Source organism: Lycium ferocissimum, chromosome 9 (assembly GCF_029784015.1).
Source record: "Lycium ferocissimum isolate CSIRO_LF1 chromosome 9, AGI_CSIRO_Lferr_CH_V1, whole genome shotgun sequence".
Classification (NCBI taxonomy): Eukaryota; Viridiplantae; Streptophyta; class Magnoliopsida; order Solanales; family Solanaceae; genus Lycium; species Lycium ferocissimum.
In genome coordinates this window covers 43,010,254-43,082,342 of record NC_081350.1, presented here as the reverse complement: position 1 = coordinate 43,082,342, position 72,089 = coordinate 43,010,254, and the positions used below count along the sequence as shown (strand labels likewise).

The window sequence follows — 72,089 nt, the reverse complement described above, 5'->3', positions numbered from 1 at the left end:
GACCGAAAGCGGCTAGCAAATGTTATTTTTACCGCAAAAGAGTGCCGTTAGAAAGGCCACAAAGTGCAAATAATCCCACACATACATCAATTGTAGGTCCCCCTTTTGACGACACACACAAACATCCAAGAATTTCAACCATTTCTTTATGATAGATTCTGAAACAACCTTGAAAAGATAAACATCCATTAATTAAAAAATATTCACTCAAATAATTGGTGATTTACCTATCAAGTAATCAATCCAAAAATCATTTCTATTCATTTTGAGATCATTTTCATGCCTAAAAAAGTCCTCCAAATATACAATTTAATATTGAAGTCCACACTAATGACATAAAGGAATCAACTGTCTTGATCACTTCACCTTAACACTATCTCATCAAGATTCAAGAATCAGTTTACCAACTTCCAAGAAACTAAAATCAAATGTACAAGTTTGCAATTTACAGTTTCATAGCACTAGCCACTTTAACCTTTCTTTTCTTCACATCCCCACCAAAATCTTACTATCACTCTTTGTTCATATCTGATACTTTTTCTGATAATTCATCTATAGCAAATCATCTTTACACCTTAACTAAGAGACCCCATGTTGCTGGTTCTCAAGCTAATGCTGAAGCAGCTACTTATCTTTTATCAATTTTCACTTCTTGTAACATACCATCACATGTAACATCTTATGATGTTGCCTTAACTTATCCTGTCTCAAGGTCTTTAATTCTAACACCTTCAACTTCAGAAAAACCAATTAAGTTTGGTCTTTCTCAAGAAATTTATGATGATGATCCATATGCAGATGTGGCAAATGAAGTATTACCTACCTTCCATGCTTATGCAAGATCAGGTATTGTTAGATAATGTTTTAAATATTTTGAAATGATGGATTTTGTTGAGTAAATTAAGGGTGTGTTTGGTATGAAGGAAAATATTTTTCCACAGAAGTATTACCTTACTTATTTTCTAGTGTTTGGCGGTAAGCAGAAAATATTAATTCCAAAAGCATTTCTAGGCAAATACTATGGGGTGGGGATGGGAGTAGGGGTATGGGGGTGGAGTGTGGTAGAGGGCAAGGATGACACAATTAGTGTGGGATGCCATTTATGGAACTTGTTTTTCCTACCTCCATTAGAGAGTCATTTTGCTCATTCTTAAGGAACTTATTTTCTTAAAGAAAATGATTTAAAAAATTTTGACCAACCAAACATGAAAAAATTGAAAGTGGTTCATAAATCTTGAAAATGAATATGAGGAATTTATTTTAGGTTCATCGTTGATATGATCAATAGGGCTGGTTTCTTTGAAAATTATGAGCAGTTCAATTGAAAAACGTTTGAATGAAATCATAGAGTCAAGAATAGGAGAAAGACGTTTCTGAATGCTAACTCTTGTGTGGCTTAGTTGAATTTTGGTGATAGTATTATTATTATTCTTCCGTTTGCTCGTGAATGAGACTTCAACTATCTTCAAGAGACGTGATTATGAAAAGTCAAGCAATTGTCATTTCGGTTTTGTATGTAATATTATTATCCGTATTCTAACAATTTGAAGATATTTTGAGTTTAGCGCTAAGTACTTTAAAGGTTAAACTCATCAAAATTTAAATATTGGATCCGCCTGTGCAGGTACTGCGACTGGTCCAGTGGTATATGCAAATTATGGGCGCGTAGAGGACTATGCAACATTGAGAGAAATGGGAGTTAATGTATCAAATACTGTTGTATTGGCAAGATATGGGGAGATATTCAGGGGAGACATTGTACATAATGCTTATGCTGCTGGTGCAATAGGTGTTTTAACTTTTACAGATAAAAAGGACTATGGCGGCGGAAAATGGTTTCCGGACGATAAGTGGATGCCACCGAGTGGAGTTCAAGTTGGATTAGTGTATGATGGAACTGGTGATCCTACAACACCAGGGTGGCCTAGTACTGGAGAATGTGAAAGATTGTCAAATGAGGAAGTAGATAATGAAGGGAATGTACCATTGATACCTTCATTGCCAATTTCTTGGGCTGATGGAGATGCAATTATAAGGACTATAGGTGGAAAAATAGCCAATGTGGATTGGCAAGGAGGAAAAGATAGCCACATTTATAGAGTTGGGCCAGGACCTGCAATAGCAAATCTCAGTTATGAAGTAAGTAGTCCTCCGGTTTCCATCTTATGTGAAGGTGTTTGACTGAGCACGGACTTTAAGAAAGAAAGATTTTATTTTGGAACTTATGGTCTTAAACATGCCATGACGTTCCGATAGCTATAAGATCACGTCATTAAGGGTAAATCGGAAGTTTAAAGTTAAATTGTTTCTGAATATAAAAAGGCGTTGTTCTTGTTGAAATTGACCAATAACGAAAGAATGTCACATAAAATGGAACAATTCTTCTCTCTTTTTTATATTGAACTACGAAAAGCACTTTATAGTAGCAACACGAATTCACCCTTTCTGGTTGTTATGACTGGAAAGAATCGATAGGTTCTTTTGGTGCGCCTTAGTCCTTCTTACAAGGACTATCCTTTGTATATGTTTTGAGGGAATATGACAAAGACTAAGCTTTGTAAGTGATCATCAGAACTAACTGTCATTTGTATGTATCATACGGTTCACTCTTTCCTTTAGAAAGTATAAAGAGCGCTAGTCTACAAGTAAATTTTGGGCTTGTTAAATGGATGTAAGTTCTGCAGGGACAACAAGTCATAAGCACAATCCAAAATGTTATTGGAGTTATAGAAGGGAAAGAAGAACCTGATCGGTACACCTATCTAACTTTCAACTTTTCATGGGTTATTTGACTTTACTACTGCCTTAAAATGCATAATATATACATCAGTTTTAGACAGAAATTGGTTTGAACAGAATATAATGAATTCATATATTCGTCTAGTCGACCTTAACTAGCCTAGGATTGAGGTTTAGTTGATTGAATAATTGATGAGTTGGCTCATTTCACGTCCATAACACAAAGGACAAATATAAAACTTAGTCTAGTGAAAAACAAGATGAACGAAAAATCAGCTAGAAAATGTTTGTGCCATTCAAGGGGAGATGTTTCCAGGTTTGTTATACTAGGTAATCATCGCGATGCGTGGACATTTGGAGCTGTTGATCCGAATAGTGGCACAGCGGCCCTACTTGAGGTATTATTTCTCCAGAGAACTTTACCTAAACTGTCAAGGATATATATTTCATGCAGAAAATATGTATATACCTATATAACTGATTACCTGATTTTCTTGTGAAATGTAGATTGCTCAAAGGCTCGAAAAGTTGCAAAAAATAGGGTGGAGACCGCGAAGAACAATTGTCTTATGCAACTGGGACGCTGAGGAGTATGGCTTGGTGACTCATCTCTTCTCTTAGGAACACACACATATGACACGAGCATATTTGTATACCAACACTTTATGTCACAAGTAACTACATGCTAACCTGCTCATTTCAGATAGGTTCAACTGAGTGGGTTGAAGAAAATAGGGAAATGCTAGCTGCAAGGGCTGTCGCCTACTTGAACGTTGATTGTGCAGTTCAAGGGGGGCCTTTTCGAGCCTCTGCAACTCCTCAACTTGATGAAATAATCATGCAAGCTGCTCAGCAGGTATCTCCTGATTATCCCCAAAAAAAACGTATTGGAAGTCTTAAAGACATAATTAAGTAAATTAAAGTGTGCTCCGTCTAACAGTTTAAACTTTTAGAAATATTCACACACTTCAACATGGTATAAGAGTAATACTAGACACCTATTTTACTGTTGTTTTGACCTTTGACTTATCTTAAACTTACTTCTTTCTGGAAGGTCCAAGATCCTGATAACTCCTCACAAACTATCTACCAATCCTGGCTCGCCTCTGGAAACAATACAACAATAAAGGTGAGAGTGTTAAAATGCTTGCCTAAGTTTAGACATCATCCTAAGTGGAGAAAGTCATCTTCATCGATACCTCAATGTTCCTTTTTAAGAACTTATAACTTTGACAAGAACAGGTAGAGACTTGTCCTGATTTTTTTTTTCTGCATGAAGCTCGGGAGATTAGGAGGAGCTGGATCAGATTACGCGGCATTTGTTCAACACATTGGCACTCCAGCGCTAGACCTGTCTTTTGGGCAAGGTAACGACATATGAATTACCTCACGAAGCAAAAAAACCTCTTAAAATATAGGCATTGAAACCTCTTAAAATATAGGCATTGAACCATAGGTAAGAAAAGAGTAGACCACACAAAAACAAAGGAGAAACAAAAATATATTGTGACATACTACAAACTTCGTTCAATTTTCCATATAATTTTCTGACATTTGTGTGCAGGTTTCCCAGTCTACCACTCGATGTATGATGATTTTGTCTGGATGAAGAAATTTGGAGACCCGATGTTTCATAGGCATGTAGCAGGTTTGTTGCTCCTTTTCCCAAATTAACATATGTTGCATCTTGCATATCTGTGTGAGACTGCTTGCTTCTGTTATATGCTTAAACTTGATCTTAAGTAGAAAAGCAAATGCAGAGTCAAAGCATAGAAAGCAAAGATTAATACAGTTATTTATTGTCACATATAAGAAAAAGTCTGACTAAGATGTAAAGTAATTGCACAGGCACAAAAGAAATCATGTTTTGCACCTATTAATTACATGTTCAAGTTTCTACATGCTATCTTACATATTTCTATATGGTATTGGTTGTTGCTTCATTGAATTTTCCTCACTAATAGGCTAACGCCTCGACTTTATCATTATGGTTTAGTTCATTAGGATCGACATGAGAGTCCAACTACATTACCAGAATCTATGTTGCATATTTGAAAGAAGTTGACCTCCTTGCTTCTCCTGCTCCCCCCTACGTATGTAGGATATTTTAAGATCATTTTATAACCGTCAAAATAGTGATCCCAAAAAAAGACAGTAGGTACAGCCAGGCTGTGAACAGCCATCCATCATACTGTAAAAATTGGATAGGTTCGATCTACAGTCATTAGGGCCTCCTAAAACGATCTACTAAATCCATCGAGTTATTGATGTGGAAATTCAAGTAAAGGAAAATATTGAAGGTTATATGGACTCTCATCAAGATTATGTGCATGTTTCTACATAAATGAAGCAAAGATTATGTTCATGGTTCTATATGCTAACTTATAACAGATCATTGCTACTTAATCCATGTTACTGTCCAGCAAATACCTTGTTCTTCATCATAGATCGATCTAATTTTATTACTATTTTTATAGTGGCAAGCATTTGGGGTTTAGTAGCTCTTCGGCTTGCAGATGACGAAGTTTTACCTTTTAATTACCAATCCTACGCGTCTGAGCTCCAGGTATTGTTAAATTGTCCTTTAAGCTACAACTGAAATGCTACCTAATGATCCAAATATTCATGAAACAGAAAAGTGCAGAATACTTGGAAGCCGAAATTACGGAGAAGGGAATTTCAATTGTTCCCTTGTATGCTTCTATTGAAAAACTGAAAAAAGCAGCCACAAGTATTAAGGATGACATAAAGGTACAACATGAATTCTGTTATAGAGTGTCCTATCTATAACAGCTTAAGTTTTTAAATGAGTTGGTCACACAATTCAACAGTGATACTTAAGACTACGCACATGGATTTAACAAACACATGACTTGTAGGCACTCAAAGCAAAAAGAAGTCGGGCATCGGTAAGAGAGTTGAACGACAGACTAATAATGACAGAACGAGCTTTCACAGAAAGAGACGGGCTTTCCTCAAGGACATGGTACAAACATTTGGTAGGTCATCTTTCTACCTTGTTCTGATACCAAATGATATAACGTAATTATCCATTTCATGACAGATTGGATTAAATTACTGTGTACTGCAATTTTTTACTCAGATTTACGCACCAGCAAGGCACAATGATTATGGATCTAACTCGTTCCCTGGCGTATCTGATGCTATCGAGAGAGCCCAGAGCCTGAATTCTGCTGACTCGTGGCGTTCTGTGCAACATGAAGTTTGGCGGGTTGCTCGAGCCATCACACAAGCATCACTAGTCCTCAGTGGTCGACTAACATGAATCTTTGTAGTATCATTTACAATGTTGTTATGTTAAAAAGAATGAAGCAAGTAGTTGTATATATGGTTCCACAGGCTTGGTTCTAACAAAGTTGTGAAATTTTGCTAAAGATCAAACATGATAAATCTTTTCTATGGTAGATGTTTTCAGTGTGAAAATGCTTACCCTGAGAAAGTATTTTCTAGTGCTTCATCTGTTATAAAACTAGGTGACTGGTGGTACTAGTTTCTTATTTTTCTCCATAGTAACAGAGTAGGGAAATTTTATCATTTTCATCTCTGTAAATTCAAACTCCTAACACTATAATTTGAATTATAATTTTTTGGCTGAATAATCCAGGTCATTTTGGTGACAAACAATAGGAGAGTACTAGTTCGTGCATTTAAGGGATATCTGTTTTCCTTCTTTAGGGAGGAAAAATAAATAAATACTACTACTTTTTCCAGTCAAAACAGAAACTTTTGGACCTTTAAAGAGTATATTATATAATATATATTTTTTTTTCAAAAGGGTAATGAAATTATAATTTGTCAATCAAAACTTGGTGTTTCAAATCTAGAGTTAAAGTTTGCAAGACTAGACCTTGACAATGAGTTGACACATTTTCATAAACTTCAATTATGTGGTCTCTTAAAATTGTTGTGTAGATAAATTTTTTGATATTATAATTTTAAAAGTTCCATAAGAGATAAAAAGAAGTTTTGTAGTGTTGTTTTATCAGAAATTTTGTTTTTTTCTTTCAGAAAAATCTTTTTGAGCAATCAAGTATTTGGGAGTTTATTATTACATGGATTCTTAAGGGTTCTCCCTAATTTTGCAGGATTATAATCCTATAGTCCTGCAGAAACCTTATCCCCAACAAGACAGAATATTACTGATTATATGCTTAAGTCATTATATCACTTAGCGGTCGTTTTGTACGCTAGATATCAAGATTAAATTTGAGATTAATTTTATATTCTAGCAAATAGAATGTAAAATGAGGTTCAAACTTAACTCTTGGTATATCCCACCTTATTTCATTACATTTGGAATTATTTTATCCCACCTCCCAAATGGGATAAATTAGTCCCACAACTATAATTCTAGAAAAATTTAGACCCCTAAATTTCCTTACTTTTTCTGCAAATATTATATACTATTAAAGTCTATAGATCCAAAATTTATTGACCCCACTAATTCGAATCTATATGTGGAGGGTTTAGCATTCCACTCCCTTTTCATATCTCAAACCCAAAATCAGAGACATTTAATTAAGGATCTTCATTTTCATAGCTTAAACCGGAGACATTTAACTAACCATCCCCATTTTCATAGCTTAAATTCAAAAATTTAACTAAGGATCTCCATTAACCATAGTTCAAACCCAAGAGTTCTAACTAGAAACCTTTAACATTTGAATGAAACGGTATTGAACAACAACAACAACATATCTCGTGTAATTCCATAAGCGAGGTCTGGAAGACAATGTAAAACAACAACAACATACCCATTATAGTCCCACAAGTGGGATATGCGGAGACAGTGTAGAACAACAACAACATATCCAGTGTAATTTCACAAGTGGGGTCTGGAGAGACAGTGTAGAACAACAACAACATACTCGGTATAATCTCACAAGTGAAGTCCGGAACGATGAGATGTACGCAGACCTTACCTCTACCTTTGTGAGGATAGAGAGACTATTTTTGATCGACCCTCTGATCAAAGAGGATGTAGAACAAGCACTATATACATTCAGGGAAAAATAATTTCTTTATTTATCAAATAAAGTGGCATAGAGATAACAGATCTTTCAATTTTCCCTTCATTCTGCATAAATCACCAAACATTACTGAGATTCTTGAAATATTTACATCTCAAATAAAGCAAAAACAAACCAATTATCATCATCATTCAACCAATTATCATCATCATTCAACCAATTATCATCATCATTCAAAGTCAATCTAGATTCAAGGTTCTGAGGTATTCTCTTCAGGTTCATCAAAATCATTTTTTTGCTCGGATTGCCCTTATTCCGTGGTGGTCTTTAATTTTTTCCCTTCGCCTAATACTTCGAGGTTCTGGGTTCGAACCCCAGCTCAATATAAAAAAGAAGAAATTTTGCAAGGTAAAAGTTTGCAGAATTTTACCTCAAAACTCTGCCTTAAGGTAGAGTTTGAAATTCTATTTGAATTATGCAAAATTCCGCCTTGCGAATCCAAACTTTGCTTTGCAATTTTTTTTTTATTTTTGACTGATCGGGAGAAACCTAGACGTTCTAACGAAATGCAAAAATTAAAGACCACCAATTTAATGGACAAAAATTAAAGACCACCCCAAACTAAGGAAATTCCTGCGAATTGCCCCATCAAAATTAGGATCATTTTGCATCAACAAGGGCAATTCGCAGAATTGCCCTTCTTTTCGGGTGGTCTTTAAATTTTGCCCCTCATATTTGAAATCTTTAAAATTTGCCCTTCGGCTAACACCCATAGGTTTCGGAGTTCGAACCCACGCGCAGCAAAATTTTAAAAAAAAAAATTCGCAAGGCGAGTTTAAATTTCGCTATGCCGGACCGACATACTTTTGTTAAGGAATTACCAAAGTTATGCGGGACCGGCATACTTATGCCTTGTGCGGACTTAACATAAGTATGCGGATCCGATAACTTGATAATTCCTTCACAAAGTTATGCCGGGTCCCATAAAAGTTTATGGATAAAGTGGATCCATGCCTACTATGTCAAAAGAGTAGGATTTGACCAATTTAACGATGCTTTCAGCCGGACATATTGGATGGTTAGACAAATTATTGGTTCTTGGAGAATCTGAGCAAGTGCATACTTCTTCTCAACCCGGAAAAAGCTTGATTCGAACTAAATTCTTGCAATTATTAGGTAATCTGAAAGAGTCAACGAAAATTTATGGTGTTTCAACATGCCACTCGACCAAATATATTTCACAATGTGATTGTGCTTACATGGAAGACTATTATCGCTAATAGGATCATACAATGGGGCTTGAGTGTAGAACCAATTTGTGTTATGTGCAAGTGTTGTGATGAAGAAAGTTTGCCCATTAAAAGTATGCCCCCACCGGCATAACTTTGTGAAGGAATTATCAAAGTTATCAGGACCGGCATACTTATGCCTTATGGGAGACTTGGCGTAAGTATCTTGGATCCGATAACTTTGATAATTCCTTCACAAAGTTATGCTTGTCCTAGATAAAAGTTTATGGATAAAGTGGATCCATGCCTACTATGTCAAAGAGTAGGATTTGACCAATTTAACGATTAGCAGCCGTACATATTGGATGGTTAGACAAATTATTGGTTCTTGGAGAATCTGGAGCAAGTGCATACTTCTTCTCAACTCGGAAAAAGCTTGATTCGAACTAAATTCTTGCAATTATTAGGTAATCCCCGAAAGAGTCAACCTCAAAATTTATGGTGTTTCAACATGCCACTCGACCAAAATATATTTCACAATGTGATTGTGCTTACATGGAAGAAGTCATTTGCTAATAGGATCATACAATAGGGCTTGAGTGTAGAACCAATTTGTGTTATGTGCAAGTGTTGTGATGAAGAAAGTTTGCCCATTAAAAGTATGCCCCCACGCATAACTTTGTGAAGAAATTATCAAAGTTATGCTTGGGACCTCGCATACTTATGCCAAGTCCGCCCATAAGGTATGAGTATGCGGGTTCGGCATAAAATTTGTAATTCCTTAACAAAAGTATGCGGGTCGGCATACACGCGATTCAATCTTGTCTTGCGATTTTTTTTTAATTTTTGCTTGAGCGAGGGTTCGAACTCGAACCCGCGCGAAGGGCAAAATTAAAGACCGGCAATATGAGGGCATAATTTAAAGACCACAAATATGAGGGGCAAAATTTAAAGACCACCCCAAAAGAAGGGCACTCCGCGCAAAAAATTGCATCAACAACAGCTTCTTTCTTGGCCCAATAACTCCCATCACCGGCCCAAGTAAACTTTCCACCATGGCCACCTTTTTTCGGTGATCCATTCGTTCTAGAGCCCGTTTGGAGTGGCTTATAAGTTGTTTTGACTTTTTTTTGAGTGTTTGGGTAACAAATTTATAAGCCATTTTGTGTTTAAAATAAGTCCAAAAAATAATTGAACCCGTTTGGCTTAATTTATCTAAAAAGCGCCACTTTATAAGTCATTTTCGACTTATAAGTCGCTTTTTTAAGCCCATCCAAACAGGCTCCTAGTAGCCGATCGCCGTTCTTTTCCTGCATCTTGGCCTAACGGGGCTAATTTTGCAACTTTTTGATGTGTTCTTCATTGTGATTTTTTTTCAGTCAGATTTTCCTGGTAATATTTAACTAAATGTAGTTAACCTTCAGTTAGTCCAGTTTGGTCCCATTCATGTAAAAAAAAATTGTTATATTTGAATTAAGTTTCAAATTATATTACTTTCAAATATAAAGTAAAAAGTATTTTAGAATATTAATATGGAAAAGGGCCAAAATTACCCTGAACTTTGGGAAATAATTTATCCATACCCTTTGTTATATTTTAGGGCCAATTATACCCTTACCATTATACTATGGGGTCAATTATACCCTTATGTCTAACAATCGCACGTGGCATCATCCCAAAATTTCAAAATTATTTTTCCCTCAAATAATTTTTTACCCACTAAAATAATTCAACCCGACCCGAATTTTTTTCCCCAGCCAAACTGATACGGACCCAACTCATTACCCCTTGGCTGGAAAAAAAAAACGGGTCGGATTGAGTTATTTTAGTGGGTAAAAAATTATTTGAGGGAAAAATAATTTTGAAGGGGATTTACGCTACGTTACAACGTTAGACATACGTAATTATAATTGACCATTACAGATAACGAATAGGGTATAATTATTTTTAAGTATAACGAAAGGTATGGATGAACTATTTCCCAAAATTCAGGGATAATTTTAAACCTTATCCGATATTAATATTACACATAAGTACTTAAGTGAGCTAGAATAATTAATAAGCATCGTAAATTTGATTTTAGGCCACTAATTTGCTTGAGTCTTGGTCGCCCTTGCTTGAAAGTAGAACAGGTAATATGAAATATTGAGATAACAGATCTTTCAATTTTCCCTTCATTCTGCATAGATAACCAACATTACTAGATTCTTGAAATATTTACATCTCAAAAAATGCAAAAACAAACCAATCATCAAGAAAGATCTAGATTCATGGGTTAGTGGTATTTTCTTCTGGTTCATCTAAATTAGGATCATTTGCATCAAGAACAGCTACTTCTTTCTTGGCCCAATAACTCCCATCACTAGCCCAACCATGGCCACCTTTTTTTGGTGATCCATTCATTCCCGTAGCTGATACCCGGTCTTTACTAGCACCTTGGCCTGATTTGGGATTAATTTTGCAACTTTTATATGTCTTCTTCATAGTGATATTTTTTGGTCCATTAACATGTTATAAAACTACGTTTAAAATTATATTACTCTTGTATAAAAATTAATATTACATATAAAGTAATTAAGTAATAGAATAATTAATAATCAAGATAAATTTTGCTTTATTCTTTCGAAGTCTATCGTAAACAATCTATCGAGGTAAGGTCGCATACAACCCTCCCCAAATTTCGTATTGTTGATAAATTTAGCTTTAGGTCACTAATTTTATTGAGCCACACTTGCTTGGAACTACTATTGACAGAGAGAGAAATAAAAATTTATTCATCAAACAAGGAAAGTAGGCAACACACAGATAAACATAACAGATCCTCTCCATTTCCCTCATTCATTCTGCATAGATAACCAAATACTAGCATAATCTTGAATATTTACATCTCCAAAAAAAAAAAAAAACTAATAATCACCATAGAGAGTCAAATCAAGATTCATGGTTCAGTGGTATTAGTCTCTTCTGGTTCATCAAAATTAGGATCATTTGCATCAACAACAACAGCTTCTTTCTGGGCCAAATAGTTTCCATCACCGGCCCATGTAAACTTTCCACCATGGCCACCTTTTTTCGGTGATCCATTCATTCCAGTAGCCGATCGCCGGTCTTTTCTTGCATCTTGGCCTGATTTTGGGCTAATTTTGCAACTTTTTGATGTGTTCTTCATAGTGATATCTTTTTTCAGTGAAGACTGTGTGTGAGTAATGAAGTGTAGGTTTTTGAGGAGATAATTTATAGAGGAAAAATGGGATAATATTAATATTTGGTCCCTGAAGTATTGATCAACTTCTATTTTGGTCCTTATAATATTTGATTAAACATATTTGACCTTCATTAATTCAAATCTCTGTGCTTTATTGGTCCTTTTACAGTGAAATATTAGTATTATATTTTGATTACTTTTAGAATTAAATATTGTCGAATATAAAGTAATAATAAAAAATTAATATAAGTCTCTCTATCTTTACAAAGTAGGATAAGATCTGTATGTTCTACCTTTTTCAGATCTCACTTGGTGGGATTATACTAGATATGTTGTTATTGTATAATATTAGTATAACGCGAGATAATTAAGTAATAGAATAATTAATAATTATGATAAATAATGAATATTTATGTGTAAAAAGATTAAAAATATACATTTCAATTAATTGAATGTCAAAGTTAAATAAGTCAAATATTATGAGGATTAGAATAACAAATAATTTAAAACTTGAGGGACTAAAAGTTTTATTAGTAAATATTTAAAGGGAGGTGTCTGCTTGGTTCTGTCATGTGACTTTGACATGTGCAAAGGGAATTGGATAAGAACAAACTGTGGATCGTTACAAACAAGGGACTATACACTTGAATGACTTACATACAAATAAATACATCAATATTAATATCTAACTTAATGTAGGGATAATGTATAAAACACTTCTAAATTTGGCTCAATTTGTAATATAAATGTATAAACTATGTTGTAATTTTATTTTTTTATATTGTGGTGTCGGAATCAGCTTGCGCATATCTCATTTAGTTTAATTTTCATCTCTTGTCAATACATATACATGTATAGGGAACTAAGCTTGACTAGATGGATGAAATATTTGCCATTTTTTCAAATCAAGACATGTATTAGATAATTTTGTCAGCTATAATTTAGTCATGTGAGAAGAAATCAAGTTGTTTTTGTTTCTTTCAAAATTTTAATTTGAGATCTCATGGTTCATGACACTTAATCACATCTTTGCTTCTCAGCAGACTTCATTAATCATTAAACCTGAAATTCTATTGTGTTTGCATTACATCTTTGAACTTATATTTTCAATGTTTATTGCTACTATACCTTATAATACCAAGTGGCATAAAGAGTGATTTTGTCATGTTAGCGCGTGAAAGCAAAAAACAAAATGAAGCTTATACGTTGCTTTTCTCTTTCCAGTAATTAATTGACACAAATCTATGAATAATTCTCCAATTGTATACTTTTTCTTTTTCCAATTGTATACTTTTTCTTGTTTCTTTTTTTATTTATTTTATGTATTTATTTCGTATAAAACGCTATTTGACCAAGAAAAAAAAAGAGTTGTATCCAAACTTGTTACAAATCTAATTGAAAACTGGATCTCCAAAAGATGCACGAGTTAAATAGAAAACTATTCAATATGAGAAATAGGGGTGTCAATGATTTTTCAAAAACCGATTGAACCGACCGAATTTTATCATATCAAATCAATTAATATTTTTTTTTAAAGTCAAACCGAAAGTTCAGATATAAAGCTATAACCGTATCAAATAATTAGGTTATGTTATTGATTTTATAGAAATTACTGAAAAAATATCGAACCGAATAAAAATATATGTGGATAATATGTTCAATATGTGAAGTTTAAAATACAAAGCACTAAACTTTTCTACCTTGAGCATTGCCTTGGAATGGTTTAGATGAAGAGGGCTACAATTAAAATCTCAACCTACCAGTCTAGTTAAAACAAAATAACAATATACAAAGGGTCTCAAATAGCACCCTATATACTTTAATATCACACTATCAACTGTAGTAGTTGACTTGTTCTCTCATCTTCCTGTTTTCCTTCGCTCTTTTATTTTTTTTCTAAACTTTGGAGGAGATTACTCCAGTTATAAATTAGCAGTGGTAGTATTTTTAACTTTATCTTGCAAGTTCTTCAGCTTAAAATTTGGTGTAATTGCCCTTTTCCTATGCTTTACTGGTTCATGCAAGTTACAAATTTGTGTTCGTCTATTTCAAATTAACTGTTTTCTATGAAGATTCCAATTTAATTAATTAATATAGTTCTTGACTGTAATTTTTTGTGATGATATTGATGTTTTGTTAGAATTGAAGTAACGAGTACAAGTATTTAGTAAGGATATTCGTTAGTTGGGTTCATCAATAATGTGGCATCAGTTTGTTTATAACTTTTAATTCTTAAATTCAACTATTTTTTGGTATTGTATTGGCCATTAGGAGACCTTTTAAAAATACCGAATATTAATGGAATCGTACCGATGTCAAAGATAAAAAGAAATGATTGGGACGGTTTCAAAATAATTATATAATTTTGGTTATATATAATAGAATAACCGAAAAATTGATACGGTACAATTTTTTCAAGATAACCGACCGAACCGAACCGAACTATTGACACCCCTAAAATATACTATCGCCTATTTAAAATTTAGAACTGTAGTTATGTCAAATAAAAAGACATCCGGTCAAACTAGTTACACAATATGGCCCGAGAAAATGAAAATTTCAGCCAAGTTAATAACATATTTAGCCGGAAAAAATAGATTAAAAATATAAACAAGTTCAAAAAGTTAGTTATCTGGAAAAGCTATACTGGGATTGTTTTTTTAATAAGGTAAACCAATAACTCTATTATTTTCTTTTTTAATAAGTAAATATATTAGTTAAGCATGAAATATTATAGAAGGTTAAACACATATGCGGACCCTTTAGTTTGCCCGAATTTTTAATTTAAGAGTTGTACCTATTGAATACTAGTGGAGTAGTCTGCGCTTCGCGCAGTTATAAACGACATTAATAAATTTATATTATTATAAATTTAGTAAAGATAGAATATATAAAAAAAAAAATCATGTAAATGTATAATCAATAATTATATAAATAATTTTAATGAACAGTAATTTTTCATTAGCATATTTAAAAAGAAATAAAAGAAAGAGAATATGTGTACATGTAACTTTCATACATAAATAGGCACGACGCTGTATCTGTCCAGTCAATCACATTTCTGTTACCTATATGACTATCATTTCCTTTCCCTTTAAAACTCTTTTTTACTGTTGTTCCTTTTATTCTTTTTAACTTTTCAATTCCTTAAGGCGCCGTTTGGCCATAAAAATTATTCATTTTTTTTGACATTTTTTTTTACTTTTTTTATTTTTGGGCGTTTGACCATAAATATTCTGAATATAACTTGAAGTTGTATTTCGAAATACCAAAAATTCAAAAAATCTTATTTTTCAAAAAAAATTCACTTTTTTCACTTTTTTACAACTATATTTTATCAAAAACTATAATTTCAAAAATTATGACCAAACATAATTTTAACTCTAAAAATTTTAAAAAAAGTAAATTTGTTTTTAGTGCCTATGGCCAAACGCCTACGTCAAATATGTTCGTCTTTTCTTCTCACTTTCAAAGTCTCATAATACAATTATTCTAACTTGTCAATATTGAGAATAATAACTATTTATGTGTCATGATTTCGGCTTTTAATAGAATGAAAGACGTGTGGTAATTAAGTTTCAAGCAGCCAGAACAGTCAATCAATCAAGAAGGCAATCTAAAATGACAGTAAACAATCAATGAGCTTGTTTTTGCAAAAACTTTTGATTTAATTAATAACAATAAGCTCTTTTTACCAAAACCATAGAATTAATTAGCTATCGTGCAGCTTTGGAATATTTATACATGTCGGGACATGATAAAATGCAAGAAGAAAATTATACAATTCAAGACTACCATATTTTTTTATGCACAAAGCACATGAATCGTGATACAACCGCGCTTACTCACTTTCATTATCTCAATATTTATATTATCACTATCTAATTAAAAATATTATAAAGCAACTCTATACCATCTATAAGAGATCTAACATTAATGTGATAAAGTGCTCGCTTAGTTGGTTAGCTTTACAGCTACAGTAAATATGTATAGAATGATCGATATCACTGAATTCTTCCAGTATCTTACTGGTGATATTTGTCGGCCTTTATGATTTCACCAAATTGTTCAAAGTACATTTTTTTCGAGCTTTTGTGGTCTCCTTTGAGTCTCACAGTTTAAATCACCAACCGACACCATAGTGTAAATGGTAATTTTCGTTGCTCTGTATATATAGTGTATATATGAATATGAAGAGGCATAGGAATTGACACATTCATTGTTCATTTTTAATAGAGAACATTAGAAATTTGAAAAGAAGGAAGTGATTAATTGGAGAAACATAATTCGTCGCAATAATTAATTAGCACAATAAAATGTATAGTAATAGGTATTGAACAGTTATGAAGATAGAGGAAAATAAGCAACATTAATAAGCAGTATAAATAAAGGAATTGTTTGGAGAATAGTGATTAATTACAGAAACCAATCAGGACTGTCTGTGATGACATATTTCTAACGGGAAAAAACGATATTCATACCTGAGCGGAATAAGCTCTCACCTCAAAAACTGAAGGCAAACTACCTTTCCTTTTGTATGAAGAAACCAACAAATACTTGGCATGAGAAGTAGATTTGGAAGACCTATGTGGAGCCATTGTTTGCAGAACATGAAGAAAAGGTCATGTTATATCATCTACCTTTTATGTTCAATTGATTGAAACTCAATTTTTGGCTATTGCTAAGATTCCTGCTCGGTTGTTTGGGTTTTAGTTATTAGGTAAAGACTCTTGAGTTTTCAGCATTATTAAGAGAGTTAAAGGAATTTTTCAGTTTTTTAACATAGCACATTTAATATAATTAAGAGAGTTAAACAGGTGACTTTTAAGTTTTTTAAATGTTACACAAAAATGATAGAAATAAGAAAAATGTCAAAAAAGGGAGAAAAATGATAAATAGGAATGGTGGTCATAGAGAGGTGTCACATCACCTTGTCTATGCCTAACTTTATATTATATATAGATTTGAACTTTAGCCAACTGTGTCTATTAAACACCTAAACACAGCCAACCAGAAATGTAAAATGCGTGTATTACACGCGGATGATGTGGAAAATAAAACCAATCAGAAGGAAAAAAAAAATATGAACCAATGGGAGACCATCCTCTCCTCCATTTCACCGGCCGCCATGTCCTCCACCGTTTTCCTCTGATGAATCCTTCAACATCTGGGTTATATCTTCAAATTCTAGTGAAAAAAGTGGAAATAAGGTTTTATGTGTTTTTCAAATTCCAAATATAACTCCAATTGTGTTGCTAAAATTTTTATGGCCAAATGCTGATTTTCAAATAAAGCGAAAAAAAAATCCAGAAAAAATTGAATAATCCTCATGGCCAAACATCCACTAAGTGTCTAGATGAAAAAAACAGATAAGTTTAGGGGGTGCTTATGTATTCAGCATATTTATTTAGGATTACTGAATTATGAGATTGAAATTTTTGCGACTTTTAGATGAATCAAATAACTTTTATTTTTTTGGTAAACTAATTATTCAATGCTTCAGTCTCGCATAAAATTGTTGCACACTTGAAATTTTTTTATGATTGTTTATATCGAATTCTATAAATTTTCAAACAAACTCTTTTTCCCCTTAAATACGAAAGAATTTATTGTAGTGACAATAGTTATCTTCGGGTGCAAAATAATTTAGGACTGCAATTAGTCCTTTTTTTTTTTTTTTTTTTTTTTTTTGGGATTATTCCTTTACCATTTTTTGTTCGATAGTTGTTAATATTTTCTACGGTGATTTTGTTGATGCCAAAAACTTTCTAATTCAAATAAAAAGTTTATTAGCTTTTACCGCTCTAAACTCCTTATTCGATACTTCATGAGTATATAAGAGTTACAGAAGTTGTTTGTCGAATTGTTGTGGCAAGTGCACATATAGTCACTTGAATGTTTATGTGATATTAAAGTAGAAAATTTCGAGCTTGATATTTCAAACTTAAGATATACACATTGGCTATCAAAGTCCAACTTCAAACATGTATGTTTGATTTTAAACTTGGTTTGAACGAAGTCCAACTTCAGGCATTCAGGTTTGAAGTAAGTTTCCGTAGAGTATAAATTCAGATCAAAATGTCTGAAGTATTGACATTAGCCCAAGCTCAAGTCAACATAACTTCAGCCAAGTAAAAAAATCAAGTTGCGAGGAATAAAGACACCAATCTGCTTTGTGGTTGTCAAGCTTTGATCTCTGGTGTAAGCATCATTGTCTTTTGTAATACACATTGTTAATTCATTTTTTTGCGCGCGGAGTGCCCTTCGTTTGGTGGTCTTTAAATTTTGCCCCTCATATTTGAAATCTTTAAAATTTGCCCTCAACATAACTTCGAACCCACGCGCCGGTAAAATTTTAAAAAAATTAGCAAGGCAAGTTTAAATTTCGCTATGATACGACCGATACTTTTGTTAAGGAATTACCAAAGTTATGGACCCGGATAAAGATAACTTTGATAATTCCTTCACCATAAAAGTTTGCCCATTAAAAGTATGCCCCCACCGCATAACTTTGTGAAGGAATTATCAAAGTTTATGCTTTGTGGTTGTCATAACTTTGATCTTCACAAAGTTATCCGTGTAATGCCCCATCATTGAATTATCAAAGTTATTGTGTAATTCCTTAACAAGTGTACACACAACGAAATTTAAACCAGCCTTGCGAATTTTTTTTTAAAATTTTGATCGGAACCCATGGGTGTTAGTCTAATAAAAAATCATTTCAAATATGAAGGGCAAAATTTAAAGATCACCCCAAAAGAAGGGCAATTCTGCGAATTGCCCTTGTTAATTTCGTCGGAATCTAATACTCTCTTGAATTGTTTTGTTTCAAAGTTGGCGTTCCTAACCTCCTTGAATAAAGTAGTCTCAATTTTTGTTGATCCAAAAACATATTGTTTTGTCATGAAACCAGTTATTTCTTCCCATACATTACAGTGCTATCGATTGATGTCTTGATGGAAAATACAAAACTGATATACAATGTTTGATTTCTCATCATTAAGCAAAGAAGAATAAGAATAAGAAGCAAAGTCAGAATAGCAACGCAAGTATGTAGTTTATCAAAACTGGCTATAAGTTAAATACTTTGAAAAAATGTAATATAACTTAAATAACACATGCAAAATAGGCTACCAAGTGCAAATTCTACAAAGCTACCAATAAAAACATTGTAATTAGACGAGCATTCATGTCGAACCTTTTTGTTTTGGGTCAAAATTCACTAAAATAAATTTACGGATTAACAACTAAAGAATAAAAACATATATTTACATAGTGTGTCCTTCAACAAAAAAGTAAATGTGAAAATGAAGAATGAATCAATAAATCGAGTAAGGCTGAATTGAGCTAGTGTGTAGAAAGCCCTTTCAAATGAAGGGTCGAAATAAGTAAAGCTAAAATTAATGAAGAATGGATCAATAAATCGACTAGGGCTGGATTGAGCTAGCGTGTCGAAAGCCCTTTCAAATGAAGGGTTGAATTAAGTAAAGCTATAAAATTTTACAGCTCAAAGGGATTAGATAGTTCAACTCATTTTGATAGCTCTAGTTTAACTTAAAAAAATCATTTAAAAAAAGTATACACAAAGTGAAAATTGTCCGAACCATATGAAAAAAAGATACTCTCTTTGTGTCAATTTATGTGATAATTTTTTTTTTTAGTCTATCCCTAAAAAAAGGATACAATTCTATACTTAGAAATAATTTAATTTAAAACTTCTCCTTTTACTCTTAAGTGAATCATTAATAACCACACAAATATGTATGACTTTATTTTAGACCACAAGTTTAAAAACTCTTCATTTCCTTTTTAAACATGACAATAGAGTCACATGAAGATATGGCATTCTCTCATTGGCATAACAAAAAAAAGGCCAAAATTGCAAAATGAGCCAATATCTCCTATCCCAAATCCCTCAAAAAACCCTAATACAGCGTAAGACAAACGCCAACAGTTCCATTTCATTAAAAAAAGGAAAAAGAAACAGAACAATAAAAACCCCAAAACCCAAAACAAAAGCTATATATTACTACTATATAGAAGCATGGGTTAAAACCCATGCTTCGTAGTCCGTTAGACAATTAAAAAAAAAAAAAATGTGGTCCCCATATTAACACCAACCAATATTAAAAAAAAAAATACCAACCAATATTAAAAATAAAAAAAAAGTGGAACCCACCATCTCCAAATTCACGGAAAAAAAAAGTGGATCCCGTATTAACAAAATCAAGCAATATAAAAAAAAAGTGAATCCCATATTAAAAAAATAAACAATGTAAAAAAAAAGTGTAAACTTTGTATTCGTAGCAAACACTAATATAATAAAGTTTTAGATACGGAGCACAAACTACAATGTTATATTAATCGTGTTTTGAATATATATAAGTGAATCCCATATTAAAAAAACAAACAATGTAAAAAAAAAAAGTGTAAACTTTGTATTCGCAGCAAACACTAATATAATAAAGTTTTAGATACGGAGCACAAACTATAATGTTATATTAATCGTGTTGTGGAATCCACCATCTCCAAACTCACGGAAAAAAAAAGTGGATCCCGTATTAACAAAATCAAGCAATATAAAAAAAAAAAGTGAATCCCATATTAAAAAAACAAACAATGTAAAAAAAAAAGTGTAAACTTTGTATTCGTAGCAAACACTAATATAATAAAGTTTTAGATACGGAGCACAAACTATAATGTTATATTAATCGTGTTGTGGAACCCACCATCTCCAAACTCACGGAAAAAAAAAAAGTGGATCCCGTATTAACAAAATCAAGCAATATAAAAAATAAAAAAAATGAATCCCATATTAAAAAAACAAACAATGTAAAAAAAAAAGTGTAAACTTTGTATTCGTAGCAAATACTAATATAATAAAGTTTTAGATACGGAGCACAAACTACAATGTTATATTAATGGTGTTTTGAATATATATAAGTGAATCCCATATTAAAAAACAATGTAAAAAAAAGAAAAGACATGTTTTAACCCCGAACTTTTACTTTTCTACTTTAAGTAACTAAACTTAACTCGCTATTTATTTACCCCCCCTTAACAACTTACGTTTCAATTGTTTGCCACCCTAAAAAAATAATACCACTCTCACAACGTGGGAGGTGTATTACACTCGCGCCACGTCATTGCCACGTCAATGCCACATCGCGTCACTTTCATTGCCATGTCAAAATTACCAACACATCATTTTTTGTTTTTCCTTTTATTATTATTTTTCTTTCTCTTTCTTCTTCTTTCTCCTCATCCTCACCCTACTTTTATCAACCACCATGCCATATACCGCCACCGCCCGCCGCGCGCCGCCGCCGCAAAAAATTGAACGAACCGCCCTTAAAAAATATTCATCACCATCATCTTTAACCCACACCCACCACCACCACCATCATCTCCCCACCAAATTTCATCAAATTCCTTAAAAGAAAAAAAAAATCACCACCACCATCTTTAACTCACATTCACAACCACTAACATTTCTAGCAAACCCATTTCTTCTACCACCATTATTAGCAAACTCATTTCTTCCATAACTTTATTTTTGAAAGAAAATCAAAATACCCACATCTACAACCACCACCATTTCTAGCAAACTCATTTCTTCTACCACCATTATTAGCAAACCCATTTCTTTCATAACTTTATTTTTGAAAGAAAATCAAAATACCCACATCCGCAACCACCACCATTTCTAGCAAACCCATTTCTTCCACCACCATTATTAGCAAACTCATTTCTTCCATAACTTTATTTTTGAAAGAAAATTAAAATCAAAATCAAAATACCCACATCCGCAACCACCACCATTTCTAGCAAACCCATTTCTTCCACCACCATTATTAGCAAACTCATTTCTTCCATAACTTTATTTTTGAAAGAAAATTAAAATCAAAAAATCAAAAAATGGTGAAAATGAAAAGAAGCTCTAGTTTAACTTAAAGAAAATAGTCGGGGGGGGTTTGTGGGGGGGGGGGGAAGAAAAATGGTGGGATGGGGTTGTGGATGGGAGAGATTGTGAAGAAGATGGTGATAATTTTTATTTTTAATTGTATAATGTTTATTTTATTTTTTAATTGTATAACTTTTATTTTATTTTTTAATTTATAATAATATATATATGAGCGGGTCCACTTTTTTTATTTTTCACTCTCTTAATTATTTTTTTTTATTTTTTTTTTGCCACGTCAGCATTTGGGGTGGAAAACAATTGAAACGTAAGTTGTTAGGGGGGTAAATAAATAGGGGTTTAAGTTTAGTTGCTAAAGTGAGTTTTCGTAAGCAAGTTCGGGTTAAAACATGTCTTTTCTCTAAAAAAAAAATGTAAACTTTGTATTCGTAGCAAACACTAATATAATAAAGTTTTAGATATGGAGCACAAACTATAATGTTATATTAATCGTGTTTTGAATATATATATATATGCATAAAAATAGTGCAAACTAATAATGTCCAAAAGGGTGGGCCCCATACTAAACAACACCAAGCAATATAAAAAAAAAAAAAAAAAAAAGAAGAAACCATATAAAGCATGGGTTTAGACCCATGCTTCGTCGTCCGTTGTCCCTTAAAAAAAAGGGGGTGTGGGCCCCATACTAAATAACACCGAGCAATACAAAAAAAAAAAAAAAAACAAAAAAAAAAAAAACTGGACCCCATATTAACAAAATCAAGCAATATAAAAAAAAAAGTGAACCCTATATTAAAAAAAATATAATGTTAAAAAAAAAAAAAGTATTTGTTAGCAAACACTAATATAATAAAGTTTTAGATACTTTGCGCAAATTATAATGTTATATTAATCGTGTTTTGAACATAGTATATATATATATATATATATGCATAAAAATAGTGCAAATTAATAATGTCAAAAAAAAAAGTGCACCCCATATTAAAAAATCAAACAATATTCATATAATTTCCAAAGTATCTCATTAAGTCAATAATGATTATTCATTGCCACGTGCGTATCAATCCATTAGTGGGAGCAAATGAAATTGTTTTTCTTCAAAGGTTAAGTAGTCAAACCATACAATTTTTTTTTTTTTTTTTTTGCTATTCCGCCATGTTATTTATTTGTTATGTTTGTTAAAATAAATATACTTAAAATATTTATATTTTAAAATAAGATAGAATTTAATTACTTTTTTATTTTTATTCTTACTCTAATAAATGTGAAAAGAGATTAATGTCGTAAAAAAAAATCAAATGGAGATCAAATAATGAATAAGGTAAATGTCAAATTATAATTCTAATCGACGTTTTCTTAAAAAATCATGCAAAAGACAACATGACAAGTAATGAGCTAAACCGAGAATATTTACCAAAAATTAAAAAATACTTTGTTTCGTTTTAAACATGTAAAATTAATGTAATAATTTGAATTAGAATTATCCAAATCAAAATTTGATTAAAAATAATAAGTATTTTACACCTTTAAATTAATCGAATTAAAATTGAAAGTATCAACCGATGCTTAAATATTGCTATTGTTTTATCTCAAAGAGAGGAAAATAGTTTCTTTTTTAAACAAGTCTTCTTTTTAAAAACTATTAATAAATTTGCCGATTTTGTATTCATAGCAAACATTAATATAATAAAGTTTTAGATACGGAAGACAAACTACAACGTTATAATAATCGTGTTTTTTGAACATAATATATATATATATATATATATATAATCACTATCCAAACACAACTACATACACATACGCACTATAATCTAGTGTTGGGCCGTATAAAGCCGTCTAGTTATAGGAATATGAGCAGCTTCACTTTGTCCCTCAAAATTCCACCATTGCTTTCACTTTCTCCGCCTCCTTCTGCTAAGCTTCTAAACCCCAATTTCTCACGACGCTAATGTGTATAATTAAGAGGTGACATTTTAAGTGATAACTTATATTTATGTAACGGCCACTTGAAAATAAATGAAATTTTTTAAAAAAAATTGAGCCGAAATTATCTAGTAGGAACGCTTTATGTTAATCGAAACATGTCGTAGTTCAAGCATCGAAATGAGATTTATCAATAATAAGTTTGAAGGTCTATCAATGTATTCTGCCAAAAAAGATAGTAGACTATATTCCTTTAATCAAACTTAGGACTAAGGAGTCGTTTGGACCATGGGATAAGGTGGAATATTCCTGAATTAAGTTTGATATTAAATTTACACTTTGTTTGGTTGATTTTGTCCCACCCATGAGGTGAGATAAATTAATCCCAAGATTAATCCTGGGATAACGTTGCCCGTGAACCAAATGAGCCCTAACACTCTAGGGTCCTAATTGTCAAAAGAGTGACATGATGACATGGCATTCTCTCATTGGCAAATGCAAAAAATGGCCAAAATTGCAAAATGAGCCCTAGTTCCTATCCAAAATCCCTCAAAAGAACCCTAATACATACCCCAAAAAGAAAAGAGAATAATAAAATACCAAAACCCAAACAGAACTTAATAAAATTTATAAAGGAATAATATGAGCAGCTTTACTTTGTCTCTCAAAATTCCACCATTACTTTCACTTTCTCCGCCTCCTTCTACTAAGCAATTTATAAACCCCAGTTTCTCACATTTTTTCCTCAATACCCGTAAGTCTCTATCTTCTTGAAAATGGGATAATGTTATTATTATTATTATTATTGTTGTTGTTGTTGTTGTTGACTATTATTAATGTTAAAAATTGATGCTTTTAGCTATTTGGTTGATGGGTTTTATGCTAAAGTGACTAAACTTGTTGAGCTTAGAACTTGAGTTTGTTTTCTTGAATATAATTTCCTTGAAAAGTTGGCGACTTTAAAATGGGATAATGTTATTATTATCGTTGACAATTGTCATTTGTAAAAAGATTGATGGTTTTTTTTTTCTTGAGTTGAGTAGTTAGTAAGCAGTGGCGGAGCCAAGATTTGCGATAAGGGGGTACAAAATATGAAGAAGTAAATAAAAGAAGCCCAAGGGGGTTTAACATTTACTATTTATACATAAAAAATAACTTTAACCATGTATAAACTGTATAATTTTTTGCCGAAGGGGGTTAGGATCCTTAGCCGTATGTGGCTCTGCCCCTGTTAGTAAGTATGAATGCAATTTACAGTGTTTTATTTCTGTCGATGATAAAGGGACTAACTTTGTTGAACTTAGAATTTTTTTCTTTTTTTAAATTATAGTTTCATTGAAAAGTTTGCTACTTTATGTTTATCTACTGGTTATATAAGCTTGATGTGCTTTGTTGGGTGTGTTTTTGTTGTTCTTGATGGGAGTATAGACGAAGGATTGAGCTTAATTTCATTGAACTTTAGTTCTATGTACTGGATTTAACTGCCAAAACTGGGAATGGGTTGTCTCTGTGTAATGCTATCGCTACCCCTATTTTTTTTTTTTTAAGGCAATGTGACTGAACCCTGTAGCTTGCTATGTTGGTAGGGGTGTCAAATGGGCGGGTTAAAATGATTTGAGGTAATAAATGGGCCGGTTATTGACCCGCTCAAAAGTTTGTAATGTAGCTGCTGTTAAATGGAAGATAAATGTATTGGTTCAGATACCCTTCACGTTTAAAGATTGAGGGGCTGGACTGACTTGTGAACAACTCGACTAACCCATTGGACAACCTGTTAGAGCTGACATGCACAAGTATCATGTAAAAGGTTCATTCATTTTAAGAATGGAGACAGATGAGAAACCTAGCAATTTGCTTAATCTCGAGTCTTGTGGTCAAGAGAAAATGATGTAGCGTCCACAGTAGAAGCTCATTAAGAAACAAAGGTAGTAAACTTTTTGAACAGATTGAAGACTAAAGTAACACAAATAAAAAAAGTGGGAGGGATAATATAAATACTTCTTCCGGACCAACAAAAAGAAATGAAGAAAGACGGAGATGTTTTTTCTGGATAATAAATTTAACACCTTTTGTACAATTTAAATTATGTCAAATGAGATGCAAACTATTGGGGTATTCCATGTTACCCACCACCGTTAAGAAAAGCAAATTACAGCATCTGAAGTTGTTGGCAACTTGGCACTACCCTTGTGTGTTCAAGTATTTAAATTGTTCCCAAGTGTTGAATGTTCCATTGTACTTTCATCTATTTCCCTTAGATGTGCTGTAGTGTGTGACCCACCTTATTCACTTAATGATATCTTCAACACGCCCCTTCACATATGGGACTGATTCTTTTTTAATGGGCAAAGCACGTAATTTTTTTTTCCTGACAATTTGTGGCGGTGAGATTTGAACATAGGGTGCACTTGATACCATGTTGCAGATATGACCATTTTAAAGAGGGTGCACTTTTATTTATTTAATTATATCTTCAGCAAGCTGCACTTATAGGAGTGCTTTAAGTAATTTCTGTTATGGTGTCGTAACACTAGACAGGTATTCTCAGAGCAACATCTAGGAGATTTTTTGGTGCGGTAGAAGTATCTTCAAGGACAATATCAACCATGGAAACTGTAAGTCATCATCTCATATTTGTAGTAAGTATCCTGTAAAGCATGCCATCCCTAAACAGTACTGCATGAATTAAGTTTTTTATGCCCACCTTTAATCTGAACAGGATAAAGAAATTATTGGGAGTCAAAAGCAGCAATTAGCAAAGCTATTTGAGGAATCACTTAAAACAGCATTCCCTGATGTTTCAGATGTGCAGCCTTTGATTGCTATTTGCAATGATGCAAAACATGGTGACTATCAATGGTATGATTACTCTGATTATGCTCTAAGTTAAACACTATACAAAAGTATCAGTTTTGTATATTAAGTGTAAATATACGTATAATATACATATTGTATACACAAAATATACATATAATATACATAATCTGTGTATAGGTTTTGTATATTTTGGCTAGCGCCCGTAATTAATTTCAGCCGACGGGCCAAAAATGAAAAAAGCCCCTTATTATTATGTATGTAATAAATCAATTAATTCATATGTACTCACTTGGAAACTTTGGGCAGCAATAATGCAATGAGCTTGTGGAATAAACTTAAAGGCAAAGGTACACAATTGAAGGGTCCTCAACCTGTTGGAAAGGTGATTAGATATCCTTGTTAATCTTTACATCATTTCTTTCCCAAACACGGTACTAGAAGTGAAAGCTGCCAACTTACTGTCAGTTGTTTTCTCATTTTTAGGCAATTATAGAGAATCTTCCTGCATCAGAAATGATAGAGAAGTGTTCTATAGCAGGACCCGGTTTTGTTAATATTGTATTAGCAAGGCAATGGATAGCAAAGGCATTTTCTTTAACTAGCTCTGCTTTTTTACTGGCAGTTTTTTTTTTTGTTTGTTTGTTCGGAGGTTAGAATCATACAAGCACTCCTTTCTTACTGATGCAGAGTCTTCAAAAGATGCTAATAGATGGCATAGAGACATGGGCACCAAAGCTTCCTGTTAAAAGGGCCGTCGTTGACTTTTCGTCACCCAATATAGCAAAAGAGATGCATGTGGGTCATTTAAGATCTACTATAATTGGAGACACTCTGGCCCGTATGCTGGAGTTTTCCAATGTTGAAGTTCTTCGGAGAAACCATGTGGGTGACTGGGGCACACAGGTAGCTTTCATGCTCAGTAATTTCATTCCTATTCTCTTCCCATGAGTAATACCTATAAGACATATATCTAAGTGCTTTGCTTACAAATCTTTTTGGGTCTGCACGTCCTTCAACATAATCATATGAGGGAACCATAAGGGGTCGGTTGGTTGCTGGTTAGACTTATGCAGGGTTTAGTGATTCATGTATTAGTTATTCCATCTTCTACCATGTTTAAAATAACACATAGATTCCCTCATAACTCATACATGTATTCGTTATGCGGGATTGTAAACTGGTAACGAAACACCGTACATGATGTGCTGAATCTTATACATAGCAACTATAATGCTACCAAACATTGTATTAGTTAAGCTCTCGAATAACTTACTTCTTAACCAGCAACCAAACGATCCGTAGATGTTTTTCTATCTTCAAACCGATACAATGATTATCTGAGCTGCCCGATCAGCTATTGTTCTTTTCAAGCTTACAAGATACAGTGGAGTTATCCTTGAAAATATATGACAAATTGGGCTTTGTGTCAATAATTTTAAAGTGTATGTAACTAGTGGTTAATTAATGGATGTTTAAAAGCTAAGAGCCATCTAACTTCAATTTGTTTTCAAGTGGAAGACTTAATTCTATGTAGTTCAGGGGATTTTTACCATGAAGCCCGATTTCTGTTCATCTATGTATGAAGTTTCCTTTCTGGAGAAGTATATCTTCTACTAGAAATGTTCGTTTCCATACCAATTTGATTAAGGGCCTCATACTCGTTATTTCTTTTGCAGTTCGGAATGTTAATTGAGTTCCTTTTTGATCAATTTCCTAATTGGGAAGCTGATAGTACCCCAGCTATTGGAGATTTGGAGGTGAGTCTGGTGCTTCTTATTCTCTATAGTCGTTTTTTCTCCTGTTATCTGCATTTGGATTCTGATAAAACATGCGAAGTTATTAGGTTTGATGCATTGAGCTTGCAATTTTTGGTCGTGACTGGAAAATTGAAAATTTTGAAGTTTTAATTGTATATATTTAGCAACCTTGAATGTTTACGCAATATTACCTGAGATCTTGAGCTTACTCATATCCAAAGCATGTCTTATATCATGTTTCTTGATATTTTCCTTGGGAGCGCAAGCAGTTTGTGTGGATAGAAAAGCAGAGATTTATTTAACTTGACCTGGTAATCATTGTTTTCATTTATTCTAGGGATTCTATAAGGCTTCAAAACAAAGATTTGACAGTGATGCTGAATTCAAGGAAAGGGCGCAAAAGGCGGTCGTTAGTCTTCAGGTGACCGTTTATTTATTTTCTTATTTTAATTTGGCATGTATGATTCTGCAGAATTCTGTTGCTTTTCTTTTGTTGCTCAAGAAGAAAAGGGTAACACATACTAGGAGTGTCAAATGGGCGGGTTGGGATGAATTTGGGCAGCTCAAAATGGGCTGAGTTAATAACTCGCCCAAAAGTTACTTGGGCTGAAATGGGCTAAGAAGCGGGTCAAACCCAACCCACCCAATTTTCACCAAGTTTTAATTTCTTTGTTTATTCTTTTATAATTATTTAATACCTAATAAAACTACTTTTTTTCTTTATTATGTATAACCTATCATATACAAAAAATGTCTTTTTGAAAATATTTTGACAAAAATTTTCATGGGTCAATTTGGGTCACATATCAACCCATTTTTTGACGGGCAGAGCTAATAAACGGGCGGGTCATGTTTTCATGGGATAATTTTGCCATCCGTAATACATACCATAATGGATAGCTCCCTTACTGAAAGGTCAGTGCAAATAGTTGGTAACTTTAAAGGGCAATGCTTTATCTGATGTGTTTCTCTTACCTGTGCATGTGCTTGTCTTATAGGGCGGTGAGGAGAAGTATAGGAAGGCATGGGCACAAATATGTGAGATCAGCCGAAAAGAATTTCAAAAGGTTTATGAGAGACTTGGGGTTCACTTAGAGGAAAAGGTACTACACTGAGCTTTTTCTTCCTCCTAAATTGCTTAGAACTTTGGATGGCTCTATGGAGACATGCAATAGTTCCCTAGTTTTGCCTCGAGTGTATCATGCAATTGCCATGCTAGTTTATTTTTAGGCTTAACACATAGCCAGCCACTTAAACTTGTCGGGATATTCCATTTAGACACTCGAACTAAGTTCTGTTCCAATTGAACACCTCAACTCCTAATAAAAGTGTTTCAATTAGACACTTTTGATTCAAATTTCGAAGTTTTTTCGTGTGTTTTCATTCGTCTATTAATTACATAAAATATGTCATCTCTTTTAATTATACGTATCAATCTCAAGTGGAAAATGTCCGGGGTTTACGGCTTATTGAGGCTAATGTGTATAATTAAAGGAGATGACATATTTATGTGGTTAATTTAACTACCTAATAGACAAATGAAAACACACGAATTTTTTTTCCAAAATTTGACTTGAAAGTGTCTAATTGGAACACTTTATTAGGAGTTGGGGTGTTCAATTGGAACAGGACTTAGTTCGAGTGTCTAAATGTAATATCCTGACAAGGCTAAGGGGCCACTTATGTATTAAGCCTTATTTTTATCTGTTAAAGTTCCAAGTTGATAATAAATGCAGATATTGTATTCATTATAACTGCACAATTGCTATTCATTAAAAGTTCACTCAAAATACCAGAGACCTGTCTGGACATGAATATTTTTTCCTTTTTTTCAATTTTATTTTCAACACAGCGTTTATACTTTGAACTGATTTTTTTTTGCAAGATGAGTTTCAAGATTGAAAAAAGTGGTTTTCATCAGTTTTTCAAGTGATTTTTTTTTTCGCTCACAAAACTTCTACTTTTTTCATTTTGAGTGCATGTCCAAACACAACTTCAACTTCCAAATACTTTTTTTTTTCTTTTCAAATATCACATTTTTTATGTCCAAACGCCAACTTATTCTCAGGGAGACTGCTCTAGAGGTCCTTCCTTGTAAAGGATAAATCTAAAGAGATAAGGATTGCATTAGCGCTCAAGTATTACAGGAAATTGTCCTATTAATATTGCAGCTGCCTTGTGATTTGAATAGTGATAGTTGCTGAAAAAGAAAAACAAGTAGGATTATTTTCTAAATAGGAGTTATCATAATTTAGTCTGCGGAAAAAAGTAGAGTTAGTATAGCCTGTTGCCTTGGTTGGTCACTCTTAGACTTGTTTGTGTTATTAATTCTTTTCGATGATCCAAGCTTATTCAGAAACAGGGCCGGGGGGGGGGGGGTGGGGGGGGTGGGGAATGGAGTGAAAGAACTGTGTATACTCTAAGCTAATTTCATTTCTAATAGTGGTGTAGAAATCAAAGGAAACCGTTTATGGCTGCTGAAATTGAGCCATATAATCTCTGGTATTGTTTTCAGTAAATCAAATATTCATTTTAGCCCCCAGGGCTTTGGTCTAGTGGTAAGAGCGCAACACGTGGTGTGTGGGTTAGGCGCACGTCATGAGTTCGAACCCTGCCTTAGACAAAAGTCTGGTATTTTTGTGGAGAAAGGTAGAGGGGCTGGCCCATTATCCCATTTTTGCTTTTTCATTCTCAAAAAAATATTCATTTTAGAATGTCGGAAGTCTGTCATATGTCGGAAAAGAATCTTGGAAGAATTGATTATTATTGATATCTGCTTTTCATTTATTGAGCATTTTCATGCACATGTTTATGAGTGAGCAAAGCCTCATGAATTTAATTTGGTTTTTTCTTGCTTTAGGGTGAAAGCTTTTACAATCCGTATATTCCCAAGGCTTTAGAGTTGCTTAATGAGAAGGGATTAATTGAAGAAAGTGAAGGTGCTCGTGTCATCTTTATTGAAGGGAAGAAAATACCTCTTATTGTTGTGAAGAGGGATGGTGGTTTCAACTATGCTTCAACCGATCTTACCGCTCTATGGTTAGTTTTAGTGGTAATTTGTGTTTATGGATAGACTTCGCAAATAAAGCCTATTTTCTCATCAAGAATATAGGTTCAATGGTTGTTGCCTGTTGTTCCCACTTCTGTAACTATGACACTTGTCATTTTGGTTATTTTCTTTCATCGAATGATTCATTTCTAGTACGGTCATCAACAAAGAAAAGGAAATGTTCAATTTGTTGATTTTGTAGCGACCATTAAATATTTTTCATTTAGGCTTTCCTGTCCGCATCTTTATAGGTATCGACTGAATGAAGAAAAAGCAGACTGGATGATATATGTGACTGACGTTGGACAGCGAGAGCACTTTGAGATGTTCTTTTCTGTAAGTTACTTATATTTATGCCTCTCTCTCTTTCCTCTGTTAGCCTACAATACAATGAAGCAACTTTGTTGGTATTGATCATTACTCATGCTTTTTTTTAAACCTTCTGGTTGAAATTCTCTTCTAGGCTGCAAAACGTGCGGGCTGGCTTCCTTCAAATGACAAAGATTACCCCAAAGCCAGTCATGTAGGATTTGGTCTAGTTTTAGGAGAAGATGGGAAACGGTTCCGTACTCGAAGTACTGAGGTGGTTAAGCTTGTTGATTTGCTTGATGAGGCCAAAAGCCGGTGTAAATCAGCACTTGAAGAGAGAGGTGTGTGTTCTATGTATTTTTGGTAGCTTTGGAATATGGCAATTTGGTCTTTTTTCTTTTCTACTTGTTTTCCTTTGCTTGTCATAGCTTCTCTCTTGTGAATACTATGGATAATATGTAGTGAGATTGTGAAAGAGTATGACTGCAAATTTATATCATGATTGTCTTATCAGGTAAGGGTAAAGAATGGACGGCCGAGGAACTGGAGCGAACTGCTGAGGCTGTAGGATATGGTGCTGTTAAGTAAGTTCCTCATCCTTGTGCATGCATTTGCACTTTATACTTTGCAGGAGAGCGAAGATGATCCGGCAATTTGATGCAAAGATTTCACGTTTAGCTGTTGTTGGATTGTGCAATATTTTTGGCAAAACTGCTTTTAAAATGATAACCTTTCAACTTTATCAAAGAAGATAACCTTTTAAACTGTGACAGTAATGATAGTTATTTTTTCTGTTTAAGTACTTCTATTGAAAGCCAGAACTTAAAAAGTTTTTTCTTGGTAAAAGGCTTTCTATTCTGGAGAAGTGGAGATATTGATTGGATGATTAAAGACTGTCAATTTGGAATAAAGGGAGTATACGTAAGAAAAAATCGCATTGGATGAAGGGGTAATGAGAGTTTTTTATTGTACGCATACTTTCATGGAAAACAATACATTTACCCATGGATTGGTGGTGGTCAACACGACCTGTTTACAGGATTTCATGATAAGGGAAGATAAATTTTCTATATCCTCTTGTTATAAATTGTACATTATAACATCTTCATGTACTCTCCAACTTCTAGTGAGTAAAGAATTTTTGGGGCGGATAATTATATTCCAAAAAAGAAATATTTTAGTTTTAAGAAATATCATTTAACAATTGAACAATTTAATCCATGATGTAGTTATCTCTATCAATTCAAAGTTTTATCAACTGATATAAACAACTCAAATTAACTCTTTAATCTCCTCGTCTAGTCAAATGATGTCATATAGAACCAAAAGAGAGTACAACAACAACAACATACCTAGTGAAATCCCACACTGTGGGGTCTGGGGAGGGTAAAGTGTACGCAGACCTTACCCCTATCTTGGAAGATAGGGAAGCCGTTTCCGAAAGACCCTCGGCTCAAGAGAAAACACGACGAGAAAAGGTCAGATAAGCACAAGCAATTCAAAGCAAAATGAAAATGAAACTAAAGAAAGCGAAAAAGTCATGATAGAGCAGTCTGAGAGAAAGAAGCAGTAGCTACCACAGATAAATAAGATAATCGAAGTACAAGAAACAACATATAGTATCAAAGAGAGTAGTATCATTAAAAAAGAGCACTAAAAAGAAACATTTACAATCTTGGTAAAGCCTTTTTTTTTTTTTTTGAATAAGTTAACATCAATCTTGGCAAAACATTCCCTGTCTAAAAGGATGGTGATATATGATGTGTTGTTGTGCATCTTAAGTGATTTCTCATCTGATTGCAGTTTTTGCAATAGGTGGTTTCGCAATAGTAAGAGTTTTGCTATGCATTTGCATTGATGCTTTTCTTGTTATCTCAGCAGGTTTCTGACCTTTTTTTATTTTTTCCCTCTTCTGTTTGGATCCCCGAAACAGATATGCTGACCTGAAGAACAACAGGTTGACCAACTACACCTTTAACTTTGATCAGATGCTTAGTGACAAGGTATGTGAAGGGATATCCCTCGATAAAATGAATGTATCTGTTAGCCTTCCATGAGTTGCTTTATCCTAGTTAATTCGTCAAATACACCTTTCTTGCAAGGTCATTGGACTCCTATTTAAGTTCTTGTCTTTAACAGAAACACCTCCATGATTCTATTTCAGTTAGTTCATAATTGAAGCACATGGGTTTCAACATGGTTTTAATAATTGATTCTGTTTTGAGGAGTCTTGTTTAATTTTTTTAATTTTTTTACCATTTATGGACGTTCTCCATCTGCAGGGATATGTTTTGTTGCTTTTTTTCTGCTGCCTTTATGTTCTATTCAGTTTAGTATTGATTCTCTCTTGTATTCTTCTGTGGTGATGGCAGGGAAATACCGCTGTTTATTTGCTGTACGCGCATGCTCGCATTTGTTCAATCATCAGGAAGTCTGGTAGAGATATAGAAGAGTTAAAAAAGGTAAATCCAATAATCTCATCCATTTTATGTGCCCCAATTGAACTCTTCTTTGTCACGAATTTTGTCCATGAGTGAGTCGGGTGGTAATGCTACAACTAGGACAAAAAACTAGTAACCATCCGGTCTGACCCATTAAATATGGATTGGATAACTGACCAATTTAAAATGGATCAAATATGGATATTATCCAATAAAAAATGGATATCCAGATGGAATCCAATAAAAAATGGATATCCAGATGGATAATATGGATATCCATATTATCAATACCCATTTGTCTTCTTGTTATTTTTCACGAGCTCTTTACTTTCTTGGAGTCTAAGCTTATTGGCTTTTAACTTGTGTTCTCACCTGACTGAGACATCCATATTATCCGTTGATAAACTCATTTTTGTTCTTGTTAAAAATGGACGGGTCGGATATTTTGTCCGTTTTTATTTAACCCCTGTTGACCCGCCCATATCCGACCCGCCCTGCCCGTTTCCACTCCAGCTACAACCAATTGCCAGGTGGGCGGATAGTTTTCAACTGTTTGCTCTTAGTTCCCTTGTGGCCTTCCAAGAATTCTTGAAGTAGGAAAACACGTGACAACATTGTAGTTTGTCAATGTTAAACAACAAGAAGATACCCAGTATAATCCCACCAGGTGGGGTCTGGGGAGGGCAGAGTGTACACATGCCCTACTACCTTGGGAGGTAGGGAGGCTGTTTCCGATAGACCCTCGGCTCAAGAGATCAATGTAAACAAATATTTCAATAATGTTAAATTACAAGAATGGCTGTAGAATTACTATTTGTGGTTATTGATTCATTTTCGTTGAACAGAGTGGGGCAATAGATTTGGCTCATCCAGATGAACGTATGCTAGGTCTCCATTTGCTCCAGTTTGCTGAAGTAAGAATTTATTGAATCTTGTTGCTTGTTAGCCCTTAATGGTTTGTTATTGTTTCTGCACAGTTCTAAGCAAGTAAATTTCGCCCTCCCATTTGCAGATTGTTGAAGAAGCTTCTACCAATCTTTTGCCAAACTTGGTGTGTGAATATCTTTACAATATATCTGAAGACTTCACTGGATTCTATACCAACTGTCAGGTATGAAATTCTCCTAGCAGCAAATAAAATAAACCAATGAAATGCTGAAATAAAGTTGTTATAAAGAACATATAATATAGCATAACATGAAAGATCGGTTCCGTAGAAAACATGGCTGTTATAGTGAAATGTTATTATAAAGGAGGGATGTTATAGAGAGGTCTGACTGTATTATGCACCCCTATAACTCGTGGCTAAAGTTGCTATAGACCAGCTCGAACCTCTAGTGTAACACCAAATAATAGATCATCATCTAAGATTCATAAAAACTTAAAAAGTAAGTGAAACTTAAAAAGAAGATGGATGGATAGCTATGATCCATCCATCTTCTTTGATCAGAGGTCTCGGGCTCAAATCCTAGGAATTTAGAACCCCCCCCCCCCTCCCTCTCCAAACCCCTAGCGCATAGTCGGCGTGAAATTGAATTAGTTAGGCAAATGAGGTTTGGAAAGAAAAAAAAGATAGTGTAGAATAAATGTGGTATTTGAATTGATAGCGCTTAGCATTTACAAATATATATTGGAACTTGGCAGGTCGTTGGCTCGGCCGAGGAAACAAGCAGACTCTTGCTGTGTGAGGCAACAGCAGTTGTCATGAGGAAGTGTTTCCATCTGTTGGGCATCACTCCTGTTTACAAAATTTAACCTCCATATGAGATCTTTTTTTGTGCTCTTAATTCCTTGAGTTAGTATTGAGATGAGATGTATTTGAACAGAGCAGAAAGAATACAGAATGTTGATATATTTGATTTTTGACTAATTAGAAATTGAACCAGCTGTTGATCTATTGATTTATACCAACATCAGTATCATGGATCCAGTCTTTATTAAGTACAAGTAGTCTTGTAGTAATGTTGTTTCAATTAGTTTGTGTTCTGTGTTAACTATCTATGGACCAAATTGAATACTCAGCAGACAGCAAAGGACTAATTGTTGATTGATCAAGATGGGTAATTGATGGGTACAACTTGGACTACAATAATACAATATCATGAATTTTATCTCCCACTTCTTTTACGTTAGGGCCATGGCAGCCCCATCCAACTCCCTTGGCTATAACCATCAGCCGTGGCGGTAGTAAGAATTCCACGAATATTTTATTTGGACACCGTTATTTAACTTGTATTTAGATTTTTAATCTTTTTTACACGTCTAACCACTTTAGAATAATTTCAGACACACGTCTAATGTTTTGACTTAACTTCAAAGAAATAACATATGGTTGAAGTTTAGGCAAAAATCTTAAACTTCAGGCAATGTTGTGTACAGCTGAATTTCGGCCATATGGAGAGAGAGGGGTTACGTGTCTGAAGTTTAATCATATGTAACTTTGATGTCTGAAGTTCTCCGTAGTGGGTAGACTTCAAATTGTTACGCACTGCAAATATAACTTAAGCGGTGGTTTCAAAATCAGATATATGTGCACTTCGGCTGTATGCGGTGAGATGAATAAGAATAAGATTTTTTCATTCTTAATTAAAATGAGGTCGAGCTTTGACTATGAAATAATTATGATACGAAAATGAGCTTTACACCACGTGAACCTGATTTAATCAAAATCTCAATACAAATATCAAACACGAGAGGAAAATAAAAGAACTCCCTTGTTATCAATCAATCGTCTTTACTCTCAAACCAGAAGGGCTCCCACGGCACTCCACGCCACTACATGTTAGTCACTGTCTTTTTCTTTTCATAAGTTAAGATAGAAGCAACATTTTTGAAGTATATTCTTAAAATTTTGGCATCTTCAAAACAAACAATACTATGAAAGAAAGCTGTCTATAAAAGCAAATTATTGAATTACAGAGTTGAACATAATATGTATAGATTATTCCCAAATTATTTTAACACGTAATTGATTTATCAATTGATATTTCATTATCTTGGGGTGACTTGGTTTTTTTTTTTTTTTTTTTTTTTGGGGGGGTGGGGGGGTGGGGGGGGGGTGGAATATGGTTTCCACGAAATCTTGTGATCAATTATTGTCTAAATTAAACAAATTCTAGTTAGTGAGCCAAGGAAAGAATCTGATTGTTGATTTGAACAATCATGACTGCTAAAAATTGCAATTATGTAAAATAACTTTATCAGTACGATTAACATGAATTCAACTTTCAATGGGAGTGAAAAAGCAAATTGCCAATCCTTTCTCCAAAATGGAATATTGTAGAAAAGCATTTTTCTTTTAAAATGTTTTGATCATTTTTTTTTTTTTATTTTAATCAAATGTCTATTCGTGTCTCATACCCCTCCTACTACAATCTTGTCCACTCCTTTAAAGTGGTTCTTTTTGTCATTTCATATATTGTTTTTTTTCCTTTTCTCTGAGGACTTAGATATTATTTCAGATTTTTTTTTTAAATTATGAACACACAAATATTCAACTAAATTCCTTAATAACTCACTAATTGGGAAACATGATAAAACATAGATTTTTCAAATACTCTGAGGTCTAAGAAATCACGAGTTATTCCTATAACTTAATTAAACCTACCTCTATTCAGGAAAAAAAATAAATTATTTGCTACAATGCGTTTGATATTTAACAAAGCATTAAGAATATTAATTCAATGAACATAGAATATCACAATAGCGAGTACTTCTTCAAGAAACAAATATAGTAGTAATATAAATGTATGTTTCTTAAAATTATTCAATTACATACACAAAATACAATGAATCACAACAAAGATTGTGATGAGATGATAAATATTCTTAATTTCTAAATCAAATGTTTGGAATTCGACTTTTGAGAATATATTGCTTGGACAGAGAGCACTTTATTTTCAAAGTGGGACTTAGATTAATCGGGTCTAAAAGCCCTTTAGTGATGAAGTGGTAGATATCTCGTGTTTGAGCTTCAAGAATCAAATCACTTTCGATGGAGAACGTGTTACTCCTAAAATGGCATATCTCGACGTGAATCATGCTTAATCGAGCTCCAAACCGGGATCCAAACCTACAATGAATCCAATATTCCAAGTACTGCATTGTAGAGTTACCATTTAAGCTTTTAGCAAAAATTATACAGTAACACTAAAATCAGATACATACAGATTCAGAAAAAAATAAATAAACAGTAAAGTACAACATATTGGTTTTTTTTAATTTTCCATTTATACTTTTCCTTTTCGTGGGGAACAGACATACTAATATGCCAAATACTACTGTACACTACACATTATATTATATTTATATTGAAGCTGCGGAATCGAGGCTAATTCCCTCAACTCTATTTCATAAAATATTCTTGAATCCGCTTCCTCCCTTATTTGCTGACACAAACAGACACACACTGCCCAATACAAACACACAATACTTCTGAAACTATACATAGTGCTCTATTTTTGCAGTGCCACAGTACACTTGAACTCACAAAGAGCCGTTGTGTAAAGGGTACTTGCCAAAAAAAACAAAATAAAAAGGTACATTTCTTAAGGTAAATAAAGAGTAGAACAAGCTGAGCTTAGAAGGCAAAATAGTTGTAGCAGTGGAAGAAAATAGAATGGCAAGGAAATTCAGTATAATATTTGCAGCTTGTTTGCTGTTAATGATTCTTGGTACTTCTACACCCTTTTTCATTGCTTTAAAATGCATTTTGTTTAGTGATGTTGATTATTTAGGTTCTTGTTTCAGTTGAGTGGTTCATTATTGTATTAATCATAAGTGTTAATCATTTCCTTCACTTTCACAACCCCCCCCCCCCCCCCCCCCTCTCTGTAACTGTATTTGGTGTGTAACTAACTGTGTATAACTATTTTCTGGCATAAAGATTAAAGGGAAAATAAACCTCTATGATTAGTTAGGAAAAATAATTACCCGAAATGGCCTAATTTGTACCCCTCACTTCAAAAGCCTGTTGTATATTTGTACCCTCACTACAATTGAAAAAATGTTGTATATTGTTGTATACAATTGAATTTTCTTGGATATAAACACCTCTTATACATTATTATACACTCTATACATTATTATACACTTTTATACAAGGTTGATACATTGTCTACTCCAGATGTATAAAGTTGTATATTGTTGTATAATGTGAAAAAGTGGCTATGCTAGATTGTACATTATTGAAAGTTTTCTGCTGTAAACTTTGACCAGTTTATACCTTGCTTCATTTGGGGTTTTCATTTAAAAAATCTTAATCTGAAATGTTTTTAAGTACCATGTTTTTGCCCCTGCTTATGTTTTGTATACTGACTTAAAAGGAAATATATTACTCCCTCTATTTCAATTTGTTTGTCTTAGTTCGAGTGGGCATGGAGTTTAAGAAAATAAAGGAGACTTTTGAATGTTCTAATCTTAAACTAAAATGTGCGTAATGTACTAAACTGCCCCTTTGAATCTTGTGGTTTTAAATGTCATATTGGGTGTAAACTTAAAGTTGCATTCTTTTTTTCAGACATACCGAAAAGGAAAATAAGACAAACAAATTATAACGGAGAGAGTGCACTAGTTTTGTGGTCCCCTTTGTCCTCTTATATTTGAACTTATTTCTATTTGTGTGTGTGTTCCATTACTTCTACTGCTTTTTTGTATGTGGGAGGGTGAGTTCTTCTCCATGACTTAAGTCAGTACATGTGAAAAACGACAGAACCTGTTAGCTGTGATCCATTATTTATGCATTTATGGTGTTGTAACTGTTCCTTTCTACTTTGAATGTGCTGGATTTATAAGTACTGGTGGTTGCATTTTGAGTGCTGTTGGTCCAGCTTTATTAAAAGGGATCATTTAGTTTTGTATGATGTATCGATCACGAATTTGTTGCTAAATAATGTGTCATGATGGAAAGTGACAATGTGGAACATATAATTACATGTCATGTGATTAATTTGCTTTGGTTTGGAGCCTATGATTCCTTCTAGTATTTGGTACTTTTCACGGCTAATGTTCTGCTAACACTCGTAAATCAAAATTAGACCTGTGAAGGTTTTAGAAGTTGGTGCCACTAGATTTGCATACAGGTTTCAATCGTTAACGAGCAAAGATGAATGAAGTAAAAGCCAAATAAGGCAAATGTGTTTCTTTGGGGTACCACTTTCCAGAATTTAAGGCAAATGGCCCAATATGTTTGACTAAACCATGCTGACCAACTATATTAGCAAAAGTGTATGAACTTTGAGATTAACTAATACAACGTGTGTTGGTAAGACACATTGGACTTCAGTGGCTAGTTAGAATTTTATTATACAAGTACTTGGTTAAGTAGTGGCCTTTTAAGAGTTTATGTTGGAGATTTGTATATTAGCGTAGGATAGAAAACCTCTAGTTGTAGAGAACCTTAATTATCATTATTAAACATTGGAATGAAATGTGTGTGGGAGTTGTTTTAGTTGTTAAAACAAACAGTGACAAAACAAGTAGACAAAGTAATGTTTAAGCTGAGAAATGACACCACATAATGATGTGTATTTCACTACTTTGGCGTTTGGCCATGTCATATCTGAATCTGTGAGTCAAAATTATTGCATCTGATCATCTTTGCTTACCCTTTTTATCCAACTCACAGGGATCACATAGCTCTTTACTCTTTAGTATCATTAGATTTTAGTTAATCACATGGGAAGCGGCAAACTCAAATTCTAAATAACCTGCCTAACTGAATGAATGCTTTCATGCATGAGCTAACTTAGCATATATATATATATATATGATAGTTAAATTGGATATTCCTTTGCTAACTGCTGACCATTCTTCACTAAATAACAGGCATTTGCAGAGCAAGCAAAGTTGGAGTTTGCTACGGACGAAATGCTGATGATCTTCCAACGCCTGATAAAGCTGTGCAGCTCATTCAAATGCACAACATTAAATATGTAAGGATATACGACTCTAACATCCAGGTCCTGAAGGCCTTTGCCAACACCGGAATCGAGCTTATGATCGGAATTCCAAACTCAGATTTGCTTCCGTTTGCTCAGTTCCAGTCTAATGCCAATACATGGTTAAAAAACAGCATACTTCCTTACTATCCAGCCACAAAAATCACTTACATAACTGTTGGTGCTGAACTCACGGAAGCCCCGAATAGTACGTCCGCTCTGGTGGTCGCTGCAATGCAAAACGTGTTAACGGCTTTGAAAAAAGCCGGTCTTCATAAGAAGATTAAAGTCTCTAGTACCCATTCCTTGGGTGTATTATCCCGGTCATTCCCGCCTTCGGCAGGAGCATTTAACAGTAGTCATGCATATTTTCTTAAACCGATGTTGGAATTCCTCGCAGAGAATAAGTCACCTTTTATGATCGACTTATATCCGTATTACGCATATCGAGACTCTTCTACCAATGTGTCCTTGGACTATGCGTTATTCGAGGCATCCTCTGAAGTGATCGATCCGAACACGGGGCTACTCTACACGAACATGTTCGATGCCCAGCTTGATGCTATTAACTATGCGTTAATGGCTCTAAATTTCAAAACGGTTAATATCATGGTGACCGAGACAGGCTGGCCGTCTAAAGGATCTCCGAAAGAAACGGCTGCAACTCCAGATAATGCTCAGACTTACAACACAAATTTGATCCGACATGTTGTCAACAATACCGGAACACCCGCAAAGCCGGGAGGGGCAGTCGATGTTTATGTTTTCTCGTTGTTCAACGAGAACAGGAAGCCTGGTTTAGCATCCGAGAGGAACTGGGGTTTATTTTTCCCGGACCAGACAAGTGTATATAACCTCGATTTTACTGGAAAGGGTGTTGTAGACATGACTGGAAATACTACCGGTTCAAATGGAACGTCGTGGTGCATTGCTTCAGCTTCTGCATCTGAAGCGGATCTTAAGAATGCGTTGAGTTGGGCTTGTGGTTCTGGAAATGTAGACTGCTCCGCTATACAACCGAGTCAACCGTGTTTTGAGCCTGATAACCTTGCATCACATGCTTCTTATGCGTTCAACAGTTACTACCAGCAAAATGGAGCCACTGATATTGCTTGCAGTTTTGGAGGAGTTGGCGTTAGAACAAACAAGAATCCAAGTATGTAGACATCCATCCATCTCATTCTCTTTCGTTAATGCATGTATATATAGAGCACATTCATATAAAACATGTTCAACTCTTCATGCATCTCTGTTTTCAATTAGACAGCAGGTGGTATTAGATCTTGTGAATATAGAATTACATCTCTCAGACACAAAAAGTCAAAAAATATTCAGTAGTACGCCTGGTTCTCGAGGTTGTACCACTGCAGGGCCCAGTTTCCATTCTCCCTTACTCAAGTCGGCCAAGAGGCAGGACCCCCCACCCCCGGCACCCCCCCTCCTCCTTCCGCACTGTAAAAAGTTTCCTTTTTTTTTCAACTCATAATATCTTTCTTCTGTGCATATCTTGATTTTAATAACTTCTGGGTTTATACCAAATGACCGTAGAGAGAGTTCATTAGTATCTTGTAGCTATATATATCATAGTTGCATCACCCTTTATTGCTCTGATTTGACCATCTCAGGAATTGCTTCTCAAAAATATTCTGTACAAGCATATTGACTGTCAAATTTTAAAATGGCTCATGTTAGTTCAGTGTCAATTGTGTTAGCATAGTCCATAATGTTGTAGAAGTACAAAAGCTACAAGTCTATTTGCTGCAGCTTCCTGATGTTATTAGTTAGCATATGGACAGACGAAAAAACGACCATTTCTTGTAATGGTGTGAAGTAATGTTGTAGAAGTACAAAAGCTACTTTAGTTTGACGCTTTGTTTCATAATATTTTCTGATTGACAGACACTACTTCGGTTGCATATTCTGAAGTAATCATGCACGATCAGACCTTTGTATAACAGCGTCATTTGTTTGGATATTTGTTTACTGCTATAGCGAAATATTGTTATAGCGAACATGTAAATAACATAATATCAAAAAACGGTTCCAAAGAAAACTTGACCGTGATAGTGAAATGTTGTTATAGAGAGGTTCGACTGTACGCATTTCGAGCAAAGATGCCAGATACCTTCTTCCTTGTGTTTGATTTTTTCACAAAATTCTTCCAATATGTCTCTCTGACTGCTCTTTTTCAATACAGGTTATGACAACTGTCTCTATGCAACGACTGGGTATGTATATCTAACTAAATCATATTTCAACTACAAGTATATTGTTGCCTTCTGATTGTAATGTTCGTTTGTGGTTTTTTAAATTTCGCAGTGGTAAAAAAGCTATTGCTGGTAATGCAACGGCGGCTAGTCCTTCCAACTCTTCATCATCATCCCCTCAAAGGAGTTACCAGTGGACTCAACATCTACTTGTGGCTTTTCCTTTGTTCCTCCTAGTACCCTTCTGATATAACTTGGCTGGAAATGTCTCGAGTGAATGGAACGAAGAGTAATCCGGAGAGGAAAAAAATGTAAAAGCAGGATAATTTATGGTGATATGAGTTCCCTTGAGAAGGCTACAAATATTGCTTCTCAAATATGTTGGAGCTAAGGATGCTTGGGTAATTGATGCAGATTCCATATGATGCACAAAATTTTGTAAAATAGAAGAAACCCAATCATTCAATCTGGAAACATTTTGTAATCCATTTTGTTGATTCGTTGGCTAGCAAACTTGGTACTAATTCATTTTAGTGAATCTTTGTAATGAACTTCTCACAATTTTCCTCATTAGTATTTGGGAAGCATGTTTCATAGTACATTCTTTTGTTCATACACGAAAGTTGGTCTGTCAGCTATATTATTTTATCTTTAACATTTTAGAGGAAGTATATTATTTGCAAGTCTTCAATCTTGACACAGCACACTATTGATGCATTAAGTTGTATATTTTGTTAACAAATGTGTGCTCTTCTAAATGCTATGCTGGGGAAAGCCTGACGATCTTGTTCTTTTGAACAAGATGTGACCTAACTGTCAAAGAAATATGTACAAATCATGAAAGACCAGAGAGAATACAGATTAGCGATGAGAAGCGGTCAAATTAGTAACACATAAACAAGGGCGGACGGTTGGTTGAACAGGGCATAGCTTCACGATCGATAGCTCAGTTAGGTACACTGCCCGCCCTACATCTAATGATAGATAGAAAATGTGGGAGAGGGGTTGAGGGACAACCATTCCAAACAATCATTAAGGCGGTCTCCAATCTCGCTCAAAGTTTGAGACTCAGGTAAAATTTGAGACTGAGGTATAGCTGTGCTTAGCTGAATTCATACTTGAGATATATTCTTCAATTTTAGTTGGAGAGAACACTTTGGGAGCTAAAAAGGGGGATAATTGGTTGCGGGTGGGAGGAACATCTGATTTAAGGGGTTTTGGGCAAATATACACAGAAACAGAAGCTGTATATTTGACAGATAAATCCAGGAGCTGTATATTACACAAGCCAAACTCTGTGCATTGTGAAATCCATTTTTAGGTACCAACAACCATTCCACTCAAAAATAATCAATGGTCTCACTTGAAATTATAATTTAAATCAATTCTTGCAAAATCAAAATACAAAGAGAACTGTTTTGAATCCAGAAAGAAATCATATCTACCACTTCCCAACTCTCAAGTATCCATCATCAACAAACACCACAATCTTCAATACAAACTATTGAAAGGAAATTCTGCAACCATTTCAAAGAGAAGCAGTTAATTAGAAAGTCAGTCTTGCAGATAAATACTGAAGGAGATTAGGCTGATAACACTCACCAATAAATTAATAACCTTGATCATAGAGATAATCGCCAAGCCTCTCAACAACCAAGTTACACTGACCAGGAGTCATTGGTTCATCATAGATACCAATAAGTAGAGCCTGATTAGTCTTTTTGATAGTAATACCACCCGGTCCCTGAATAAAAAAAGAGTGAAATGTCACAAACAGCCTTTTAAAGCAAGCTTTTCTAACAAACACTTGACTCAGTTCTACATATTAATCTCAAAATAAGTAGTCCCTCCGTCCCAATTTATGTGAAGGTGTTTGACTAGGCACGGAGTTTAAGAAATAACGGAAGACTTTTGAAACTTATGGTCTAAAATAAGTCATAGATATTTGTGTGGCTAGTAATCATCTCATTAAGGGTAAAATGGGAATTTTAAAGTTATATTGTTACTAAATAAAGAAAGATGTCATTCTTTTTGGATTAACGAAAAAGGAAAGAGTGTCACATAAATTGGGACGGACTCAATAAACACTCTTTAAATTGCATAGTAAGAAAATTCACATACTTTCATTCTGCTTGATCAAACTGAATGTACAACCTATCATACGCAGTTTCATTTCAACAAAATTCTAAATGTACGTAAAAAGATACCTTCTTTCCTTGAACGACTGCCCCTGCTTCCCCTTGAATGACCACGTATTTTGTGCCACCAAGATGCAAGCAAGTTGGAGCAAGTGAACCGGGCTCATTAAAATCATTCAGGATGGCGTTAATCTCTGCGGGTTTGAACTACAACAACATGGGATATAATAAGTTAAAAGTCTTTGACACAGAGGCAAGATTGCAAAATTAGAAGACAAACATATTCATAAAATATTTGCTATTCACACAAAAAACGAAGAAGTGTTCTTGTCTATTCACAGCATTAGTGTATCAAGATCAAGTCTTTACCCATATTTCTGGGTAGTTCTTCAGTGGAACTCAACATTACCTTTCTTCAAAACCATTTTCAATCAAATCATTTCACGTAGTCCAAGCTAGTCAAGATAAGCTATATGAATCCTCTATATCGGTTCGTATCATCTAATTATCAGGATCGAGTCTTTACCAGATTTCTCCATAGTTCTTCACTGAAACTCAACATTCCCTTTATTCGAAACCATTTTCAATCAATCATTTCGCTTAGTCCAAGCTAGTCAAGATACACTATATGAATCCTATATATCGGATCCTACCATCTACATATCAAGATCAAGCCTTTACCACATTTCTCAGTAGTTCTTCAAACATTTCCTTCATTCAAAATCATTTTCAATCAAATCATTTCGCTTAGTCCAAGCTAGTCAAGATCAGCTATATCAATATTCAAAACCATTTTCAACCAAGTCATTTTGCTTAGTATAAGCTAGTCAAGATCCGCTATATGAAATCCTCTATAATTTGTTCCTACCATCTACTTGTATTCTTCCAAAGTTCCCATCAAAATCGACGCGCACAAACATAAATCAGATAAAAAACAACACACCAAAATCAATAACAATAAGATCTTTTCAATATTCGCAAATCACCTAAATGGTCAAACTATATTCTCCACAAGTCAACTACTTCACTATAGATAAAAATAACAACAATCACCTAAAAGAAAAAACTTTAGATCAGATTTAAATAAACCAATATATGTTTTATCATCAAATCCAATTGAACACACAAGAAAAACAACTTTCTACTAATAGATCCCTCAATTAACAATCTCAAAATCTCAATCCATCAACTACTTCTCAAAATCCCAATTTAGTCCAAGATCTAGTCAACTCTATGTGGACTTAATTTTAACATTCTAATACTTAAAATTTTAAACACGTTACTAAGTTTAATTTGATGATTCAAAAAATCATTACCTCAGGGAAAGTGGCACTTTTAGCCCAAACGGCGCCGTCAAGACCGACAATAGCGGCGGCACTGAGGTGGTTACCTTCGATGTCACACATTAGGTGGTCATCAACATATGTTTGCCACGACATGATGATTTCTTGCCGATGATGTTTTTTTGAATTTTTTTTTGTGCTCTGTAATTGGCTATAGAACAATGTGTGTGTGAGGGATGTGTATGAAATGAAATCAATTATCGGGATTTATTTAGATTGATGTGTACTTTCTTGTCATTTGAAAGGTCACTATTACCCCTTAAATTTTTATAGTACAGCATTATTTATTTATTATTCTTTTACTTGAATTTAAGTCGTATACTACTTATTACGTACTACTGAATTCATCGAGTAGTTTCAGAGGATCAAAACGACTAGTTATTAATGGAATTTCTTATCCGCTTTCTGTAAAATATACGTGTAAGCTAAACTGGTGCTGTCAGATAACCACCCCTAATGAATAAAGAAGGTATTAGTAATGCTATGGATGACCCAAAGATCAGATACGGGTAATAATATTAGCAAACGAATGTTCTCATGTGCTTTCAGATATGCTGAGCTCCACATTTTCATGTACAGAAGATCGACAATGTGAAGGATTTTTACACTAGCGTGAAATTTATTTGTGGTGGCTATTGCTTTTTTTTTTTCCAGACTGGTTTATCACAGCTTATTCACTTCGGTTATTTCATTTTTTGTACTGCTTTGAACTATTTGCCCTTATATCGAGGGTCTAACGAAAACAATCTCTCTATCTCCCAAGATAGGGATAAGATATGCATATACTCCACCCACAAAACCCCACTTTGTGAGATTTCACTAGTATGTAGTTATTGTTATTGTCGTGAAGTTTAATTGAATATAAAAATTATCAAAGGTAGATCTAGTAATGTAACCTATGGGTTCACGTAATTTTAATAATTTTTGTTCAAATTATGTAATGTATTAATTTTTTTCTAAACATCGACATACATTTGATTATCAATCCATATTATTGACATACATTTGATTATCAATCCATAATATTGTATATTAACTGAAGATTGATGCGAGAACTTATAAACCTTAGATTCTGTATCCGCTTATTTTCTAGATTACTATATTGGATTTGGTTATGAAAAGTTAGATGGATTTATAAGTTAATTTAACGCGACGATTAATTTTTTTTATATATTATATCAATTTCACAAAACCTTTTTTTCTCAAAATATATGGCTTTCTATATCACATACAAGATGGTGATTGATGTAGATTGAAGACCAGTGTATCAGTAATATGATTACTATGAATCCTTTGAATATTGAACTTGGGGGACGGCTTGTAGTAACCTTTGTTTCATTTTAAGTGTGTATGTTTGAGTGTACACGAAGTTTATAAGAGATTGTCTATAAAACTTTTGATAGTATTTAAAATATAATATCATCTAAATAAGAATTAAATGAGACATTTTAAATATAAAAAATGATCATAGTTTTTTGAACAAATTAAAGGAAATTGCATCGCACTATCATATAAATTTATTAAATAGAGAGAACAACATATGAATAAAGTGGAATGTGTGAACATTTGTTAGACAGCTAACCGTGTCTAATTTGGGGTTGACGTAATTGATGGATCCATTATTGCTTTAAAATAATAACCAGAAATGGTCTTCTCTTTTTGAACCGAATATATAAATGGTAAGTATAATTATTATTATCATAATTTTATTTATTGTAAAAATTAAATGAATTTAAAGGTGGAATATTTCTTAAAATAGTATCCCACCACTATTATCCATGATTGAGTCTCCAGCTAATGAGATCTTCTCTCATTCTCACAAGGCCCCCCACTATTATCATATTCCAATAAGACCCTTGAAGTTTCCTAATAATTGCAATAGAACATTCTCTAAGTTATTCCTCATTCGAGGTTTGTAATTTTACAATGAGGCAAATAAATTTGTCTAAATGACTATTACCTGGACAATGATTTCGAATAATTTTAATTTGTGTAACAAATGATGCAAAATAATGTTATGAGATACATTGGTGAGGCGAATAACTTATACTTCTGAATAACTAAATTCAAGTTTGTCAAGGAGGTAGGACGACTTCAAATGCCACTTTCAATATTTTTTATCAATTTTATTGCATATAATGCTTGGTAAGTTGAACAAGTTTATTTAAATTCAAGTTTGTCGACGAGGGTAGGACGACTTCAAGTGCCACTTTCAAAACTTTTTATTATTTTTATTGCATATAATGCTGGCTTGAATGAAGTTAAATAGAGATTTATTTTATTATTATTATTATTATTATTATTATTATTATTATTATTATTATTATTATGTGTTGCAAAAAAAAAAAATTAAAAAAAAATGATGAAGCGTGTGTATTTTTGTTTTTTTCTTATTTGCTTTAAAGTCTTAGCGCAAAGGTGTTCAAAGTTCAACTATTACCTTTTTTGGATATAATTATCTGATATCCACTATCTCGGTTAATTCAAATTTGTGTCACTTGAGGTTAGGAGATTAGAAGGGCTCTAATTAATCAAGAATTTCTCCATGCTCAAGAATCGAGCACGAATGATGAAAGGATCTTATTCCTCTCACCACATCATTCGACAATATTATACTAATACGTTTAAATATATCATCCTCAACTCATAATCATTTTTTCAGAAGCTGAAGTAACGCTTGAAAAGGTTAATTCTTTTCCACGTAGTAAGAAGTTTAAAAAAAAAAAAGCTAATTAGATAAGAATGATAATGGCAAAAAATTACCATTATTTCAACTTCGACTTTTGAAAAAGCTAAAGTCGACTATGACTTGGAAAAAAAAAAGAAGGTCGATAATGACCATTACAATGCCATTTTCTCACCATTTGCTGGCCATTAGAGATGCCAACTCAAGATTCCATTATTGATATTTCTACTTTTTGCTTTGTCAAAATCAGATACTGGCAAACCCCCTTTTAGGTAGATTGATTGCATTTTACATTACAAAGGTGTTATAATCTAGTAGGAAATGAGGTTGACAATATATAATCTTTTTTTAAATTTGATAAAACATTAAAACTAATGCAATTTGATATACTAGTAATAGTTACTTCATCAAAGTTCCTTCACTTCTAAAATTCTCATTTGAGGTATTTTATATATTAGCTCTCAAGACCATAATGGAGGCAATTTAGACACCAATTGCATAAAAAATTTCGTAATTAAAATTTTTATCCGTCTATTGGCTTATGGACCTGATATTTAGTTATATAACTGTCTAATACTACTACTACGGTTGTACTAATAATCATGCCTCAATTCCGGATAAGTTGATGCCGGCTATATGAGTTTTCACTGATCATGTTACTCTATTTAAACTCATCTCCAACTAATATTATATAAAATAAAAATAAAACCTATAATAAATTATTTATATCTTCTACTAGCATAATATTTATCACTGAAAAGCTAAACAACTCCTCGAAAATTATAGGACGTAAAGTAAAACTTCTAACATGACTGAAACATGTTATCAACTAATTAGGTATCGTCTATATAGATTTTTTCTTATATTGTACCTTATATTATGTTAAATCTGCATGCGTCTCAAGAGATTATAAGTCCTTCGAGATAACTTTAATTTACAAGTGATTTTAGATCTCCCTTTTCCCCTTTTAGTAATTCACTCACCATAATTTCACAAATATGGATCGATGCATCTGCTGATCTCATCTGGCAATCGACAATGACATGACCAACGATGAATAATAGCAACATCAAAAGTAAAAACAAATATGAAAGGATTCATCTAAAAGGTTAAAATTTATACCTGAAGTATTAGATTTATTTTACATTTACCATAAGTTTTTGCATTGATTCGTGAGAGCACCAGATTTCCTCTCATATTTGCCCCTTCCTATAACGGTTTTCCAGCTTGGCTCTGACATTTGCTATGTCTAAAGCCACATAGACAAATAAAAGGCAAGTTTATCCCTTAAGATTAATTGGTATGTATTTCCTTTGTAATAATTTGAAACATGCTCTTGAATAACTGAAACACCCCTAAATAATTTTAAAAGGATCAAGCATATCTTTACCGCGGTTGCACTATATTAACCATATTAGAAAAAGAAAATCATGGAAGATGTCAGGAGTTGGTCAGAAGAGCTCACCTGGGCTATACAACATGGAAGAGAGAAAGCTGTTGTAACTGAACTATTTAGAATAAGCATGGCCTGCTGTATACAGGGGCGAATTTATGTCTAAAAAATGGATCACGTGAACCCAAGGTCACCTGATTAAACTCGATATATTATGTATATAATCCTTAAAATATATTTAATATTAATTGAAGGAATACACATGGTCAAGCAAGACTGAGTGGAGCAGTGGTTAAGTGTTGGGTTTGATCCCTTAAGGTTGCCGGATCGAACCTAACTAAATGCACTTCTGCATCTTTTTTTTTTTTTTTAAATTCTAAGCAGCCTTTAACGTTTTGCTCGCCAAGTTGATGCCACTATAAAATTTTATACCTTATCTTATAAGCAATGGTGAACTCATCCTCTTGAAATTCTGGATTCGTCACTAGTTGTATATACCATATATGGATAGAAAGGAATCAGAGGATCTTTCAACAGAAGGCTAACACATGTGAAAGTGTCTTGAGGATGATTGCACAGGAAATTTATGCTAAAGGAGAAGGACATGCCAGAATAGCAGGATAGTTAAGAAAGTTGAATTCTTATCCTTAAGCCTGTTTTCCTTGGAGATTAATTAATGTACTGCTTCGCTAGATAGGTTGCGGATCAGGTTACTTAGATATGTAGTGAAGGAGATATAGGTGGGCCTTTGGCCAGTTTTGGGTTTGGTCTGTAAAGAACTTGTAAATATTTCCCTGGTAATACAAAAATCAGTTACTAAAAAAGAAAGTCACGGTGAAAAGTCGATAGTGGGAGGTACATATTTGAGACGGAAGATAGTGTTGGAGTTCCTTAACGACTGGTAAATGGATACATGTATAACACAAATCAAAAATGTTTTCTATATTATTTGGACCTACTCAAATTCGTTAAGGTAGAAGTCTTCGATACCTAAAGCTCATTTCAGATGAGTGCGCATTGGGTCTTCCGGGCAATTCGCGCGAATGTCCTATCTTAGGGTGGTCTTTAATTTTTGTCCTCCGATACTTTAAGTAACAAAAAAGTGGTCGAAAATATTCTTCACATTAAAAAAATAAAAAAAGAATTTCGACCTACCCTTATCTATGATCTAATTTCGCAAGGCTTGTCCGGTATAAGTTCTGTAGGAATTAAGTTATCCGGCATAACTTCATTTCTACATAACTTATGCCGGATAAGGCAGAACTTGTGTTGGACAAGGCAAAGTTCTATAAACTTATGCCAAGCGAATTATTTACTACACAAATTATGTCGGATAACTTCATTTCTACAGAATTGATGTCGGACAAGGCAATTTTTTTTCTTGACTCTACTGGGGATCAAACCTGAAATTTCCGATTTCGTAGACCAGCGTATAAAGTTGCCCTTCATACGGATTGGTCTTTAATTTTTGCCCCTCAAATTGCTGGTCTTTCATTTTTGTCCCTCCTTCTCATAACGAAAATTTGTTGGTCAAGCGCAAAAAAATGAACTTCAAACCCATAAACCCAACTACACATTGACTCGAATTTCCCAATATTTCGGCCCGTTATCTGATTGACGAATCTCCACCGACCAGCTCCAAATTGCTTGAATTAGGGGAAATTCTGTATTTCTTAAATGTGTGTCGATCAATAGCACCTGACAGAAAATTAATTTGGATAGAATTTACGTTTACAACTTGTTTCGATGGTTTTTACCTATTGTATTGTAAGTTTAAGTGATTGATACTTAAATTTTATCGTTAAATCCATCATTACATAACGACGAAAAGTCCCATTTTTATATTTTTATGTAACGGCTGATTTATTGTGATCGCATTGTTACCTTAATTTTTCTCCTCATTTTGTCTTTACTTGTTATCTAACAATCCTATTTTATTCTTTACCCTACTTCTTATAATAGTTCTACCCCATACCCTTTTTTCTGTAGGTTTGTCTTCAAATTGTTGACGTGTGACATTATGTATCGACGAAAACTATACAATCTATCCGAATATTGTATATAGTACAATACAATGCAACACATGAACGCAATACAATATAAATCGATACATTATGAGACGATATGTAACAACCACCCAAACAAGGTGGTAAGGCATGTGTTAATGAATCACACCTGAACAGAGAATCAGTGTGGATAGAAATTAAGTTTTCGATATTATTTTACCTACTGAAACTTTTTCATAGTACTATTTTCTCCAATGTATGAAAATAAAGCCAAGGATATAATCCTTGTGTTGTAACCAGAAGTTTGTTCTTGTCTTATACTTAGACTGGTTTGGTTACTGACAAAGATATCAAAGAAGAGATTGCTAAGATAAAGAAGGAAGACCTGCTGACGTAACGTCTCCACTGTTTTTCGCCCTTACCCGCCTTTCAAAATTTCCCTTAGGGTGTATTCGGTATGATCTAAATTAACTATATTTGTGATTTCAGGTTTAAAGACATGGACCCTTTGCACAGTGGCAAAGGGGCTGAACCGATATATCGGGATAAACTAACAGGTGAGCTAGAAGTAGCATATATGATTTTCTTACTTATTAACTATATGCATCTTTGCATTCTAAAAAACTATATGTGTCTATAATTTGGTGTAACACTGTGTTAGCTCAGGGCAACAAATGTCAAAGAAAGAGTTTTTGAAGTCTCGGAAGAAGCAGGAAGACAAGGAGAAGCAAAAGGTACATTCATTCAAATACTTTTGCATCACTAAAACAGTCAACATTTTAAATTTTTATCTGGAGCTCTATTTGTATAGAGTTGGGATTTCTAAGAATTAAGGTATCTCTTTTTATGTTTTCTACATAATCTCAGGTTCCACTAATGATTAGACAATCAGTAGTTATCTCTTGTACAATATAGAAATTCCAGGGGTGCCTAGCCTATCTCATTAACAAAATCTAGGGACTGAAAAATCAAAGGGCTTAAATTTTTGATATGATCCCGAGGAGCACACGTGATCCAAATGGCTTCACCCAAGGCCGAGCCAATGAACTCCACGTTACAAGCCATGTTGATGCAAGGAGAGGCGTTGGAGACCATTGAGGAGCTTCATAGGAGGGCGTATGACCGTATGGATGATTGCTTGGTCCCGTGGAGTGAAGATGAGAAGGAGGGAAACGATGGTGGCTAACCATGCAAAGAGGCTATTTTCTAAATTCAAGCCATCATCCCTAAAGAAGACTACAAACAAGGCCCTTGTGTCAATAAGGGTATTTTCGTAATAAGCAGCCTAGTCCTCTTTAGCTTGTTAGTATAAGTACCATACTTGGTCATTTTATTAGACAAGATTATGTTGAATTGAGATGCATACTTTAAAATGAGTGATAGTTTGTTTGGTAAAATTAGTGTAGTGCTAATTTAGCGATTAATGTTTAATGATAGTTAATTATGGTGGATTCCATTGTTGGCTATTGAACCCATTATCCATTGATTTCATAAAGAGTTGTTCATTTGTGGATATCAATTGAATTTCTCTTGCCTTGATTTCAAATAGTATAGGTCAGTGTTTTAAAAGGCAGTTTCAAGACACGGCGGGCTCGCCTCGAGGCGAGGCACTGGCAAAACGCTCTGAGGCTCACGTGCGGGGCTTAGTTTCTGTGAGGCTTACACCCTAAACATGCTTAACGCCCAACGGTCATGGCCCGCCTAATAGTTCTTACACAAATTATATGTTAAATTCCTTAATTAAAATCGTTGACCCTCATAATTCTTTAACAAATGAATGATACTTAATAGTTTTTCATCTATAGAAATAAGAAGATTGAGTGTAACTAAAATAACAAATCGTAGTATTGCATATTTACTATTTGAGAATATCGTGAGGGTGAATATCATTTAATATTTCTTTTAAAAATACATAGCCGATTTGTACATTTTCACTTGTCGTTGGTCTTTTGTCTTATGTATCAAAATTATCATATTTTATTATTTCACTATTTGAAAGTAATTTTAATTTTATTCATGAAGGAATTACATTTTAATGATAATACTAATAAAATTTATTGATATAAAATGAATAGTATGATAGTAATATTGTTTTAAGAAATTGTGATTTTTTTCGTTGTTTGAAAGTTAAGATGTTAGAGTTGATTTGTATTCCATAATAGCTTTTATTTCATTGTATTGTTTATAATTGTAAAAGTATGTTATATATAATTACAAGTTATAAGCAGAGGTGGCTCAAGGGTGAGGCCAGTAAAGCTTTTGTTTTAGGCCCTCAAAATTTTGAGGCCCCAAAAAATTTAACCGATGAATTTTATGATTTAAGTTTCTCTTAGATAATGTTGAAGATTGTAAAAGAAATATATATATATATATATATATATATATATATATATATATATATATATAGAAAAAACACTATCTAAGTTTTAAGAGCAATATATTAAAACTTTGAACTAAACTACTCAAATCTTCATATTATTAAATAAAGTTTTTACAATAACATCTTAGGTAATTCTTTAAAACACATGGCTAATATCTTCTTGACTTGAATTTATCCTCACTAATATAAATACTAATGTTACTATATGTCATTTATTTACAGTTTTCTTTTATTTTTTATGTAATTTTACCTATTTAAAAATTTTATTTGTAATTATAGTATTTTATGAAATACTAAAAATAAATACCCATGGGCTTACGCCCAGCGCCTCGGGGCTTATGCCTCGCCGAGGCAAATGTGAAATGCCCTGCCTTTCACCCCCGCCTTTTAAAACACTGGTATAGGTTCTCTTAGGCTGAATTCAATTGGGAGGGTTTGAATTTCATATATCCAAGTTTGCCCATAAATTCAATCCTAATTGGGTCTTGCTTCTATCCCTCAATTCTCATCCCTTTATTTCTATCTATCTTAATTTTCTGCATTTCGTTGTTGATTCAATGTTTATCCCCATCCGAATCTTATCAATTTTGCAATTGTCGGATATTTTACTGGGTAATAACAATAACGATTCATCATGTTTGATGTTTTCTCACTCTAACCTGTAATAGAGTGAATAGCAGAGTCTGCTTCTTTTTCCTGCTAAATTATTTTACCTATGACTTCTTAACCCTTTGTGAAATATGCTTCTCTAGTTATTAATTGTGTCTGTGCATCAGGAAATAAAACTGGAATGGGGAAAGGGTTTGGCTCAAAAGCGAAAGCTCGAGGCTATGCTTCAAGAATTAGAAAGTGAGAACGACGAGGCATTTGCACGGAGCAGGTATGTTGAACTGATAGAAATATTTGTTTCTTTAAGATTACGTGCTTATGGATTCTGCAATGGCAATTTATTCTTGTTCCTTGGCATAATTACCTAGATTTTCTTTAACTTGTATCAACATGAGTTATTTGGAACTCTTGAACTTTCTCATTGACATTTTTCTAACATGTAACTTTAGGAGCAGTAGCAAGATGCATTGTGGAATCAGTAAAAACACTTTCAGATATGTTCTTTATATGTGTTTTAGTAATTCAAAACCTTGCTTGTGTTCTTTCTTCAAATATGTTCTAGAATGCTACTTGTTGGTAGCCCCAAGAAAGTATCATGACTTAAGCATTCTCACCATTACCAAGTTCTTTCTTCAAAGATGCTAGGTAGTTAGGCATGTTACTTATTGGTAGCCCCAGCCTATTTTATTTGACTCCTTTCAATGATTCTCATGTATAATCTAATGAATTGTGTCCTGGCTCCTGAAATACACATTCGTTAGTACTCTTCTGGCTTTTGGATTTTTTTTTTTGATTGACAAATCCTCGAGGGTTGCACGGTCTGGAATTTTTTTTTTTTTTGATTTGTTCTTCATTTTGCTTTGGAGAGATGATCCTTAACTTGATTGAATGCAGAAGGAAAGACCTCGATGGGGTGATGACCCAATGGCTCATTTGGTTAAGGTGATTTTCTTTTTTCATGGATTTTCTTTCCTCCCTGGCTGCTAGTAACTGGAGTTCTATTTATTTTTCATGATGAGGAATCAACTGCCTCAACTTCAAGCAACAACAACATACCCAGTGTAACCTCACCAAGTGCTTTGCAGTCAGGTAAAAGTGTGTCAGACCTTACCCCTACCACAGAAGAAGCAGTTGTTTCAACCGCCTCAACTTCACGAGTTCTTTTCTAAATAGTAGTAACATTTATTTGTATTGATAAGAATGATAAGATCTTGTATGTTGCATAAAAAGCATAGGGAGACAGTGCTTCTAGACCTTGGGGCCAGTGAGGAAATGAAGGAATCAGGTTTTAGGATTCCACAAGAAATCCCTGCTCACAGCTGGATCAAAAGAAGATTAGATGTGCCGCCCAACCGTTATAGTATCAGACCAGGGAGACTGGGATGGGGTTGACTGCAGTAAAGGCAAAACTATTCCTTATCCTTCTATAGTATGATTGTTCCACTTGATAATTGTGACCTTAAATAAAATGATTGTGACCTTAACTAAAATGATGTAACTGTGCTACTTTTCCTTTCCCTTTTTTATTCCAACAAATAATGCTGATTTCAATGTTGTTTATGTTCTGATAGGATATGAGAAGGAATTGTTTAAGAGGGTGAATGATAAAGGAGCAAGTACCAAACGGGAAGCGTATCTGTGGTTAGTGTCCAATATGTGATTTATACCAGAATATGTATATAGAGTTTAGGTTGCTGCACCAACAACGAATCACGCAAAACCTGACAGAAGTTCTTGTATTGTGTTTGGAGAAAGATCATATTGCTTCATTGAACGAAAGCTGCTACTTTTTCAATGTAAGATAGTAAATATAGTTGACAGCTTCACTTTTTCTTGGTAATTTTGCAAGAAAGGAGATGGTAAATCTTTTATGATGATATTCTAAACATGCTGCTATAATGAACTGCAGATGAGTGGCAATACTCTGCACAGAGGAAATATGAGTTTGTGTTGCTTGTTTGCTCTCATTATTTTCCAGCTAGAAGTCTTACAAGGGTAAATAAATATAGTATAGGCCATTCAGATGAAAAGCAAAGCGATCGAGATGATTTCGTCTTTTTTTTTTTTTTGAAATTTTACATGAGAAATCCAGGTATTGTATAAATTTGGTAGCCATGCAGCTGTTGGAGGCATATTTGCTGGGGTTCTTTTTTCATCAAGCTCAAAAGAATGGTTCACACTTCCATTTTGGTTTCATCGCGCTATGTTGAAGGCATGCAGAAATGACAATAGCGCGGCCCCTCTTCTCCTATTTTTCTTTTCTTCTTGTCTAATAAAGGAGTAGAGGTCTTGGTCAGAAAATTATTGAGATTTAAACTCGTGATAATATAATTTTGTGACCTCTTGATAATTGAACCATCCCGTTGGACCATTTTAAGCCTGCATTGCTTTATTTTGGCATTCGCACCTCATAAAACAGTTTTTCATGTGTGTATTGTTGAGTGTTGAACACCTTTTTATCCGATTTATCAAGCTATAGCCGCACTCGGTTCATATCAATCAATTTAATTTTAGTAGTTAAAATCTAAAGTGGCAGAATACATCACTTAACCATGGCTAAGTGAAAATATGAGCATAAAGCATGTGTTTTTGCATTTATTGATTTGGTATAATAATTGGAAAATGGACAAAATGGTTACTTATTAATATAATTTCTTGCCGACTTTATGTAAGATATTCGTTTGGCTGAGGGTTATCAAGCACATCGTAAGCTTAATCAGTGCTAACAATGACCAACTCGCAATAAATAGGGTATGTATAATAATGCTACGAATGCGATATCAAATACTAGTAATAATAATACCAACAGACGAACATCCTCAAGTGTTTCTAAATATGTTGAGCTCCACATATTCTTGTACAGTTAACAAAGGTATGAGATCAGTAATTGACAATTCACTCGGGGACATGCAGTATAAATGGCCAAGAGATACATCTATTAAAATCTATACAAATAAATGGCAAGTCCAAGATAATAGTCCGTTTCCTGAAATGAAGGCGGACATTAATCATGAATTCCGCTAATTAAACGAATCTCAAAATTGAACGGTATAGAGAATATCTTGGTTCTTTTTTGAATTTTGATGGAGAGTACGTGGATCATGCATATTTCCTAATCAATCCCACAAAATTCTCTTCCAAAAAAAGGTGAAAAACAAAATCTTCCATTTTCATTCCAAATACTGAAACTTGGAAACCTTCAGAAGGACAAAGAATATAGTATTGTGTGTGTGATTATTTTTGTGTTGAAAAATGTCGTGGCAAACGTACGTAGATGACCATTTGATGTGTGAAGTTGAAGGTGGTGGCCACCTTACTGCCGCCGCCATCGTTGGCCACGATGGCTCCGTTTGGGCACAAAGTGCCAATTTCCCTAAGGTACATTTCAATTTTCTTATATGTTTCTCTTTCCATTCAATATGATTTTGATTTAATTGTCTGCTATACGAAACTCGTTGATTCGATTAATTTAAATTCGTGCCGAGTAAGATCTATCTAGAAGAAGTGCTCCGTACCAAGAATTAAGATTGAAACTCGAGATCTTTGATTAATGATTGCAGTACTCCATCCATCCCGACACATCGTTAGTGATTTGCTTTTGTTATTATTAACGTACATGTCTATTTGAAGCTGAATATTTTTTGCTCATGTAAATTTTGTGGCTGAGAAAGGAGATGGTGAGAGAGTGGACAATCAATTTATAATTATTTGGTATTCGTTATGCACGATCCCACTAATTCAAATTAGTGTTGTGTAAAGTCCATTTCCATTAAAAATAGAAGTGCTTCTACCAACAACATACATACAAAGATAATCCTGCTTCAGCCCGGGGAGGTAAGATGTACGCGACTTACTCCTACCCAGGATACAGTAAGTTGTTTCCGATGATCTTCGCTAAAAAGAAATGTAACCGATGCATAAACGTAGGAAAGAAAAAGGTCATATTATCAATGCACTCTCACATCAAAATATATTTGATGAATTGTGATTGATGATATTCGTTCGCTTTAATACAATTATATGATGAATTGTTATTGATGATATTCGTTCGCTTTAATACAATGTCAAATTATGTGAATCGTCTCATCTAAAACTTAAACCGTTAAAAGTATGAACACTATCTATTTATTTGCAATAGATCACTCCACATTATTTCTCTTTTTCATTAATGGTGTTGTAATTTTCATCAAGTATTATTTTCTTATTGGGTCTTTAAGATGTTAACAAAAAGTTTATGGATTGTTAACATGCCAGAAGTGTGACTAACTATTGACTTAGTTTTTCTTCTTTGAATATTTTTGTAGTTTAAAGCAGAGGAGATGAAGGCTATATTGACTGATTTTGATCAGCCAGGCCATCTAGCACCAACAGGATTATTTCTTGGAGGAACAAAATACATGGTGATTCAAGGAGAGCCTGGTGCTGTCATTCGTGGAAAAAAGGTGTTGTGTACTCTACCCTAATCCCTTATTGGGATAAATGTGAATCTATGATTTAGAGTCAGTGAATTTTGCTTTTTAAGTCAGTGAATTTTGCTTTTTAAGTATATGTATAATTTTTTTCCACACACATATAATCCTGTCAGTCGCAGTGGATTCTGTCGAACTCGATGTGTTTAGTCTGACCTGAATTACATAAAAAAGAACTTCTTATATGTCATCATGCCGACATTGTTTTAGAATATAAGGTTTAGAGTGAATGAGTTCTGGTCCTTATATATGTGTCAATTTTTTCATACATAAATCCGGTTGGACATAGTGAATTCTGTCGAACTCGATGCGTGTAGTCTGACCTGAATTATATAGAGAGAACTTCTTGTAATAGATCATCATGGACTAACATTGTTTTAGAATCTAAGATTTAGAGTCATTTAACTCTGCTCTTTATATATGTGTAATTTTTTTTCGCACACACACAATCCGAATTAGATGTAGTAAATTTTGTGGAACCTGCTACATCTAGTCTGTCCTGAATTACATAGAGATAATTTCTTATAATCAAGATCATCATGGACGAACCCTTGTTTCAGAGTATTTACTTTGGAGTCTATGACTTCAACTCTTTATGTATGTGTCAGTTTTTTTTACTACACACACATATAATCCGAGTTAGACGAAATGGATTCTATCGAACCTGCTACGTCTAGTCTAACATGAATTACAAAAAGAAAACTTTTATACTAGATCATCATGGACTACAATCTTGTTTCAGAATCTAAGATTTTCCTTATATATGTACCAATTTTTTTTCCACACCACAAGCATATAATCCGATTTAGACGCATTGGACTCTATCGAACATGCTACGTCTTGTTTGACCTGAAGTACATTAAGAAATCTTATTCATGGACTAAACTTTTTACACAAAATTTGGCAGGGTTCAGGAGGAATAACTATCAAGAAGACAAATCAAGCTTTGTTATTTGGTATATATGATGAGCCTGTTACTCCTGGACAATGCAATTTGATTGTTGAGAGATTGGGAGATTATCTCATTGATCAAGACCTCTAGGATGCAATTTGGACCTATAAAATGTTTAGGAGTTGGAATTTGTTTTAAGATTTTGAAGTTTTTTTGATGGATTTGTATTGGTTGAGAACCTGGAATTTGTTCTAAGATTTGCAATTTTTTACTTTAATCTCTTTTTTCACTCTACTACAATTTCTTAGCAAGATATTACATGTCTGCGTTCGGATAGAGGAGAAGGATTGCTGTTAATTAATTTGTTTGGATATGTCCAACACGCAAAAAAAAAACCACAAGTTATGAAAATCATCAAAACTTTTTCAATTCTTATACAATCTTACCAAATGATCAAGTCATAGTTTATAACAAAATTAATACGCCATTAGAAGGCTTTTCTAAAAAATACAACATTAATTGATCAAACTTTAGTTCAATAGAATGGAAAATCGAACATGAGTTGTAGTGTAACTACTCTTTAGTCTTTAATATAATCCTCCCACATGGTTGGTAAGCGTAAATTGTTATAAATATACTACCAACTTGTAGATCTTTTAATATTTGATATAAATGGTTGGTAAACATGATTGGTAAATATATATACCAACTTAAAGATCTATTTTTACAAAATTTAAACTTATGGGTCAAATTTTAAATTTAGAAAATTTGAAATCATGATTTGGAATCCCGCCGAGGGTCTTTCAGAAATAACATCCCTATCTTCCGAGATAGGGTAAGGTCTGCGTACACTTTACCCTCCCCAAATCCCACATTGTGGGATTTCACTGGGTATGTTGTTGACTTGTTGTTGTTGATTTGGAATCCCAAATAATGCCTATTTGGATGATTTGGGATTTCATTTCACGAGATGAAATCGCATCTCCAATCGCTGATTTCATCTCATGACTTGAAATCATGAGATGAAATCGCATGTCCAAACTCCTACTTAGGTTACATAAACTGAGAATAGAGATTTCTTACGCTATTAGTGAATTTTAGCATGCATGTAATAGTAAGTTAGGTACCTTTTTGTAATTACCAAATCATCAATTAATAATTTTCAAAAGATGTGTTTGTAATTACCAAATAAGTGTCATGATTATATGAATTATTTTTACACAGTTAATGCATAAAACTTAAACTCTTGAGAGTTTGCCTTTCTATTAATTCCAAATCCTTTTTTCGACTTAAACTTTAAATACTCTTTTTTGTTCACACTTAAGCCGAATCATGTTCAGAGGCCTCCCCAATAAAAATCAATTTATACAAATAATCCACCACTTGAACAAATACACACATGATCAACTATTTGAAATTACAAATTTGACTTTTTAACTTCACATTAACACTACTACATTAGGGGGAATTACAAACAAATAAGGCATATGTTATCCTACTAGTAATTGACAATAAGACCCTAAAAGTCAATAATTTTGATCCCCTCCCCCCCCCCCACTCTCCTCCTTTTACCCCCTCAAAAAAAATTGTACCTAACACTTTTTTTGGTTCGAAACTACTGAGAATAAATGCTTAAAATGTTAGATAATTTTGTACCTAACAGTTTTTTGCTTAAAAACTACTGAGAATAAATGCTTAAAATCTTAGAAGTATCAGGAGAATCTTATAAGCGCCGTCCATGCAAATTAATTAATTCTCGAGTCAAATATGATTTTCAACTTCAAAATCTTAAAAGTTCCATTATAAGTTTTTTTTTTTTTTAAAAAAAAAAAATCAATCCAAATGATAATGTATCAAAGACTTGTGCATTATTTTTTGGGTTTTGGGGGGGGAGGGTGGGGGCGGGGGGCACTCAGAAAAATACACTATAATACTATATACCATTTTGTGGAAATTTAACTCATTTTAAGGTAGAAATCCACATATGAAGAAAAAACATTGAATAGCTACAAAGAATAAAAAACCAATGAGTACTGCTCGTTGGATTAGAAGTCAAAAAGCCTTTACACTTATTGTACTTAAAAATGTGTTAAACTAATTAACCTAATTAATTAGGCAAAAATGCTTCCTAATTTCTTTTATCATTTACCTAACTAATCATTTTATGTATAGCGTGCTTATTGGGTTTTTAACAACTTAAAACCACAATGGGACTACAATCATGCACTTTAACCCACATAACTTTTTTTTTTTTGACATCAAAATCAGTGCCAATCAGTGGCCATGATTATCTGCTTCATATTTGATGATGATGATGATCAATGTGGGATCTACATTTAGGAAGTCCTTTCAAAGCTAAATTGGTCCCCATACTTTGCATTCATTATTTTTGGCTTGCTTTTTTGCCATATATATCTCCAGGCTGGTATGATCAGTTTTCTTGTAATGCCCTTACTGGATCAATTATGAGAAAATAGTGACACAATCTAGAAGACACTAGATAATTGCCTTTCATCTACTTAAGTTTAGAAAATAGAGTTACCTAATATTTATATTGGTAGGATATAGCAGGTGTTTTATAGAATAATCGATGTGCAGATAAGCGAAGGAAATATAACTCCCCCCCCCCCACCCACCGCCACCACTAACACTAATCAGACTCATCACCTATTCCCTTCTCTCTTTCTCTCTCACCGTGGGTAGAGCCGGAATCTACACCATTAGTTACGGATTTGATAAATCAAATAACTTTAACTTAAACTCTATATTGCGTGAACAAAATTACTTATATGTACATATAACTTAATTATTTCGAATCTAGTAAGTTGTCTGCACTAGTCCAAGAACACTTTTTGTTGCTAAACAACAAGATTTGTTGCTAATCTTATTTAACTACGAATTAGTGACATATCATTAAGAAAATGATTACCTACAAGCTATTTATAAGCACGATAGATTAGCAATGAAATTCTTAATTTCAATCCCTTGCAGTGTTGGAATGTTAAACTTATAAATTTAAAATTCTGGATCCGTTTCTATTGTTCGTGATTGGGTGGGGACTAAATCCTATTATTTGACAGACAATATGGAGACGCATGTGTACATGATAGACACAAGAACATTTGTACAGAGTATAGAGTACACAATCACGAGGACGTTTCTTTTTGGGACAAAAGACATTATTTTGTGAAAATTGTACTGAACCTAGTTCTTAGCTCAGAGGTACCATAATTGATGTGACATTTTTTTGTAATCTTTTAGGAAACCCTAATACTCCTAGAGAACCTTACTCCTTAAAAGAAATTATTGGATTTTACCGTTAATCTGCTCTTGAGAAGTGATATGGCTTGAGTGACACATTCGAAATTAAAAAGTCCTTATTGTCACAGTTTTTGTCATTTATGCTTCCAGTTTTTTAAGACTCGACATTATTCGGATTCACCTAGGGAAGCACCATATTGAGGGTAAAGTTCTCCTTGTTGAAAAGAGTTTTATTTTCAAGATTTGAACCAGAGACCTTTCGTTAAGTACGGAAGAATACGTAATACATCACCACAACCTTTGGATGCACCCATCTTTTGTTAGGTTTCTCATCCAGTGTCCAGTATTAGTATTGGTGTTCGATTAAATTCGGATTTGGGACGCAAAGACTCATATTGGGGTGGGGGGGGGGGGGTAAAATGATCCTAACAAAGGGAATTTCATACCCAAAGCCCTAACAAAGGGAATTTAAATAACTCTCAACTCGCAACTTACAAGAATGAAGGAATGACGACCTAATGTCCGTCATATCACTTTTCTTTTTAATCGATTATTGGCCAAAAAATATGAAAAAAAGAATTACATCAGACATTTAATACTTTCATATCTTAAAGATAACTTAATATAAAAATTTTCTTCGATGTATTTTTCACATTAGCTGAATTTTGCTACTCATTTGAAAATGATACAACTAAAATGATGTGTCCTAATGGACCAAAACAAAAAGCAACTAATTGAAAGGAAACTTGGAGCATTGCTAAATTCCATGAATGACAGATGGATGCCAGCATATTGTGAAACATGTTACACAAACTTCACAGACTTAATTAACACAACAATATTAAAATATCACATTTGAAAGGAAATAAGATATATATATATATATGCTACAACAACAATTCCTCTTCCATGGATCCCAGCCCTATATGGACCTATCAACATTATGCTACAAAATTGCTATGTCTTCTTTCCAATGACAACTGGATGGGTTGAAAGAGATAAATGATTGGAAAAGAGAGAAAAATATGATACGAGAAAATTTAAAAAAAAGTGCATTAAGAAAATATAGTTAGGTACCAAAATGACGATGTTATAATTATCAAAAATAACGAGGAAACATAAAGCACTAGCATACTCCAAGAATGAAAGATATCTACCAGCATGCGAGACAAATCGCACTTGGTTTAATTAACTTTTTTTATTTTAACGAGAAATACATTTAATTAACTCACAACAAGATAACACACCAATTGGGAAAAAGGAATATACTCCATCCTTTTCATTTTATGGTAGTTTTTAACCGGATACCGAATTTAACAAGAAATAAACACTTCTGAAATAGTTTTAAAGTTTGTGATCTTAAACACGTCATGATATTTTTATAACAACAATACATGTCAAAAAGGATAAAATAAAAAGCTTCAAATAAAAAGATCTCGATCTTTATTAAATAAATTAGAAGAAAGAATATCATATAAAATATAGAGGCATAGTAAGTTGAGTGTGTGAACATAAGTCTTATGTTAATAGTTAGAGAGAAAAAAAAAATATATATATATATATATAAGATTTGGGAACACTCTTAACGCTATGAGGCATTTTGGAGAAATCGAGCAGACCAAAGCGGACATATATATATATATATATATATATCACATCAAGATACAAGAATCTTTGGAATGACTTAAACCAACAACTGATATTGGAGTTAATAGTTTGGTGAGACGAGTATGAAAGTAGCAAAGCAATGGTGTGGAGCTCGGGTTGCAACATAAATTGGTTGCTTGAAAACACGCACACACACAAGAAGAAGTTAGCATGTGGGCTTCGACGGTCATGTGATGGGATGGGACATGTGAAACTTAGTTCGATGAATTTTGATGGTGAATTATGTGAAAATTAGTTCGAAAGGAAATTATTAGGCGTGCGAGTAAAAATCAAACATTGATAATTGAAAAAACAGAATTATATCTAAAGTCTAAAAATACTCTTAGGGTGTTTGGATTGGCTTGTTTTAAGTGTTTATTGGCTTTTAAGCTCTTTTTAACTTTTTGTAGTTTTAGAAAAGATAAAAAGTGTGTTTAACCACTTATTTTTAGGCAAAAAAAAAAGAACAGAAATAACCTAAAAACCAAAAGTTAATGTTGGGTATTCCGAACTTATGACTTTTAATTTTAACTTATAAATTATTTTTAAAAAGTCAATCCTAACACCCTCTTAACAATGCGAGGTTTAGGAAGAAGACCATGTGAGTTTTACCCATGAAAGTATGAATGGATTAGTTTGGTAAGGGAACAACACAACCACCACAATTGACTAGGATATATAGCAAGACATTTGAGGCGGTTTGCCTACCCAAATCTGAAATTCAAAAGCCCAAAATGGTTCTTGTCCACCACAACCCACCCCCCCCCCCCCATGGACCCTCAACACTCCCCTACCCTGCTGTCATGTCTCAAATGTGTGGTTTTGTTTTGGGGGGTAGGGTCCAAAGTGCAAACACATTATATTATGCTGTACAATGCTAGGTCATCTTCCAAAAGACAACTGGATGGGTCGAAAGGGACAAAGGATTGGATAAAAAAAGAGAAAAGGTAGATACGAGAAAACAGAAAAGAAAAAAAATGCATAAAGATTCTATCATGGAAGCTAGTGATTGAACATTATTAGAGATCAAGATTTAAATTTCAGCAACACAAAAAAAATTAAGAATGGTTGTCTGTCATTTCGTTTATTTAAGTTTTGATGGATAAAATTACTTTATATTTAGTGACGAATTTAGAATTTGAAGTTTATGAATTCGGCATACCATTAAACTCATTGGTCATTTGAGTCAGTAAGTTCGAAATTTAATATTTATGCATATTTAATAAAATTTTTAACACATAAAATTTGAGCCAAAATTATTAAATTGGTTAAACATGTAGGTTTAATTGTGCATTTGTTGTGTTTATATTTACACCAGTAAAAAGTAGTAGATGCATGCAAGCTGATTCGCCATTTCAGTTGTTTAAAAAGGTGTATCTATTACTCCCTCCAAATAAAAAAGAGTGTTTAATAAGCCTTTTTTTTAATCAAAAAGAGTGTTTACTTATCAAATTAAAAAAGAATTTACCTTATTTTTCAAATTTGCCCCTATTAAATGCTATATGATTAAATTTTAATATTTATTTAATTTGAAGTAGTTTAATCAAATTATCTCTTTTTGTATTAGAGTTAATATTTTTTTAATAAGTGCGCGAATGATTGTGGACGCTCTTTTCGATCCGCGGAAGTAACAAATATAGTAAGGTATACAAAAGGACAATCTTGTAGGGATAGTATAATAGGTACAGATAGAACAAATAGGAGGAAATAACAACTGTGAAATGTGAAAGAGCAAGAGCCGCATAAAGCTAGAATAGTAATTCTTCCCGTTCATTTTAACTTGTCCATTATTTTAAATATAAATTTTCACTTTTACTTATCCACTTTAGCATATTAAGAGAAAAATAATTTATTTTTTTATTTTACCCTTAGCATTTATTAATATGGGTATTATGGTAAATTATGTACTTCATTTATTATTTATTAAAGAGCGTAGAAAATTCATAATGAACAAGTAAAAGTGAACGGACAGAATATGTGGTAAAGGGCATTCATTAATTAGCAAGATTTGGTAATGGTTTGGACTAAAAAGAAAAAGTATCTATGGTTCCATTATGACAAGGCAAATCTTGTTGAAAAATACATGTGCCTAGGATCACTAGACATAGGCTGAAGCGCTTAGGTCGCCATGTCCTAATATTAACACACCTGAAAGGTGTATTAAGAAATTACAGTAAGGTGGCAAATTGAAAATCCTGTAGCAGTGGTTGCAACTTGCAAGTAGAACAATGGGAGTAAATAACAACTGTGAAATGCGAATTAACAGCATAAAGCTAGGATAGTATGTGGTAAAGGGCATTCATTAATTAGCAAGATTTGGTAATGGATTGGACATTAAAAGAAAAAGTCTATGGCTCCATTATGACAAGGCAAATCTTGTCGAATAATACATGTGCCTGGGATCACTAGACATAGGGTAAACTGCTTAGGTCACAATGTCCTAATATTAACACACACATAAGAGGCGATGATTGTTAAGAAAGATGTCTTAACTGGTTGGTCAATTGTCAAGACGAAAATGTGAGTTCTTAGTATTGGTAAACTCAACTGTTTTTCATATATTTTAAATTTTTAGCGGTAATAGTTATTTACGCTTTTTAATGATTAGATCGCGGTAAAGCGCTCTTTATTGTTAGGGCGAGATTGTATTGCATAATAATTGATTCTAGAATATAATTAGCGGCGATTATGTTATTGCCGCAAATTAATTGCCACTAAAAACATATTTTGTTGTAGTGACTGTTGTTGTTCATACTATTCTTTTCGCTTTTGAGTCACTCTTTTCATAGGCGGATGTAGCACTCTGATATTAAGTTTATCTGAATTCAATATTTTCGACACATAGCATAAGCTTACATGTTAAAGTACACGAAAATTATAACAAATCGTAGATATGAATTAAGGATATAATGAATTCAATGCTAAGAACCTTAAATATTGAAACCATAAAACTTAAACCGTAGATCCGCCTCTGGCTCTGCTTATTTGTCGTACTCCTCTCTTTCATATGAAGGCAACGGGCGGAGGTAGAGTACTACTTATGGATTCAGACGAACCCAATAGGTTTTGCTTAGATCATGTATTTGTATCATAAAGTTCCTTAAATATGTATAAACTACTTAATTATGAATCCAGTAACTAAGACGAGCTATGGTTCGATGGCAAGTTCTAAATCCATAAACTTCAAGTCCTAGTTCCACCTCTGATGAAGGCATCGTTGAATATACATCAAATCAAGATCAATTTAATTTATTCAGAACTTAACTATTATTTGTACTTATTAGTGAAATATTTACAATATATATTAGTTCGAGCCAAAATTATTGAAATAAGATGAACCCGTAAGTCCTTAACTACAATCACTATATATATATGTGTGTCTATATATATATATATATATATATATATATCACACACACACTCTTTGCACGTATTGCTATTTGCGGGTGGAAATTACTTGATGTGGGGATCTTCGGAACAAAATTGTAGATGAAAGAAATTGTTATATTTGTAAAGGTAGAAAATCTCTAGGTGAGCAAATATATATAATTGTGAAAACAGGGCAAATTAACTAATTCAGAATAACATGGGATCAAAGTAACATATATTTTTATCAACTTTTTGTTATACTTATGCATGTATTTTCAATTCTTTTGGAAGTGAAGTGGGCCAAATAATTTTTTCTTTCTTTGGGAGCATAAAATCCTCCACAAAAGAGAGATAAACAAGAAAGAATCTTTCGAATAGAATTCTATTTATATTGCATAGTTATAAGTTATAACTTATTAACCCCCAAAATTATTGAGTACTATTCTGTCTCTATAAAACTCCTTTTTATAATTTTGTGGCCAGTCAGACATTCTTATATAAATTAAATAAATAGTAGCTATTATCACTAATTATTCTGTTCATATGTGTAATTAATTTAGATAGTTGGTTAATAGAGCCGCCGTTTGACAGCCGTCAAAAAGATCAGATAATCTGAGGATGCAGACAAATGCACGAAATAAACTTTTCTGTTAAACAAAAAAAATAAGCTTATAACGACCAAACTGATTAACAAAAAAAGGGAAAATAATACACAAAATAAAATAAATTAAAAAAAGTTGGTGACAGCCCTTACCAAGCTGTAATGGGACCCATTATCTAAAGACCCAAGGAGACTTCAAATTATGTGTCTTTTCCTCTGCAAATTATCGTCATTAAAAAAAAAAAAAAATCTTGAAACAATTTCTGAAAAAACAAAGATAATGTCACATAATAATTGAAATGATCTTTCATGTGATTGGGTCGACGAAAATTTAAGAATGTCGGTTGTAATTAGATGGATGCATCTCCATGGAAATAAAGCAATTATGTTAGGAAAAAAAAATTAAAAAATTAAATTAAGATATTTCTTACCTTATTTCGAAATTTTTTTTCGAAGAAATAAAAAATTAAAGGATAAATTTGAACAATTTTCTCTCAAAAAATTAGGATATATATGTAAAACTTCACCCATTTCACATTAAAACTACATCAATGATCAAGGCAAAAATGAGATATAAATGGATCAAAAGTGCAATGAATGACAAATTGACCAGTTTTGAACGTTCTAGGATAAATTCGGACCCTCTCTCACTATATTTATGCTACGACTTGGCTACGATGATTCTCATAAATCATGATAACAAAAAGCATATCGCAGGTAGGAAACTAATTTTTATCGCTTTCCTCCTTTAATGATCATTAATTTTTTTATATGACTCGCAATCGAAAGAGTTGGTTCGAAATTCAAACTTCAGAGATATGAGAAGCATTTTAGTTCGTTCAAAAACACTATGGATGAGCTATTACACATGGTCTGACGCTTCTAAAAGTTCTTTACTTAATTTCTAAAAGAACAAATATTTAACCAGTGATTAGCTATATATAGTTTTTTAACAGAGTTAAATTAGGAGGACGATGTATTATCTTTGGTTTAAATTAGTGGTATTACATTTTGAATTGTGGTCTTTGAATCATTAGAGCAGTTTATCTTGTGTATAAAAAATGCTTTGAAATATTTTTACACTACAAGGGATTCATTTTTTTATTTTTTTTTGTCAAATATATTAGTTATTTAATGCCTCCACAATAATGGTAATTTGGTATTCATGGCCACTCAATGAATTATTTGAACGCAATTAGGCCTTCAAGCTTAAGGTATAAGAAATGAAGGATTAGTACTTAATACGTACTTGAGAACAAAAGCCTTCTATATAGTTCTGCTACTCAAGGAATTGTTTTTCAATTTTTAATTATTAATTAAAAAGTCATATTCCAAAAAAAAATAAAATGATTGCACTGCTTTGCATGTTTAAAGATACTGTCCATATTCTAAATTTCTATGTATTACTAACTGTTTTTGGTGAAGAATCGTTGAGACTTTAGAGAGAATTAATCATTAGCCATTATTTGAGGGGATAAATTAATAGTTAGGAGTATAAACAAAATGCCATGAAGATATTCGATATCTCCCATAGATAGTTGTGAGTTGCCATTTAATCAATTGCAAGAATCTCTGAATAAATTTTCTCATAAAATTGTTATTATAATGACCTTGATATAACATACATTGATGGAGAATAAATATATTTGAGGTAATATACTTGTAAAATTAGTCTAAATATAACATAAAGAATACACTAAAGTATTAATTATCGATTCAATTTTTTATTACATGCATGTTCTTCGGAAACACCAAAAACAAGAAA

General features: G+C 33.4%; 5 protein-coding genes and 1 pseudogene across 6 annotated transcripts; 5 read left to right on the top strand and 1 right to left on the bottom strand.

The window, feature by feature from the left end:
• The first annotated feature begins 204 nt into the window (after positions 1–204).
• Positions 205–6,259, top strand: LOC132030955 (probable glutamate carboxypeptidase LAMP1). The gene is made up of 13 exons (XM_059420762.1): positions 205–846; positions 1,625–2,139; positions 2,685–2,752; positions 3,056–3,137; positions 3,247–3,339; positions 3,443–3,595; positions 3,794–3,868; positions 4,019–4,106; positions 4,304–4,387; positions 5,217–5,305; positions 5,374–5,490; positions 5,619–5,738; positions 5,843–6,259. The coding sequence occupies exons 1-13, from the start codon at positions 429–431 to the stop codon at positions 6,023–6,025; spliced, it is 2,085 nt and encodes a 694-aa protein (XP_059276745.1). The 5' UTR covers positions 205–428; the 3' UTR covers positions 6,026–6,259.
• An 18,331-nt stretch (positions 6,260–24,590) lies between these two features.
• On the top strand, positions 24,591–36,326 carry LOC132030954 (arginine--tRNA ligase, chloroplastic/mitochondrial-like). 2 transcript variants are annotated; one of them, XM_059420759.1, is made up of 18 exons: positions 24,591–24,766; positions 26,551–26,627; positions 26,732–26,871; positions 27,136–27,211; positions 27,313–27,414; positions 27,517–27,732; positions 28,506–28,586; positions 28,924–29,007; positions 29,585–29,689; positions 31,447–31,625; positions 31,887–31,971; positions 32,099–32,285; positions 32,459–32,528; positions 33,878–33,947; positions 34,317–34,406; positions 35,231–35,299; positions 35,398–35,496; positions 36,030–36,326. In XM_059420759.1, the coding sequence occupies exons 1-18, from the start codon at positions 24,655–24,657 to the stop codon at positions 36,138–36,140; spliced, it is 1,953 nt and encodes a 650-aa protein (XP_059276742.1). In that variant the 5' UTR covers positions 24,591–24,654; the 3' UTR covers positions 36,141–36,326. The 2 variants fall into 2 exon arrangements, with proteins under 2 accessions (XP_059276742.1, XP_059276743.1); XM_059420760.1 differs by having other exon boundaries at positions 24,624–24,766; positions 26,547–26,627.
• Positions 36,327–38,763: 2,437 nt separating this feature from the next.
• LOC132030953 (glucan endo-1,3-beta-glucosidase 13-like) lies at positions 38,764–44,129 on the top strand. Its single transcript, XM_059420758.1, has 4 exons — positions 38,764–39,058; positions 41,211–42,479; positions 43,521–43,551; positions 43,643–44,129. Exons 1-4 carry the CDS (start codon positions 39,004–39,006, stop codon positions 43,776–43,778), a joined length of 1,491 nt encoding a protein of 496 aa, XP_059276741.1. The 5' UTR covers positions 38,764–39,003; the 3' UTR covers positions 43,779–44,129.
• A 715-nt stretch (positions 44,130–44,844) lies between these two features.
• LOC132030952 (profilin-1-like) lies at positions 44,845–47,200 on the bottom strand. Its single transcript, XM_059420757.1, has 4 exons — positions 46,985–47,200; positions 45,738–45,875; positions 45,133–45,274; positions 44,845–45,047 (listed from the first exon to the last, which is right to left on the bottom strand). The coding sequence occupies exons 1-3, from the start codon at positions 47,105–47,107 to the stop codon at positions 45,140–45,142; spliced, it is 396 nt and encodes a 131-aa protein (XP_059276740.1). The 5' UTR covers positions 47,108–47,200; the 3' UTR covers positions 44,845–45,047; positions 45,133–45,139.
• A 3,927-nt stretch (positions 47,201–51,127) lies between these two features.
• On the top strand, positions 51,128–58,456 carry LOC132031936 (uncharacterized; annotated as a pseudogene).
• A 724-nt stretch (positions 58,457–59,180) lies between these two features.
• Positions 59,181–61,905, top strand: LOC132029242 (profilin-4-like). The gene is made up of 3 exons (XM_059418557.1): positions 59,181–59,463; positions 60,390–60,527; positions 61,462–61,905. Exons 1-3 carry the CDS (start codon positions 59,338–59,340, stop codon positions 61,594–61,596), a joined length of 399 nt encoding a protein of 132 aa, XP_059274540.1. The 5' UTR covers positions 59,181–59,337; the 3' UTR covers positions 61,597–61,905.
• The last annotated feature ends 10,184 nt before the right edge of the window (positions 61,906–72,089 follow it).

Excerpts from the sequence above, each read along its gene's own strand:
- LOC132029242 (XM_059418557.1), top strand. The coding sequence starts at position 59,338 with ATGTCGTGGCAAACGTACGTAGATGACCATTTGATGTGTGAAGTTGAA. Across the intron at positions 59,464-60,389 it reads AAAGTGCCAATTTCCCTAAG|TTTAAAGCAGAGGAGATGAA; the intron begins GTACATTTCAAT and ends ATATTTTTGTAG. Across the intron at positions 60,528-61,461 it reads CTGTCATTCGTGGAAAAAAG|GGTTCAGGAGGAATAACTAT; the intron begins GTGTTGTGTACT and ends AAAATTTGGCAG.
- LOC132030953 (XM_059420758.1), top strand. The coding sequence starts at position 39,004 with ATGGCAAGGAAATTCAGTATAATATTTGCAGCTTGTTTGCTGTTAATG. Across the intron at positions 39,059-41,210 it reads TTTGCTGTTAATGATTCTTG|GCATTTGCAGAGCAAGCAAA; the intron begins GTACTTCTACAC and ends ACTAAATAACAG. Across the intron at positions 43,552-43,642 it reads TGTCTCTATGCAACGACTGG|TGGTAAAAAAGCTATTGCTG; the intron begins GTATGTATATCT and ends TAAATTTCGCAG.
- LOC132030954 (XM_059420759.1), top strand. The coding sequence starts at position 24,655 with ATGAGCAGCTTTACTTTGTCTCTCAAAATTCCACCATTACTTTCACTT. Across the intron at positions 26,628-26,731 it reads CAATATCAACCATGGAAACT|GATAAAGAAATTATTGGGAG; the intron begins GTAAGTCATCAT and ends TAATCTGAACAG. Across the intron at positions 32,529-33,877 it reads GTAGGATATGGTGCTGTTAA|ATATGCTGACCTGAAGAACA; the intron begins GTAAGTTCCTCA and ends TCCCCGAAACAG.
- LOC132030952 (XM_059420757.1), bottom strand. The coding sequence starts at position 47,107 with ATGTCGTGGCAAACATATGTTGATGACCACCTAATGTGTGACATCGAA. Across the intron at positions 45,876-46,984 it reads AAAGTGCCACTTTCCCTGAG|TTCAAACCCGCAGAGATTAA; the intron begins GTAATGATTTTT and ends ATGTTGTTGTAG. Across the intron at positions 45,275-45,737 it reads CAGTCGTTCAAGGAAAGAAG|GGACCGGGTGGTATTACTAT; the intron begins GTATCTTTTTAC and ends TTTTTTATTCAG.
- LOC132030955 (XM_059420762.1), top strand. The coding sequence starts at position 429 with ATGTACAAGTTTGCAATTTACAGTTTCATAGCACTAGCCACTTTAACC. Across the intron at positions 3,138-3,246 it reads GCACAGCGGCCCTACTTGAG|ATTGCTCAAAGGCTCGAAAA; the intron begins GTATTATTTCTC and ends TGTGAAATGTAG. Across the intron at positions 5,739-5,842 it reads GGACATGGTACAAACATTTG|ATTTACGCACCAGCAAGGCA; the intron begins GTAGGTCATCTT and ends TTTTTTACTCAG.